Here is a 63,282-nt window from a genome sequence, read left to right on the forward strand (position 1 = left end):
TCATTGGATGTCAAGTTTTTCTTCCTTATGTGTCTTCTCAGGTTCGTTTATTCTTCATACGCTTTTTGCAACACTTTGTTTTTTTCATTCATCCTCTTTCCCAACCATCTTCTTGGCATTTCCCTTGAAAAAAGTAGAACAAATAACAATTTTTTATCCATGTTTTAATTTGCATGTGTCTGACAGTATATATATAAGGCCCTGCTGTTTGGATTGCAGGAATTTTCCAATGAGAATAATAGCTCCAAACTGCTAAATTTACCTACCCCATTGTTAAAGGGTTCTACTTTCTGATCGAGGTAATATCGAAGGGATTTTTGAATCATCTGCGCAATGACCTCTCACATCTTCCTCAATAAACGCAGCCTGGCAAAGTAATGGTAACAGTGACAGAGATTTATGAAGTTCCTTTTATCTTTGTTCAAATTTTAGGACATTTGGTGTATAGATTTAGTTTCAAACTTAAAATGGGTATAGAAAGGGTTCATTTGCTTTCATGATGCTGTTTTTTTTTTTTTTTTTGGTGTGTGTGTGTGTGTGTGTGTGAGCACGCGCGTGCGTGCGTCTGGATTTTCTCCACATAATTTCTGATACAGGAGGTACAGAATGGATGTTCTGCACAGGAGGTAAAGAAAGTGTTCTTTTGAATTTATTCTGATGATTACTCGATTGCTATGTTAAAGTTTCAAACTGGGTGTGGTTGCTGTTGTTTGTTTTTTTCTATTTTTATTGTGGGTTTTCTTAGCTAGTGATTTGATAATTTAGTATTGCTTCTTTATTAACAGATTCTGCATTGCTGATGGAGAAAGGAAATTTGAGGATCATGGTTGGGTACGCCTTGGGAGAGACAATGATGCAAGGCACAGATATTTGGCAATGGATTTTGAAAGATTTGGGGCTTAGTCCTGTGTAGTAGAAGGTTTTGGTCTTTTTGAGGTTTTTTTTTTCTTCTCTTTTTTTTGTTATGCAGTTGTTTTTTTCATAGAGGTTTAAAAATTTGATGCGGTTGTTGACCAGCATTTTTGGCTCTCTGCCTTTTGAGCCTTTGTTATAATCATGGTAATGTTTGGTTTTACACAGATTTCCTCAATCTTTATTTGATTTCTCATCAAGAAAGCCATATTCCAGGTAATAATTTTTTTCTCATCCTCAAATCTAATTTTTGTTCTTCAAGGTTATTCTCCACTTCAAGATCACCTGCATCTTGCTCCATCTCATCATGAACACCATACTCTTGGTAATATATAATTTCTTTTTATCTTCCTCTGCTGCGTAACACCATATTCCTGATAATATATAATGGGAAATGTTATCAGCACTACTGTATTTTGATGAGGGCACTCCTCACTTTATTAAAAGTACAGTATGGCCCGCACCATAGGATGATCCAAACCGTCCATTAGATGGGCCACAGCCTAAATAGGTTGTGCCCCAAAAATTATTTCCATAGGTTGATCCTAACCGTCCGATCTATAGAGGGTATAGAGGGTTCGAATCAACCCTCTAACATTCAGATCGGAGGGGTAGGATCAACCTATGGTAATGATTTTTGGGGCATTACCTATTTAGGCTGTGGCCCATCTAATGGACGGTTTGGATCATCTTATGGTGCGGGCCATACCATACTTTTAATAAAGTGAGGAGTGCCCTTGTCAAAATACAGTAGTGCTGATAACATTTCCCTCTATAATTTCTTTTTTGGAGCTTGAAAAGCAGTCGAGCAGTGGTTTGTGAAGATTATTCTGAAGATTTTGGTGAGTGTGCGGAGGAAAAGAAATTTGTTCAAATATGATTCCCACCAAGTGGATAACTGAAGCTTGCATATTGAAGAATTTCCATACCAGCAATCATATTTATCACCAAGTGGATAACTTTTATTTTCTTTTGGCATGTTTCTTTACCTTTTTTAAAACATTGAAATATATTAGTTATTAATTATGTAATTTGCTTATTCCATGGTTTTATGATTTTATTCTATGCAGGTATCAAAACAATCAAGGATTGGTGCAGGGTTTTATGCATTTTTTTTTTTTTTAAATTTTGACTTTCATTGATCATGAAAAATGTCCAAAACAAGGGGATAAGATTTCTGCGACGCGGGATATGTCATGAGTCTCGTCGATTTCATCGCATAGAAAAAGAAAGAAAGCAAAGTACATAATCATCCCACTCCAACCACCGTGTTATCATGCAGAAGGTGCCCGTCCGCCATTCGTTCTCTACAACAGGTAAGGATTTTCTGTGAAACCCATCAGGGATTAGTATTTATTTGGTAATTAGATGGGTCATCTGCATTTTCTGTGGTCAGTTTAGGGATTTGGGAGTTTTCAGTTTTGGAGTTCATATTGGTCTGGTAATACTAATAATGTTACACCTCTCTTCATAATAGATCATGTGAAAAAAACACAAAAAATACCATGTTTCCTGCTATTACGTATGAAAAGACCGTTCTTAGTTTCTGTTGCATGCAATCTGATGCTAGAAATTTCAATGACCTCCAACGTGCATTTAAACTTCAATTATGAACACAGTTGCAAAACACTTAAAAGCACTAACAGATTTGTAGACCAAGTGAGAATATTCCACGGCTCAGCCTTACTGTTGCATTACAATCTTTGCTGTGGTTGCTGTGTTTTCTTTCTTCTTCTTTTAAATCTGCAGAGTAGCCCCTGCAAAGGATGGGTTATTGTAGCTTGACAGGTATGGGGAAAAACCTTTGATATTCCACATAGAGTAGCCCCTGCAAAGGATGGGTTGTGGTAGCTTGAAAGGTATGGGGAAAAACATTTGATATTCCACATATGTTTCACTTGCACAGAAACTGCTCGATGAAATGTTTTTAAGAAAAGAAAGAATTTTTTACCTACCTTTTGTGCAATGTTAGTCTTTTACATCCGAGCAGAGATTTGCTCTTGCTGGCCTTTCCTTTTTTCATGACAATTCCTTTCAGGTTTATCCAAAAAACTTTCTCTTTTTCACATTTATATAGTATAGATAGTCATGGAATTCTATAGGGATATGTTATGTTTCATTTAATTGTAGGCATCATTTTCCTAAGCTTTGTAATAATCTACTATGGGTTCCAACATTGTTTATATTGGGTTTTTAAGGTTTTTGATTTGTTGAATCTAGGATTGCCTAAGATCGTTTGTTCGCATGTTACAACTTGATATATCTCACTTACCTGCTTCCATCAAAGACAATATCACCAGCCAGGTTGTTTCTATCTCTATCTAGAAGCTATTCATTTGACCTTATTTTTGTGCTTCCTTCTCATTTCCTGTTGTTGCATATAAATGGAAAAAAATTTCAATATAACTTCATTTTCTTTGTTTCAGTATGTGCAGGCAGTTCTTTGCCTTTTTATTTGTTTTGGAATTTTGATTGTTGATATGGAAATGAAGCTTTTCACTTTACTGAGATTTTATGTAGAAACCATGTCAGGAAAAGTGATGAAATGCGTTTGTAAACTATGGTCTCTAGGTTTTGAATGTGAATACTTGTTTTATCTCAATTTGTAGACCGTCAAATACACTTATTAAGACACACAATAGACTTCTAATCAAACCCAATCTTAACAAAAAATTGTTTCACATCCTTGGTTAAATCAAATCTATAACTATAATCCTGCAACCAGTCAAAGTTAAACACAGGACACTATCAGTTTAACTGATTTTGGAACTGTTTTAAAACAACACAAAATCAGCATATCACAATGATCCAATTGGGAGAAAACATTTAAACAACATGTAATCAGTTTCACATTTTCGGTCTTTGAACTGTTTTTTTATTTAATCTCGGTATATTAGGGCCGCTAAAAATGTCTCATTCAAGAAGGTGAGTTGAGGTGAGCTCAATTTGGGTGATTCATGGCAGTTTCTATAACGCATCCACCCTTGGAAGAAGATATGCCAAAGTCCTATAAAGCAACTACAACCAGAATAGATGACTTTAAAATGGTAATAGACACTGAGAAGTGAACAACAAAATGAAAAAAAAATAGGAATGGAAGAAAAGCAGAGGAAGTGAGAACCTATTACTGTAAGAAAGAGAGCTGAAAATGATAAACGTCAGGGTGGATCACAGAGAAAATAGAGATTAGAAAGGAGATAAAAGCAAGAGGAAGCTCAAGAAATTGGAGCTCACCTTCTTCTGTATAAGCTTCTTCCGCCAGTAATAGTTTCCAAAACATGACAAAAAATGGAATTAATTGAGAATACTGCAAATAAAAGCATGCAAATGATTAATCAAAGAGAATCAAAATGTGTGGGTCCATAAAGTAGGAGGTAGGTCAAGAAATTGGAGCTCACCTTCAACACCACATTATTTTGAATGTGAATACTTTTTTTATCTCAATTTGTAGACCGTAAAATACACTTATTAAGACACACATTAGACTTCTAATCAAACCCAATCTTAACCATAAATTGTTTCACATCCTTGGTTAAATCAAATCTATAAATGTAATCCTACAACCGGTCAAAGTTAAACATTGGACACTATCAGTTTAACTGATTTTGGAACTGTTTTAAAACAACACAGTCAGCATGTCACAATTATCCCAATTTGCGAGAAAACATTTAAAGAACATGTAATCAGTTTCACATTTTCGGTCTTTGAACTGTTTTTTTATTATTTAATCTCGGTATATTAGGGCTGCTAAATATGTCTCACTCAAGAAGGTGAGTTGAGGTGAGCTCTAATTTGTGGAGCTTCCGCTTATTTTATATCTTTTCTAATTTTTATTTTCTTTGATCCACCATTTGCATGCTTTTATTTGTATCATTCTCAATTAATTTCTTTTTTGGGCAGGTTTTGAAAACTGTTATAGGTGGAAGAAGCTTATACAGAAGGTTCGAAACTTTCATGATTCTTTGCACTTTTCTGCCTTTTGGAACTGTAGCTGAGAAGATCTGATGTTACATTTCAATGTCAAGAACTACTCGATGCTTCGCATTTGGTGGAAGTAGAAACATAGTATTGCATGATCCCGAGATTGACCCACGGTTAGTTTTATCAACATGTTCTCAAGAATGTGGTAAGCTGTATTTTTTTTTGGAATGTTTTTTTCTTATTTGTTAGTCTGTTTTTATCCTCTTGCTTCAGTTTTTGGATTTTGATTGCATATGTATACTGCCGAATTCTGGGAATGTTGTGCGCTTTTAATTTTTTATAGCAATTTTTTTCACATTCAACAGTTTCTTGCAAAAGGAGCTCTCTCTATTTGTCTGACTTTTGTCTTTATTTTCCTGTATTGGGAAAGGAATTGGTCTTTAGTTTGATTATAACAGTTGGACATGTTTCATGTGTAGAATTTCTTGGTTGTCTCACTAGACAAATCCAAAACATTCTTCCTCGATTTAACATTTGTTATCCCATGAAATGAGGATGTTTTTATAGACAGCATCATAACATGAATTGTATAATCTTAGTTGATACACATTTTTAAGATGGGGATTTTTATTAGGTTTCGCATTTCCACCCATGTAAAAACATTAAACAATCTTCTTTGAATTAGATTTTTTTACTCTTTTAGAGTCGAATTATAACGACTGAAAGAAAAATAAGGACCTGGAATCTCTCCCTGTTTTCACATCTCTTCATTGAAAAGTTACATCTTCCTTAATTTTGTATCTCTTGGTATCGTCAACACATGAAAAATTACAGCTTTCTTACATTCATATCTCTTTGTATGTCTCTTTGTACGCCTCACTACTGTCTACTAGAGTTCTAACCGTTCGAATTTCTGTAGCATCTACTAAATGTTTTACAGTGGTTACTCTGTCCACTTTTTATACAATGTTGTAGCCTCATGCCGAATTTGTTGAGATGCAGCTGGTATGGGTGGCCCCCCTCCTTCCTATACCAACTACTAAATGATTTCTTATATTTGAGATGTGCCCCCCTCCTCTTTCTGTAGCAACTACTAAATGATTTCTTATAATCTGATATTTAGCAACTACAAATTATTTCTTATAATTTGTTGAGATGTGTCAAACCAGTACATTCTCCACCGGCATCAACCACTCACTCCGTGCATCGCACGGGTTTCTTACTAGTATATATATATATATATATATATATATATATATATAGAGAGAGAGAGAGAGAGAGAGAGAGAGAGAGAGAGAGAGGAAAGTGTTGGTGAGCTTAAGCGCCCAATCACATTGGGGCCTACTTTGTTAGGATGATCCAAAGCATTCATTTGAAAGGCCCTTACATAGATGGGGTGTGTACCAAAAATCAGCTCCATAGGATCATCCTAACCCATCCATTTGTGGAGGTCAAAATGGACAAACATTATTTGTCCACAAATCTGCCCATTTTTGTCCTCCACAAATGAATGGGTTAGGATGATCCTATGGAGCTGATTTTTGGTACACACCCTATCTATGATAGGGCCTTGCAAATGAATGGTTTGGATCACCACAGAAAATGTGGGACCCATGTGATTGGGGCGCTTAAGCTCACCATAAGCTCAGCTCACCAACACTTTCCTCATATATATATATATATATATATATATATATATATATATATATATATATATATATATATATATATAGAGAGAGAGAGAGAGAGAGAGAGAGAGAGAGAGAGAGAGAGAGAGATGTTCCTGCGCAGCTGCTCATATAGCTTATTTGAGCAACTGCTTCAGAAACTCATGTGGCCCCACATTTTTTGGGTGATCCAAAGCATTCTTTTGGAAGGCACTTCCATGGATAGGGTGTGTACCAAAAATCAGCCCTTTAGGATCATCCTATCCCTGCCATTTGTGGAGGGAAAAAATTATCAGAAACAGTGTCTGTCCATTTTCCCCTCCACCTTTGATTGGGTTAGGATGATCCTATAGGGCTGATTTTTGCTAGACACCCTATCCATGGAAGGGCCTTTCAAATGAATGCTTTGGATCACCCCAAATATGTGGGCCACATGAGTTTTTAGAGCAGCTGTTCAGATAGCTTATCTGAGCATGGATTTTTAAAACAAGGGTGGGCCCACATTTTGGGGGTGATCATAAGCATTCATTTGGAAGGCCCCATCATGGATGGCGTGTGTACCAAAAATCAGCTCCATTGGGTCATCTCAACCCTTCCATTTGTGGAGGGAAAAATTGGGCAAATTTGTGGACGAACAGTATCTGTCCATTTTTCCCTCCTCAAATGGACATGTTAAGATGATCAAATTGAGCTGATTTTTGGTACACACACCATCCATGATGGGACCTTCCAAATGAATGCTTAAGATCACCCCCAAAATGTGGGCCCACCCTTGTTTTAAAAATCCATCCTCAGATAAGCTATCTGAGTAGCTTCTCACAAACCATTTCCTATATATATATATATATATATATATATATATATATATACTAGTAAGAAACCCCGTGCGATGCACGGGTGAAAAAAACAAAAGCCCTAAAAACTTACACTTAAATAGCTTGATTGCATGATAAAAAATACCATAAGAGGTAAATAGAACCGAAAGAGAGATCCAAAGAAGCGGCAAGCCTGTTGGGAAATGAAATTAAAATGTAGCTGGCAATGTTTCATAACTAATATAAACAACCTAACAATAAGGTATTCACCTTTCTAATATGACTTCTCTCAACAGCCTATTGATATGCAGATGTGAGGAAAATAGAAAGACCAAGCATGAAAAGAACCTCAACCACAATATAGTACTATCAATTGAAGAGGTGGATATAAAGGAGGTGGATTTTGATATGGCCATTCCTAGCACAACCAAACTGATAAACAATTTGGATAGTTGAATACGTGGGCCCCACCTTGACAAACGAAAGACCCCCACTCAAAATAACAAAGGACAATTTACTATCCTTCTTTTCATTACAATGACGAATCCAAATCTAAACCCGTAAAGTGGTATTAGAACATCACAAAAACTTTGAATTCTACATGGACACAGTAATGAACCTCAATTCTACAGCCTGTGCGATGCATGGGCAAAAAAAGAAAGTTTGGCTTAAAATTGTTTTAAAGGCAGAAATATGCATTCGTTAAAAATATTAAGTTTGGAGATGCAGGTTTTGCCTCAAAACATGTGAAAAAAGAGTAATAGCTCTTATAAATTATCTATTTAAAAATGGACATGAAAATGGAGGAGGAAAGAATAACAAATTCATTTTCTTGGAAAGAGGAAGGAATAACAAATTCAGTTTCGTAATCATAAACAGAATGAAAATCGAGCAAAATCCCAACTTCTAAGCCAACAAATCAAAGACAGACTATCAACAGAAAGTTCAAGTGGTGAACATTGTCTCCTGTACTTAAGTGATGAAATAAGATGAAACCTCAATTTCCCACTCTACTCCACCCAAGCAACTGTCATTCTTTGCAAGTAGACCTCTCCAACTGCAACTCAAACCTGCAAGCTCAACAACAAAATTATTCATGTGGGACCTATGAAAAAGCAACTACGGAAGGATTAGAAGATTTCGGTTCTTTATCAAAAAGCAGAAATGCAACTACGGAAGCATTAGAAGATTTTATTTCTTTATCAAAAAGCAGAAATTTTGAATAAGTAACTCCTATGATCCAAATTTCAAAATACATACCATTTAGGACAAGTGTGACAATGAGCAAAAGGAGATGTTGTTTTGCTGATAATGATCCATACAGTTGGTTATTCAAGCACAATAAAGAGATCATTAACCTTGGTATGGTGGGTTGAACAGATGAGACACCACAAACACCCCTTGTTCGGTCAAAGCTGTACCCACTTGGAGGGTAAAGCCAGCTCCTAAAGAATGGCCAGCAACACATACATTGGAGGTTCCTAATCTATCAACCGCCAAATTTAGTGCCTTGAAAGCTACATTATATCTGACAGATTTGTAAACCCTACTTGGTAAAATGCAACTACGGAAGGATTAGAAGATTCCGGTTCTTTATCAAAAAGCAGAAATGCAACTACGGAAGCATTAGAAGATTTTATTTCTTTATCAAAAAGCAGAAATTTTGAATAAGTAACTCCTATGATCCATGTTGGATATAGTTGAATATATGTAATAAGCCTGAGGGCATAGATGTAATTATGCTTCTCCATTATTAATAAATATATTAGTATGTGTATGCATATTTATATGTTTGTGTCTTGATGTATGCCTGTATGTTTGCTCATACATTTATCAGTGCATGTATGCAGAATTTTAGAAAGGGGTTTTTACTTATTTATGAGTGCATGTATGCAGAATTTTAGAAAGGGATTTTTACCTATAAGTATTTCATTTATAAAATATACTCTGCTTAGCCATTCTAACATATTATTTAGCCAAAAAATAATTTTTAGAAAAAAAATATTTCTACTAAGTATTTATTTATGTTGCATGCATTAGACATTGAACTTGTTTTCTTCAACATGAACTTTTGAGTAACGCTAAAAAGACAATGTTTTAGTCTGAAGAGTTTGTTGTTATATTCCTCTGATGTTTTGAATAATTTTTATTCAAAAAAATTGTGTACATATGGGCCATGTGTCCAACAGAAAAATAATCGGAGACCAACATCGATAAAAGCCTTGACCCCTAATTATTATGGCTCAAAGCAGTCCGCCAGACGAAATTTGGTCGGCGGCTGGACTCCACCTAGCATTGAACACATCTAATGGACATACTACTAATTAACCTTAACATTTAGTTGAAAATGTAACCCTCTATCTTTTTCTACTTTACCATTTCAACTTTTATTGGTAAGAAACTAGTGAGGGCATTTCAAGTTATTTTTTTGGAAAATGACTGAAAACCCTCTACATAAAAACATATCTAAAAGAGTCTGCCCAAAAATTTCTCGATTACCAATAGCATAGTATTGTGTCCTAAATAGTTTTTAATTTTTTGTCTCTACCAATTTCAACCTTAATTATATTAGGGAAAACTACTAAAAACCGACTACATCACAACATATCTATAAGAATCTCCACGTAATTTTCTTAATTACCAATAGCTTAATCTGCCCATTTTATCCTTATATTACCTAATTAGATAATGTTTACTTTTCCTAAGAAGGGACAAATTCTTAAATATCTCTCCCTATCATTAATCATTTGGAATATATATATATATATATATATCCCTCTAAAAAAACGATAAAAATGCAACGGGAAGGAAGAAACACCGCAAAGAGTCGTCTTTCTCCTCCTCAAAGAGTCATCTTTGTCCGTTGTTTCAGAACAAAGGCTCCTTTGAAAAAAGTGGCTCTCCAAAGGGGGGAATTGCTTTGTAAAAATAAAAGATAGGTAACCGGAAACATAAGTCCCTTTGACCTTTTGAGTTAAAGGATTGCTAAGGGGGGTGAATTTATTGTGAAGCGGGGTGAATTATCAGTGCCCTTTCACTTTCGTCTGTATTTTCCAAACAAATTCCTGTCTTGGAAGTGTTTTCAAGTCCTTTATGAGATGACCTAATTATTGCTAGTCCCACGCCACATGAAAATCAAATCCATAAGATAGATCAACTTTCGATCACTTATGATCGAAAAAATTTCTTTATGGAAGTTGGAGCAGGCAGTTGTTTATGGAGATTTTGGTTCTAGAAAAAATTCTTAAGAGGATGAGGACGATGACCTATGATGAAGAGGGCTTCTTTCAATGACCCAACCGATAAAGAGATGTCGGGAGATCTTCTCCGGAAGCAATGGAAACTATTTAAGCTAAGGACCCAAGATTGCCCTTGGAAACTTTATAGCCTCTATGGGACAGACACGGTCAAAGACACCCACTCGCCGTTGCATAAACATCCTTTCTTCAAACTAATCTTGAACGAAGAAAGAGTGGTGAGGAGGCAGAACTGGGAAGCTAACAAGGTGGTGGGCATCCAGCTGGTGGGGGAAATGATTGCTAGCAGAAAAATTCCTGGATTCTTGGATCGGGTTCCGGAGGATCTCCTCATTGAAATGCCGGATTTCCAAATCCAGCACATCCTGGAGGAGTTGGAGAAGTGCTCGGCATAGGTGAGCGGTCTAAAGATGAGTTGCTGCTGGAATTTTCTGAAAGTAGGGTGGTTTCCATAGCGTTAGGGACATTGTCAGAATCTTAGGTCTTTTTGGTAACATAAGTACACTTGCGGAGGTTTAGAGGTAGTCTTTGGGTATTCGATGTCATACTTTAGGATACCTTTTGTTCTGTATTTGGGACTCCTGATCGCAACCCTTGTAAAGATGTTTGAAAGATTGAAATAAATTGTCATTTTTCAAACAAAAATAAACTTTCGGTCACCAGATAGATCAACAATATTGATCACATGCAGAAGGTACACGTGGGAGCAAAAAAATCTATAGTTAGGAAAGATTCATCTTTTAGCGAGATAATAAATGCACCTTGTCACGCCTCGACCCCACTTTGTAAATATTGTTCGATTCTGGGTCTTCTACCCTCCTCGGTTTAAATTTTCCAATAGCATTAACCGAGTCCGACCCACTTCGCGGGGCCCGCCCCTTGGAGATGCTGAAAACACATCTACACATGGAGAAGGAGAATCCACATATATAGCTTAGGAACATTCTCTCGCTTTTCGATGTGGGATCTTACACACCTCATTGTTATACGAGGGACATACCTCCTTAGATCTCTGTTTTGAAAAAAAAAGGCGATGGTGGACATTGATCGAATGGAAAACAGCGGAGCATGGGCCCACTGTTTTGCACTCATGCATAGCATGGGCCCCCGAATTCTAGTCTAATATATGTTAGAATATATCAGATCCATTAAGATCTAACCGTAGGATTATTGGGTACTGATTAATTAATTATTTAGATTAAGAAACATAGTTGATTAGGAGTACCTCGCCATAGTTCTTATCCTTATTACTTACCATATTCAAGAGAATTCAATGTATAAGAGAATTCCTTCATCCTTCCAGGACAGAAAGTGCCTGCGTTCTTGTGGAACAGAGTTAAATAACACTCGATCTTTAGAAATGTTTCCCCATTTTTGGATTGTGAATTGTAGAAAAAAAAATCTTAGGAGTAGTCACTACAACAATAAGCACATATTTAGTTATATCTCTAAGTATATTTGCTACGTTTTCATCTTAAATTTCCATTATTACATTAGGAAACTGAGTTTCCTTCTAATTTCAATTCCTTGGGCAAGATCCATATACTAGTTTAGATTTTTTTTTCCCTTACCTTGTTCCTCATCCTTTGAATTCTAGAGTTGGATATTGTTGACACCCCATTTTGACCGGACCCTAATTCCCCAAAATCGAATAAGTTCCCGAAACCCGAACCCCATTAATCGAGCCAAGTCGTACCCCAACCCAGGTCTTGGGTTCAAGTTGAGCGTAACAAAGGGGGGTGAATTATCTAGCCCTAGTGTACCTATATCAATCTCATGTGCCAAAAAAATCTAAATTCTACCCCTCCTTCCTACCTGAGCCACTCCTTCGTAGGGAAAAAAGTGGTTATAAATACACTAAAGTTGGGTTGTCTAGGGAGGAAAATGGGGGTGGAATTTATCACTTCCCTTAAAATGGATCGAATTAGGGCTTCGAAAGGGGGGTTCCATTTTCGTTGAAAATCGAGGAGAGAGGGGTTCTCTGATCTGCAGAGGGAGAAATTGAGGGAGAGGAGAAGACTGAGAGATTTGTAGAGAAAATCTCGAAGAGAGATCAAAGGAGAAAGAAGAGAGAAGGAGATAGAGAGATCTAAGACAAATTAGTGAGGGAAAGAGATTAGGGTCTTTGATCTTTTTTTTTTTTTTAAAAGAGTAGATCTGAAAAAAAGAAAAGCTGAAGGAGAGTTTCTAATAGCAGAGAGAGATATCTCTAATTCATTAGTGCAAGTGCTTTACAGGTATTTCTCTTGCATTGTTTGGGAGTCATTGAACATTCAGATATATGGCATTTTCTTAAGGTTTTCTGAAACTTGACTTTTATGTTTGAGAGAAAGGAAACCATTGCATCTGTCATCAGTTTTTTTTTTTAATCTATATGATTGATGCATTTCATTTTAAAAAAAAATTCGCCTTGGATTCTATTTTGCATGTTATAAATCATTTGTGAACTAGAGCAATTCCTTTCTGATCTTATGACATAATGGTGAATCCGGCTCAGTTTCAAATCTTTATATTACGTCCAGTGGTGTGTTTAGTATATTTGTGATACATGGAAAAGACTCGATGAGTAGATCTGCTTTAGATTGCGTGATGTTTAGGTGTTCAGAATGCAGGACCATGTTGATGTCTCGGTTTTATTTCACATATATTCTTTTTTCTGTTAATAGGTTATAAATAGCTAATGATTTTTCTTTTGATAGAATTGGCGGATAGTGCCATTTTATTTTGTGATCATTTGAAGAGCCAAATGAGAATTTCATTTCATCATGATTTCTTGAGGTCTTTGCTGTAGATTTCCTTTATAGCTGATTATAGTGTTTTGACTTTTTGCTTGATTCTCCTTATGATTGTGGATGTTATGATAAGGGGTGTAGAATGAGAGTCATATTTAAGATTAGAGTTTAAGAACTCTAGTTTCAGCTATCTTATTAGAGATTAAACCAACAACATTTTTTTTTGTTATTTCATAAATGTGATAGAACCAGGTATTTTGACTTAAATTTTTCTTATTAAGTTCTTCCAGAATATACTAGAAGACAAAGCTTTGAACTTATGATTTTGTTTGAATTAAGGTACTGGAATGTATTGTTGTTTTTGTGATGTTTCAAATAAAAATTACCGAGATGGATATCTGAAAATGATAAGCTCTCTTTATTTCTATGGTAATTTTCCTAGTTTCAGTTGAATATTGTAATACAAAATCCTTTATTTCATAATCTTTCACACATCCTATGGATATAAGATAAATGTTGATTAGTTGAGAATTTTCATGATTACTTTATGTTACCTTGTTTTTTACATGAGTTACTTTGATATGAAGGTATTCAATGCACGTATTTCTTCCTAAAAAAAAAGGGTAGCATTTTCATGATATGTGATGAGTGAATAATATTCTTAATTCAATAGTTTATACAGTTTTGTGTCTTATTAGTTCATCAAGCCTTGAAGTAAGGTTCAAATAAAACTAACTAAAAGTTCATGGTATACATATTGGGTCATATTCCTTTGTGATATATAGGCGAGTTCCAGGGTATTTGATGACTATTAAAGCATTGAGTTTTTTTATTTCATTCAAGCTGTTAATAATGTTTTGGGAACTGGCTTTCAATTGAGAATTGGTTGAGACCTCTTCCTCTGCTTCCTTGAGTGAATGGGCTAAAATTGATCTGTTGTTTGTATTCCTTTTTGTTAATTCAATAGTTAACCACCGTAACCTTGGTCTTTGTAAAGCTGTCAAGATGAATAAAGGTCTAAAATTTGTGTGCCTTGTTGATCTGTTTAACATACTACTTGTGGTGGCACAAAGTTTACAAGCTTCAGTTGGTTGGAAACAGCTATAGTTTTGATAAATACATGAAGTTGGCTTGTTCTTAAATGGATATATACTTTATTACAGCAACTTTATCACAGAATTTGCATGCTAACTGACCGACTTTAAGTTTGCACTAGGTGAAATGCCTAAAACATTAGCCATAATTAAGAGAGACATTTATAGAAATATTGGCTTGTGTTCTTGACTCCATATGTGTAGAGGACTACTTGAATGGAATTTAGGTTGCTTGAATGACAAATTCTTCAATTGGATAGATGGATAGATGATTTGGGAGGGTATATCTGACCTCTTATATTCAATTTGTTCCATGATTGTTGTGAATTAAAATTATAGTGATTTCCTTTCTATTAACTTGTTCCAATTTAATCATCCATGGCATGTCATGATAATATGTTCATATTGTCTGTGTAAAGTATTACCCTTCTTCATTCTATAGAAATGAATGGTTTAGACCATTGATTTTATTATATCTTATCTGCATTCTCTTTTGCAAACAGATTCTGTTCAATTAGAGTTAGTTCCATTTCATTTTTTTTTTAAACTAGTTATCATTTGTCATTTAAAGTAGATGATGTTTACATTTTTTTTGAAATCTGTATAAATATTTAAACTTTAGGGGTCTGAGGAAAATGTGTCTATTTGATGATTATTGGTCAGTTGTACATTTCATTGAAATCATGTGTTTACTTTTCTTTAGGAACTTGAGGTATGTTTTGGGTGTTCCATGCATTTCATTTTCAGGAGGTTTTTCAAAAGAATATAAAGGCATGTGTATACTCATTGGATTGGATAACAGGTGGTAGTTATCAAAATAGAGCAATATTTACTCTAACTTTCATAATGATGTTATTATATCTTAGGCAATCATATGTAATATGTTCATCTTTTCCAAGGTAATTGTATCCTTTCTCGAATTCTTAGTTGTCCTATGAAGTCTACTTTGGTTTAGGATTTATCCAAGATATCTGTTAGTCTTTCCAATTGGTTTAGGGCAATGAAAGAGTCATCTAGAGCCCCCTATAGAAGACATGCTTTGTCTCTATAGTAAGTTACTCTTTAGGAGACAAGCCCTGTCTCATTAGAAAAGTACCCTCATTTAGGAGACTTTCCAAGTCTCATAACTTGCACCCTTAACTAAGTTAAAGACTAGCTTAGTCTTTTAGTTGCCATATCCTATTTATCATTGCAAGGTAGGGATACTTGGAGCCCATCTCTGTGTCTAGGAGACTTGCTTAGTCTCACTAGCACCCTTCTTTGTCTCCTCTTCTTCTAGGAGACTTGCTTTAGTCTAGTTAGCACTCCCTTTAGAGCTTATAGAGTAGGAGTCAGCCCCATAGAATAGGAGTCTACCCTCTAGTTAGGAGTTAGTTCTTCAGTAGGATTTTGTCCTACTATCGTAGAGAGTTAGGATTTTGTCCTACTTTTATAGAGTCATAGGATTCTGTTCTATTGTCATAGAGTCGTAGGATTCTGTCATACCCTTGCAAAGTTTAGGAGCTTGTCCTACCCTTGCAGACTTTAGGAGTCTGTCCTACCCTTATAAAGTATAGGAGTCTGTCATACCCTTTTAAACATGATTCAAACATGAATTCCCAAGATCTAGAGCTTAGCCTCAATATCCAACTCTGGAATTCGAAGGATGAGGAACAATGTAAGCGAAAAAAAAAATCTAATTTAGTATATGGATCTTGCCCAAGGAATTGAAATTAGAAGGAAACTCAGTTTCCTAATGTAATAATGGAAATTTACTATGAAAACACGGCAAATATACTTAGAGATATAACTAAATATGAGCTTATTGTTGTAGTGGCAACTCCTAAGATTTTTTTTTCTACAATTCACAATCCAAAAATGGGGAAACATTTCTAAAGATCGAGTGTTATTTAACTCTGTTCCAGAAGAACGCAGGCACTTTCTATCCTGGAAGGATGAAGGAATGCTCTTATACATTGAATATGACCGTCTAGACTGACCGAGGTGAGATTTAATGTTAGTCTAATTTATAACACGTTTAATCTTCATAGTTTCTTTACATAATTATTTTGGGAAATTATATTTTCACCGCCTTTTTGTCCTTAGCCACTCTTTCTAGTGTATTTAGGACTACTTTTTTAAACACTAGAAGGGGGAGTGGCCCAAGGACAAAAAGGGGGTGAAAATATCACTACCCTTAAAAAATATGGGATGGGGGTTGCTAGCAAGACGGGATCCGTGCTAAAAAAAGCACAAGATCCTCTATCGTTACACGTGCTCAAGAGACAAAAAGAGAGCGTGTATCCCCACAAATCCAAAAGAAAAAGGGTAAAAATATCCAAATCCTTTGGTTATTCTCATCCCTTATTTATTTTTGGCACAAGATCCCGTTTTGAAGTGTTTTCCAAGAGTGATTGAGATTGTCATGTGGAGTGTGTTGCATGCCATAGAGAGATTATCTTGACTGTCTTGGTTATCAGATCCCACACGGACAACCTTGAATTGTTTGTTGGATGGACAAGTAAAATACATTTCTAACATACATGCAACTTTATCTATTTCTTTAAATAATTCAAAAATGCTAATTAGTGGAACTATTTTCTATGAGGGTCTGTTTGGTTGCTTGGCATGGACTTGGAGAGTACTGGAATAAGTAGTCAACATGGAGGAGACAAGCATTGGATTTGCCTGGAATTACCTTGAAGAATAGTGGTTGAAAGTTTTCGGTTGCGCAACATAGGGTCGGAGAGTAGGGGAATAAGGATGGGGTGTCATTACCAATGCATAGAGAGAGAGACAGAGAGAAAGCACGGCTCTTAAGAAATTTAAAGCGAAATTCCACCTTTTTTGGGTGTGTTTGATTGCACAAAGCCAGGATAGTTTAGGGGTTTTACTTTGCATTTGGGTGCCACATCAGCAAAATCTCTTGTTTGGTTGCCAATGTAGCATTGAAATCTCTAGATACTACAAGACAAGATTCATAGGTCATTATTGCATGTCTAGTGACATGGCATCCATGTCCCACCCTTATACCTTCCGAGCCATGTCTGGTGACATGGCATCCATCTCCCCTCCTTATAGCTTCCAAACCAAATTTCTCAAAAAGGTGGATTTTGGCTCGGAGAAGAACGCCTTTTCTCTTTCTCTCCTTCTCTCTTGCTCTCTCTTTCCTTTTTATACTAGTAATGACACCCCTCCCACTACTCTACAAGGTTGGCAACCAAGCACTACTTATCACTATTCTAGAAGGTAAATTCTAGGTAAATCAAAATTTTGTCTCCTCCCTATTGAGTAGTTATTGTTGGAGAAAATATGTCGGTGGTGATGGTGGGAAATAGAAAAGAAAGAGATGCTTCAAAGTGCGTTGTCGCTTTCCTGAAGATAATATTCGCTCCCACTAGTTAGTGTGCAAGGGGTATCACGAATTTGCCTCCAACATACAATGAAGCCTAGTGTTATCTGTATCTAATGTTTGTTGACGCTTTGTACTCAGCAAAAACAAACTCTAAATCACCTTTGGATAAACAAGTATTTGAGACACCGGTTACTGTTTCTGCAGAAAACAGTACACTAGAATGGATTTGTGAAAAGAAAGCAAAGAACAAAGTTGATAAACTTCCAAGAGAGTAATTTTGGCTATGGATTTACTCGAACTCAAGTCCCAAAAGTGTAATTTTTGTATTTTATTTCAAAGGTTGTTGTCTACTCTTTTAATAGAGTATTTGGCAACCTTTATGTTTGATTTGCACCCCTACAAGGGCACCTTTTAAAAGCATGTTGAAATTTGGCCATTAGATTGTGCCAATCCACGATTCTACAGTCCAGAGCAATCTTGGAGTGATTATTGGTTTGTGTAAAACCTCTGTCCTCCCCTCTAACTGCTAGATCAATGATCCACGGTGCGGATTGCACCATTTGGCTTTTGATCGTTGGGATGCGACGGGACATAATCCAACAGTCCTCATCACACCTTATCACCCACTAGCCGTTACACCATGATCTGAAGCTTTGGATAGCACCCGCTCAAGCACTAGCCGTTGGAGTGTGTAGGACCAAAAGATCGACCACCCATATGATTAAAACCATGGCCCAACCCGACCGAGTGGGACCTTGATCGATCCAACGGTTCATTCGGCCACCTACGCGACCGATCCATGGTCAATCCAACCGATCAACTGGTCTTTATTAGACGGCTCATATCAAATCTGGTAAATTTTAAACTCTCCAGTCACTCCTTGCGATGATGCGAAGTGAGCCAAAAGAGCGCCACTAGCAGCCTACAGACCATGCCGCGCGTGCGGATGGTGCGTTGCACCGTGTCGTGGGTCCACCTGTTGTTCAACAAAACAATAGAGAGAAGTGGATAACACTATATACACCATTTTCCAACACTTTGAACATCCAATGTGGGCCTATACCCCCAAAGCGGTTTTAACCTCTTTTCCAAAGCACCCCCACTTGTACAAACCAAATGCACTTTTATATATAAAACCTTTTCAAAACACTTTTACTTTGAAAATACACTTACAGTTATACCACTAACCTGAAGCCAAGAGCCACATCTACAAGCAAAATTCTTGTATGTTACAATGCACAGGAATGTCATATCAACATACATGCAATAATTACCCAGGCGACATGTTAGGGAGTCTCCAAGGAGTTCAATGCTATATTGCAACCAAGAATGAAGAATTTTGCTGACATGACACCCAGATGCCAAGCAAAATCCCTAAGCCTCCCCTGCTTTTGTGCAACCAAACTCACTTTGAATGTAAGGATGTGGAGATCGAGGGGTGCCATTCTTCCCTCGAGGGTCCCACAGACTGGAGTGATTGAGACCTAGTAATGAGTGATTGAGATGGTCATATGGAGTATATGGCACGGCATAGACATTTGGTGGGGTGTTCTTTTCATGAGAGAAATATAATGGAAGAGAAATTATATGGTGCCCGACCGTCAAGTAGCGTCAAGGTGGTACTTGAAAAGTACCACCCTTGATCTTTGATCCAACAGCTGTTGGATCAAAGAGCAAGGGCGGTACATTTTTTATGTTGCTTGACGGTCGGGCAACATATAAAAACTCATAATGGAAAATGAGAAAAAGAAAGTAGATGAGAGAGAGAGAGAGAGAGAGAGCAACCCATGCTCATTGAAATTGAGAAAAGTAATAAGAATAAAAAGTCGAACCGACCCCACTCCTCTCTAACTCCAATCACTAAATGGCCTAAAAAATCAAATTGAAACCGACCCCACTCCTCCCTAACTCCAATTGCTAAACTACCTAAAAAATCAAATTGGAAGGTAAACAAAATAATTATACTCTCTTGATCATACCCAAAATATCTCTTGGATTTTAGATACCGTGGAGACTACTTTGAGTCATGTGGGCCTGTTTTCAATGAATGTGATGAGAGACTTCCTAACGAGTGATTGAGATGGTCATGTCGTGTATATAACACGACATCGACTATTAAATTTTAATTGTTTAAATCTCTATCAACAAGACTGCTTTTTCACTAGAAGATCCTATTAAATTTTAATTGTTTAAATCTCTATCAACGAGACTGCTTTTTCACTAGAAGACCCTATTAAATTTTAATTATTTAAATATGATGTCTGTGCTTAGATATGAGTATTTTTCAAAAAAAGTCGGTCCCGCTTTTTACAAAGATCCAAACCCTTCATATGGATTACCATAACATAAATATGTTGTACCTCAATAATCCTAACTCCGGATCAACAGAACGACGACATTAGAGAAAATGATACAGATCTGAGGGTTAGGATAAACCTAAGGGGATGAATTTTCGGGCACAGCCTACTTACATTAAGGTGACCCAAACGAATTATTTAAATCTGGAGGAATGATAAATGCAAGGACGCCCTTGCATGAAGAGCTGGAAAGGTCCCTTGATTTGACCCAAATCATTAAGTAGAACATAATTTACTTTTTTCAACCGATTTGGACGGTAATAAAAAATGATGTGATGCAATCAAGGGCCCTTTTTCCAGCTCTTTATGCAAGGCCGCCCTTGCATCTATCATTCCTCATAAATCTGTAGACAAACTTCGGCTCAACTATTTGTTTTTAAAAAATAAATAAAAGATAAATAAGGCATAACTACTCCGAAGCATTATATAAAAAGTCATTCCAATCTGATAATGTTAGGTCATGTGATATGAGTGTCGCCATCTTTTCCTTACATGTGTGCATAATCCACACATAAATATTGTCCATGAGTTATCAACCTAGCATTCTGCATTAAGATATTGAACAATCCAATGGATGGCCTGAGTTTGAATGATCCGAGGGAAAACCCAATTAATTTGGATCCGCTTTGAAACAGATTTTGGATCCACCTTCCACCTTCCACCTTTCCTTCTCTACATATAGAGTGAAACTGCAACCGAGCTTTTAGTTTGGAGATAAACTTGCTAAAAATATGAGGGGTTTACACACGTATAGTATTGTTGGGGTGCTGTGGTTTGTGAGTGTGTGTTGCTGCTTTTACGGGGGCCAAGCATGTTTGGAGGAAGAGAGAAAAGCTCTCTTACAATTGAAAGACTCCATCAACGACTATCCAAATAATGCTACTTATTCTGTCTTGGAAGATTGGGTTGGAGAGGATTGCTGTCAATGGGATCGTGATCGGATATCATGCTCTACTTCTTCATCTCGCGTGATAGGAATCAACCTTGAATATGAAAGGGATCCTTCGTTTGGAGTGTGGTATCCTAATGCTACTCTGTTTGCCGAATTCAAAGAATTGGAGTCACTATATTTGATTTCTAATAAGATCGGTGGATGGGTTATGCCAGAAGGTAATACTTGTTTCCTCCAATTTTATAAAATCCTTCCTCAAATTGCATAAAAACCCTCAATCACTTTTCTTAGGCAATTCAAAGATATTGATGGATGCTTAGCAAATCAGGTTTTTCTTTTGGTTCAACAAAGACCTAAAATGGATTCACCGTCTCTATATTTTTTCTGGAATTCTCCAAAAGTAAAAAAGAACAAAAACAACAATGGACAAATGGTAATTTGAAAACAGTGGTATCCCACAATTTAAAACATACTAAAATATGTTTTAGTATTATTATAAAAGGAGAGGAAATATAGTCATCAACACCTCACTCTCTCATCGTCTTTTCCTTTTGCTGGGTTCATTCAAATGAAAAACTTAAAGACGTTGAATCTTTGGGGAAATATGCTAAAACAAAGCAGCCAATCCTTGTCAGGTATAGAGTCTAGATCGAATCTTACAAACAGTCGATAGAATCATATTCTAACGACATGCCTTAGATAGTAATTGAATCACGTTTATGATTTGCATGAAACATCTTCTATTCTTTTCTTCTTTGTTTCTCATTTGTAAAAAGCTTGTTTTCACTATAATTTGCTCATTTCTTGCATGATTATGTGGTTTGAAAAACCTACTATATTTGAATCCTAGCTACAACAATTTTGAAGCACTTCCACCGTGTCTGCTAACCAAGCTCTCTGCATTGCAAGCATTGTTCTTCTATACGAATAAGTTGAAAGGAGACTTACCTGGTATTCTGCATTTTGCCATTTCATTTCTGTGTTTGTTGAAGTAGTGTGAAAAAATCAAATAGTAGATTTTTTTCATTTAGAATTAGTGATGTGGAACAGGTGAGTAGGAAATGGGTCTTAAGCTGAAAAACTTTGATCTCTATAGACTGAGGTGTTTTAGGTAAAAAATCAAGTTTAATTTTTAGAGAAACAACACACTCTATCTTGGAACATTGTAATGAATGAGGATTTATCAATAACAACTCAGAACCGATCGGCCGAAAAGAAACACTTCAAACGGAACATTAACTTCAACTCATTAAAGAACATGTTTCTATTTTTCTTGGCCCACTGACTGCTTAGGGAAATGATCGGATCTGATCACTATGGATGCAGAACTGATTTAGTAGGTGGAAGTTAAAGGAGATTCCTTAATTTCTCTTCACACTTGTCATCTGAGCATAGAGATGACATGAGATGGTAAGACCCTTGCAGATTCAAAGTTGACATGAAAGATAAATTTTACAAGCGTGGGACTGATAACATTCAAAGAAATTTAAGATAAAGGAGATGAAATGGAGCACCTTACCTTTGAAAACTGCCAAAAATGAAACTCCTCTCCTCTCTGTTTGGATGCCGGGTTTTTTTTTTCCTGGGATTTATGTGGGTAAAGGTAGGAGACAAAAGAGGGGACAAGCATTAATTAGAGAAAGATATTATGATGAGTGGAGAGAGAGGGTAGAGAGAGAAAGAGAGAACACCCTTTTCAAGACAAGATTTTGCTGATGTCAGCAAGAAAAAGCTGATGTGACCACTAAACCTTTACCCACATAAATCCTGGGAACAAAAAAAAACCCAGCAACCAAACAGAGCAAGAGGAAGAGAAGTCTACTAGAAGCTGCTGCCATCTTATGACAACTCAAGCCAGTTGGCTTGCTGAGGTGGCATGCCACATGGCTTCTTATAAGGCTCCCAATCATGTGGTCCCTTCTTGCCCAAAAGCCCCCCTTTCTTGCCTTCTCTAAGCTCCCAATTGAGTGACACATGGTGTGTTCTTGTGCTTTCACTTTTAACAATCAGTCCTCCCAACCGACTACGCCCTACCATCCTTTCTACCCGATATTGCCTCTCATATGACAACATTGAAAATCTACATTTAACCCCCTGTATGCATAAAGGAAAGTAAAAATACGACTACTCTATGCTAAAAAGAAACCCGCGCTCCTCGAACTCTCCACCTTCAAAAGAGCATTCCCTAAAGCTCACGTCTTTCTCCAGGCAGACTTGACACAGGTTCTAGGATGCCCTTCGCCCGGGGCCGATCTGTGTCAACACCTTGCCTCGTTGTCAATGGTGTATCGCACCACCTGGCTACTTCTGATAGTGCCTTGTCTTTATCTCCATCTTGAATTTCAAGTAAGTTTTATGTCCCAAGGCTATCCTCACGAATCAAATGTTTTTGCCATAATGTTCTATCATGATCCAGAAAAGGATCGTGCATGAAAAGCTCTATTAAGTCAAAATGGTCCCTTGTCATCTCAAGATCCAGGCCGTCCACTGCCCACACCCCTGGGCACAATATGGTCGTCCTCTGCAAATGCCATCCATTCTCCATCATCCTCTATGAAGTGTTCCTCGTATCTATGACGTCAGACTAACAATCCTCCCAAATCTCAACTTGTGTACCACTATCCTCACAAATCTCACTTTGTGTGTCAAACTCCCCTGTCTCCACACAAGAATCCATCATCAACCTGCTCATTGTATACCCATCAATTGATGTAGATCGCCACGTTTAGATCAAATTGTCATACTAGTTCCCAAAGATTAGCGGAAAACTCTGAAGATCTGATCTTCAAGACTTAGATCTAAATGCAAAGCTTTCAACAACAATGATGAAGTTCGATCTACTCTCTTCATAATGAGTTTTAGAATTATGGTCAGGCTGAGGCTTCGCTATCACTATATTCTTTGTGAAATTAATGCTCACGAATGTATACTACTGCTCAGATTGAAGATTCTTCTAACCAAGGACTTTTGATTCTTTGGGATTCAGTTGTGTTTCAGTGATGGAAGATGCAAAGCAATCTCAGATTTGCAAGCTCCAGGTTGAAACAAACTCCTTCAATGATTGCTCCTTAGTAAACTCAATTTGGCCAGATCCACTCACTTGTTGTTTGACAATAGCTAGCTGGATTGGAGTTCAGCGAGGTTTCCTTCACTCTCTGAACTGGTTCGAGTTTATTGTGAAGAGGAGAAGTAGATCCAAAGAAGATATTAAGAAGTATCAAATTGGTAACTGAATACCTTCAGCTCTGAGTTCTCCTGTTCTAGGAAACTCAGATCTAGCACTTGAACCCAAGTATTGGAGGGCAAAATACAAATCAGAGAGAAGGAGCAATAGGACCTAGAACTTGTAGAATTCCAGAGTGGAGAGCCGGAACTTGTAGATCCGGAATGCCTTTCTATTCAGGTGGACATTATTCCAAATCAACAGAACTTAAATCTTACTTGGATCACGATTTCCGGACTCCAAGATGGCCTTTCCACTTTCTCCCACACCAACACGCTACTCTAGGGCTGTTGCACAATTAGATTAGATTAAACTCTAGAAAAACCACCTAAAAGTTGCATTTATTGGTGTTTAATAGGAAGCCCTAACCTAGGTTTTGCAAACATACAAAAACACCCACTTCGTCTAAAGAGGAGAACGAATTTGGTTAGGGTACTTTCGGGCTTTCGGTTAGGATAAGACTAGGCTCAAATTCTAATCCCATTAAAAAGGGCGGTGATAAATTCGCCCATTGGAGTCGGCATTCGCCCCCTTTATCGCCTCTCTAATGCAAGCTAAAGCTTTTATGTGGCCCATTTCCTCGTCCCCAATAGAAGCTAAAGCTTTGATAGTTGTAGGCCTTAAATCTGACATATGTGATCTCTGATTGTACTATATGGGTTGCCTCATGATAGTCCATTAAATCAACGGTCTTAATTACACCCTTGACCATTAAATCATGATAGTCCATTAAATCAACCTTGTGGGCTACGCCATGAGGAACTACGCATAATGGTACCCCTCTAAATAAAGTTTTATAAAATTTCTTCCTTTCCAATTGACTGATTACAAAGTTTTATTTATTAGGACTTTCTTTTTATAATGGTACCCCTCTAAATAAACCGTAACCGTATGATTCCCCTCTAAATTGTGAAATAAAATAAAAAATCAAAGAAAATATTTTCTGCGAGAAATGTTTTTCTGCAATCCAAACAGGGCTGGAACAAATCTCATATGTTTTTCTGCAATCCAAACAGGGCTTAAACAAATCTCATAGGATGAATACTAGGCCAAGATCAGATACATTGCACATAGGCACAAGGGTGTGCGTAACCAAGGCCCTTGATATGGCAAACTATCATGAGGCAACGCATATGGCCCTAGCACCACACCCAACGGCCATCCCATAAGTAAGGGCCCATTTGGATACCCAGAAGATTTTGATTTGGATTTCTCACATTTGTAGCCCTTTTTGTGTAGTGATTTGGATCCGGATCAAATCCTTGGATTTCCAAATCAGCTCCTGACAGTGAAAAAAATCAGATTTCCAAATATGCTGTGGTAATAAGTAATTGGAAATCCACAAATCTGTCTCCCTCAACATGAGCTGCCGGATCTATTCATTTTGTATTCAAAACTCAATTCCAAATCCAATTACACAATATCAACTATCCAAACGGGCCCTAAGATTATTTGTTGAATACAAATATGAAAGCTTTAGCGGCTTTTGGTGTGAGGCCTACTAAATCAAGGCTTAGGATCATCTTATCAAGATTGGGAAAATGATAAAGAGCCACTTTTGTGGCTGTCTTCTAAATCAACAGAATTGATCATCTCCACATGGCAAAAGTTTGCCCAGAAAGTGATCAATAGGGAAAAAAATTCTAAGGGTGATTTTTTTTAGCATTTTTCATATAAGTCATATAAAACTTTGAGATTTCTCCCTTGCATTGAGAGCAATTTATTGTTTAGTAATAAATGAAATGGGTTTTGGGTTTTTACGTCTTGTTCGTTTTTTCTTGTAGGTTTATGTGGCTTGAAGAGACTCACATATCTAGGTCTCAGAGATAACAATCTTCACGATCAAAGTCTTCCATCATGTCTAGGCAACCTCTCCTCCATGGAAAATCTGGATTTATCAGAGAATAATCTGACATTCACATCTGGCGTCATCTCAACAGGTACGGGGCAGTAGCATTTCCTCACCCAAAATGATGATGTGTGAAGTATTTTTTGACAGGATTTTGTTATTTTTCTGACATAATACTACCCGCTTTAAGAAAAGTAAACTATAGATTTAATAAAGAAATTGGGAAATGATATTCCCACCCCATCTTTTAAGATCTTTGGATCTCACAAGTCAAGTCACAACACAGAGACAACCAATGGAGGAAGTTGGTGGTCTTGAGGGTCCCACCTTTGATTGATCTTATCCTTACATTTGATAGGCCTTACATTGAGTCAAGGTGTGAGAATATTATTTCCCAAAATATGACTATTTACATTTACACTAATAAATTGGAAAAAAAAGAAAAATAAATTTTTATTAGAAACTTGTTTTTTAGCGAAGAATTTTATCTTGCCTCATAATCATACAATGGGGCTTCCTCGTTATCATTTTGCAACATCAATCTAATTTTGTCACCATTTTCTCTCTGTCTTATTCTTACAGGGATTTGCAAACTAAGGAACTTAAGTTACTTGAATCTCAGGAGCAATTCAATTGAGGGCATTTATCCATGTATGGAAGGCATGCATAACGTGCGATGGCTTTATCTCTCCGACAATCGCGTTACAGGGAAGATTCCTTCATTCATTTTCAACAACCTAACGAAGATAGAGTCTATTGATCTTTCAAATAATCAGTTCATGGGTGTGTTCTCATTTTCTAGTTTTGCCAACCTCTCGCAACTTTCAGATGTTGACCTTTCAAACAATGTCCAATTAGAAGTCGAAACCCAATACCCATATTGGGTTCCAACTTTTCAACTCCAGCGGTTGTCCTTAGAAAATTCCAACCTCAACAAACATAGCACTCGTAGCATTCCTAGCTTTCTTTCTAGCCAGGTTAAGTTATCTGAATTAAATTTGGGTCATAACTCTCTTAAAGGGATCATCCCATCTTGGCTACTGTACAATATGTCAAGTGATTCCTTGTCGTTGACGGGTAACTTGTTCGAAGGCTCAATTCCTCAGTCTACCCACAACACTATATCATTTCTCATTGTTCTAGATATCTCTGAGAATAATCTAAGCGGGTCACTTCCTACAAACATCGGCACACTCTTCCCTCAATTGAATTACTTCAACCTATCCAAAAATATTTTGCAAGGTAGGATCCCCTCATCCATGGGTGAAATAGAACTCTTATCTATATTGGACCTATCTTCCAACAACTTTTCAGGAGAAATGCCACATCAACTCACCAAAAATTGCACTCAGCTGGTTTACCTCAATATATCAAGTAATAGATTGCAAGGAGACATTCTCCCAGTTGATGCTAACTTGATACAATTGCAATATTTATTTGCCAGCCACAATAACTTCACTGGAAAAATTACATCTGGCCTGTTAAATAGCCCTTACTTGATGATTCTTGATATGCGAAAAAATACCCTATCCGACACTATTCCTAGTTGGTTATTCTCCCTCTCAAAATTGGTATCAATTCTTTTAGGGAATAATTTATTTCGAGGAAACATTCCAATACAACTGTGTCAACTAAGTAACCTCCATACCTTGGATCTCTCCAACAATTCTTTTTCTGGAAATATACCTTCTTGTCTCAACAACATAAGTTCATGGAAGAAAACAGAGCAAATCCAAATTTCTGATGTTTTCTTACGTCGTACATTCTTTCATCTTAGGCCTTCAACTTCTTTCACCACAAAGGGTGTAACTTACTTTTACGAGGGCATTCCTTTTAGCTTGATGACTGGAATTGATTTGTCCATGAATCAGTTGGACGGTGATATTCCATTCCAAATAGGAGACTTGGGAGAGCTTCTCTCATTAAATTTTTCCAACAACCGGCTAACTGGCCATCTTCCACGATCCTTTCAAAACCTAAAAAGCTTGGAGAGTTTGGATCTTTCTCACAACAAGTTAGTTAGGAGAATCCCTTATGAATTATCTCAACTGGATTCACTTGGCGTTTTCTTCGTCGCCTACAACAACCTATCAGGTAAGATCCCTTATGAGAAACACCTTGCCACATTTGGTAACGATAGCTACGAGGGAAATCCAAATCTTTGTGGACCACCACTAGAAAGAAATTGCTCCTTGGAAATCCCTTCACAACCTCCTAGAGATGAGGGAAAAAATTCTAGGGTTCTTGAAAATCCTATGATTTTCTACTCATTCGTGGCAATGTCATATGCATTGGGATTTTGGGGAGTCATCGGCTTTCTCATCCTCAACAAAAATTGGAGGCATAAATACTTTAGAGCTATGGATGCATATATTGACTGGTCAATCGAGAAGCTCTCAGAATTCCACAGTTACTTGAAAAATTGTTGTTTCAAATAATGGTACAATTTTTCTTTAGCTGTAATGCAAAATGATTGTTGGAACTAATAATAAGCTTTATCTTGAGTTTTAAGTTAATAATTTGATATTTTTGCAATGAATGGCTTATGACCACAAAGATCAAACCGCCTACCCAAAACGATGGTGTTGATCACTCCATATCAACAATTATATGGTTGGGATGGCACAAAAAATATAACTGCTTGAACTTTTAATAAATTATTGTTAGATAATCATCACCTGCATTGTGAGGATGTCCCAGATTGTGTTGGTTGTTCCTAGCAATCTCTTTAGACTATAACATTTTCTTAGAGTGATAGCTGAGATATCTTCACTATATATATAGACATTTTACTAAGTAATTACTCAAAGTTTCTGAATTTCTGGATGAATGGTAGTTTAAAAACTATTGACCTATTAGGCGTGTCTCACGGTTCGAAAGACCATTTTGTCATCTTCTTCTCATATTATTTTTCCTATCTTTTCATCTCCTGCAATGTGTTCGTTGCACCACCGACTACCAATGAAACCCGGAAGTGGAAGAAGAGGAGGAAATAGTAATGTGTAGCCAATGGGTGCATATATCTAGTCCTAGACAATAAACAATTGACATTTAGTTTTTTTTTTTTTAAGTAGAAATTTTGAAAAAATAAAATTTGATACTTTCTTTCCATAGGGCTTTATAAACCTTGTAAAAATTTCTTTTGATAGAGCTCAATTTCCTCATATTAAAACTTTCCAAGTACGAAGAAAAGATCACTGTGTAATATAGGGCTTTATAAACCTTGTTCTCGTCATGTTCCACAAATTGCCACATCCAATGTGGATGTTGTGTGTCAGATATATCGACTGATTATATATGGCACATCATACACACTAAAGAGAGATAATATATGGTGAAAACAAGGCCACATGTATGATCTATCATCACACTCAAAAGTAGCTTCATATCACATAATACATATATATAACAAACAATATGGAATACCTTGCTCAAAAAATTCTACCATATAGTTAATCCATATAACACAAACTCGTCAAGATATATATCATTTACCTTAGTCATTGGAATATAGAAAAGGGAGATGATAAATTTGCACACCCTATAGGAAGATTCGCACCCATTTAAGGTGAATTTACGTCAAAAAGTGTCAAAAAGCATAAACAAGCATCAGCCTTTAACGCTTTTTTTACGTCAATTCACGTTAAAGGGTTTGAATAATCCTACAGGGGGTGCGAATTTATCATCACCCCATAGTAAATCCATAAAATATGCCAAAATGGTTGAGGTCAAACTGTTAACTATCTATAGCCATCAAAATATAGTATATCCACAACTGCACAAGATAACCTAGAGGTCGGCAGTTCAATCCCAGCTTACCTACCGAAAAAAGGAAAGTAATAAGCTTTGCTCTCTTGTGAAAACTTTCTAAAACTTACAGAAGACTTCAAGCTCTTGCTAGCAGACTTGGAATCCTTTAGGCCCTATTTAGATGACAAGAATTTTGAGGAAAAGTTTGGAAAGGAAAAATATTTCAAAGATTTCGTACTTGTTTTACACATGAAAAAGCTAATTGGAACCACCACTATTCAAATTTTTTTAAGAGGAACTTACAATTTATAATAATATCCTTCCAAATTAGCCATAATCATATCATTTCCATCTAAATTGTGGAAAAACGAAAATTTTCCAAGAAAGTTTTTTCCATCTGAAATATTTTTCTTACAACTCAAACAAGGCCTTAAGGTAGAGCTGAAAAGGAATCTTAATGACTAGCTTAATACATTCCAAAGGAGGACTTCAAGGCACCTAAAAAATACAACACTTGCTTAAGACTGGCATAAGTCTGCTAACTAATGTTGGTTGTTGAAGGGTAAGAAATGCTACACTCTCTAACACCAGACAGTATTACTGAAAGGATATTCCAAATCAAACCATATGAAACGAAGAATCATGATCATGGAGAGCTCAAGATTAATATCGAAGGAGCTGGAATTGGTGGAATTCTTCAACATGGCGAAAGAATGATTCTTGGTTTATTCTCCATTGAAGTCATGAAAGAACAATTTTTTGGACTAGAGCTCTCATCCATTCTCATGGGAGTGAAAATGGTGCAAAAATGGGGAACCCCAAATCTATAAATTAGAGCCGATTAATTATTTGCAGTAGATGTAATTACGGGGAAAATCCAAGCCCCCATGGAAAATATCCCAATGATAACCCACATTCGAAAAATCCTCAAAACTTTCAGAGCCTGGTGCATAACTCACATGTCGACGGAAGCAAACTTGGCCGCAGACTTCCTCTCAAAATGAGGTTGCCCATGCAAGGGAGAAGATATCCCTCTTCTTCTCATCCCTCCAATGCTCAAGGAAATAATCCAGTCAGATAGGGAAAGAAAATTGTACTCTTGTTTGTAATTTGTTCTCTAGTTTCATCTGTTCTTCTTGTATTCTTTCCTTCTATTCAATGCACTGTTAGGGGTTCCGCCAAACCCACACCCATAAAAAAAATCTAGTTACAATTCATTGGGGCTATCCATACCTTATCCAGTATCGTTTTCTTAGTGTGGAGATCCACACCTAAGACATACTTTCATTGTAGTTATCCACACTAGCATATATGATAGCCATCTCACTAGCTTAGCTTTTCTCCCTGAATCCATCCGCACTTTATAAAATACTCAGTGTAGGTGTCCACACTATCGTAAATTTTTGATGTGATTATCCATACTAATAACATTTTTAGTATAACTATTCACTATAGTACATATTTTCAGTATGATTATTCACATTTATGGGGTTTTCTTTTTTAAATGTTGTTTTCTACAACTATAGTGAAAGTTTTACTGCCTATAAGGTCCTACTTGTGATTGAAAATGAGCATGGGCTTTAGGATTATACTAATAAACGGTGGAAATGAAGTAATTGATCGCAAGAAAGTAATGTAAAAATCAAATGGTAAAGAAGTGACTTATCGACTGAGTTGAGGCATGAATATGAATCTGCTATCCATAAGGCAAATATTGCCCTCATAAACGACTAATCGATGGTACATATGGGATCTCCAATGTATGCCTCCAGGATACAACAACTCCGCTCCAGGATTGTGGATTCACACAGCCTGGACGCCTTGGGAAAATGATTATGTTTGCCATGATAAAAAAAATAGAACAGAAAAGGGACCAAACTTTACAGGGGAAGAAGGGAGAGAACAAATATATTCTAAAATAACTTTTACGTATTCTCGATCGAATATTTTAAAAAGTTAAAGAGACGTGATTAATGAAAAGTTATGTTGAAAACTGTTTTGAAATGTTTTCATAACGATAGCTTATGCTAAACTAACCTGACCCGGCCCGGCTTAGAAAACTCGTTACTCAAGCCCCGGAATGATATTCCAAATCAAAGTAATTGAAAACACGCTACCCAAGCCCCGAAAAACACGCTACCCTTGGAGATGATGTGCCCCCTTCTGCACTGGGTTGATCGGCGTTCGGCTCCCAAGATACAACAATCCATTGGGTCTCTTCCGGAATCGATCTGTGGGGACGCGGGTAGAACTCACGCTTTAAAGCTAGCCGTTAAGGGGAGAGTGCCCATTCCCTTATAAAGTCCATCCACATCTATTACACTTCCGATTTGGGATCTTTGGTTTCACGTGGATCCCCCAACAATCTCCCCCTCCATGTGGAGACAACGTGGGAACTACGAGATCTTCCCGGAGAGATATTTTACCATTCTCGGAGGCATACCGGGGTTACTGAGATCTTCCCTGAGGGATTTTTCATGCTCAGAGGCACACCAGAGTTACCACGGCCTGGCATTGATACCACTAGTTGTTTGACATGGTATCGGATGCAAGGGTCACGAGTTCAAACCTCCTTGATAACAAAAATCCATATGCAATGGCCAAATCCAAAAGAGAGGACACATGTGCCACATGTAGGCCAACCCTAAAAGAGGGGCCACAAGTGAGGGGGTGTTAAAGTATAAAAGAATAAATAATGCCTTCTCCAGCCGCTTAAGCTTTTGAAGCAACTGGTTGTTTGACATGATCCCTCGAACTCGTCACCCGTGTTACGAAAGATGATAAAAGATGTAATAAAAAATAAATCAATGGAGTTTCTGAAGAAGAAAACAGATAGCTTTTATATAGATGAAGAGACCTCACCAGAAAGTGGTCCTTCTCCCATTTTAAGATTATCGAAACAAAGATTTTGTAGGGAAGAATAAACATGAAACATCTCCACCCCTCTTAAAAGCCCTCTTAACGTTTCCACTTTCCCTCATTTATAGGTTTTAATGTCTCCCACCGTTTCAACCCATAAAAAGTACATAGTAAATAAAATCTTTTGATTTCTTTAAACATTGAGAAACATTAAAACCAAAATGTCACAGAAATCTAGCATGTAAACGAAGCAGAAGTGGGTCTTGATAAATGTCTTTTAAAAAGGAGACTAAAAGGGAAATGATAAATGCACCCATTTTCATCCCTTGGGACACCTGGCTAGAGTGTATCTATGACTGCAAAGGGGCTGATGTACTTCACATTTAAGGAATGAAGTGACCTGATTGCCACGTACAATGCAGCCGGGTGTCCCAAGCGATGGAAAGGGGCGCATTTATCATTTCCCGAATAAAAGTGTCTTTCATTTTAGCATTTTCCATTTCCATTAAGGCCATGTTTGGATTGCAAGAAGTTTTCGGAAAAGTATGGAAGGGAAAAATATTTCAAAAAATTCCAAACTTTTTTACACAAACCAACCCTATTCAATTTTTACTTAGGGACCCTCAATTTCTGATAGTATCCCTCTAAATTAACCAAACAGGGTCATAGAATGCAACATTGCCTCATGTCGGATGGGGATGAAAATGGTGTATTGGAAATGACCTTTCGTGTCCTTATATGGGAAGTGATATATCCGCCCCCTTTCTTCCTCGGGCACCCCTCTAGTGTATTTATGACTACTCTTTTCAACAGGGGTGGCCAGTGAAGAAAAAGGGGCTAGATATCATTTCCCTTCAAAAAGAGAATGTGGAATACACAATTGCTAATTAGTGGGACCACCACCACGAATGTAAGGTGGGAAACTTGGTAGGTAGTGTGATTTAGATGGTCGTCTGAAGTGTATAACACGGCATAGATATGGATAATTGAAATGGAGATTAAGAGACCTTTCATTGAAATTGTTGGTAATCTTTTGGAGTATATTGGGAAATGATACTTTTTCCATTCTTTTCTAATATTTTCACCCATTTTCGTTTATCTTTTCCTAAAAAGATGGCATTTCCAAACTTTGTTTGATTTTTAAAGGAAACAAAAGGAAGGAAAAAAAATGCAAGAAAACCGAGAGTAGAGTAATTGTATTGTCAATATGTTTCATTTGGGAACACCTCATTGTGTGACAATGGGGCATGCCCCACTAGGACATAGTGGGTGTCAACTTAGGTTGATCTAAATCGCCCATTTCATGTTGTGACAAATTGTAACAGTGGATGAACAAAGTGACTCTTTAGAACAAAGAATCATAATAGGAGAGAGAGAGAGGTAGGCAAGGCATAACGAAGCTTTCTCTTATAGATTCTTTTTCTCCACTTATGAAGGTGGCTACACAGAAATAAGTCCCATGAAAATTGTTGGGGTTGTTGGGGTTCCACGCAAAAGCAAAATAGTCCCACATTGGTTAAGTAAGATGAATGGGGATGGATTATAAGGGAATGGGCACCCTCCTTCTAACAGCTAGCTTTTAGCAGCGAGTTCTACCAGGTTAAATTCCCTACAGATGGTTTGCTTCCGAGGGCGGGAATGTCCCTCGGAGAAGATCTCGGAAACCCCGGTTTGCCTCCGAGGGCGGGAATGTCCCTCGGGGAAGATCTCGGAAACCCCGGTGTAGTATCTTGTGGTTCCCAAGTTGCCACCACGTGGAGGGGCGAGATTGTCCACCTTGCTTCCGCGTGGAGGGCGAGATTGTTGAGGTTCCACGCAAAAACAAAATAGTCCCACATCGGTTAAGTAAGATGGATGGGGATGGGTTATAAGGGAATGGGCACCCTTCTTCTAACAACTAGCTTTTAGGGGCGAGTTCTAGCCGGTTAAATTCCCTACAAAAATAATGCATACGCCAAGAACAAGGTCTACACCCCGAATTCCGGACAAGTATGCCCTTACATATAGGAAAAGAGCAGAGTTAAAGGGGAGAAAGTTATCTTAAAATTGAGACCGCAAGCCTCTTTTTTTTGTTAATAGAAAATAAAAAGGATATGAAGGCACCACGTCAAATGAAAAGTACCCTTTCATTTTAAAACAATACTTTTTTTCACAACCTAAAGTGTCTTCTAGTTGGAAACATCATTTCACACAGAGAAATTTCTCTTTCAAATTTCTCATTGAAAAATCTCATTTTTCTATTTTAAAAAATAAAATATTTTAAAAATATCCAACATTTCAAAGGCACACCAATCATGCATAATATCTTGATAATATGTGTTTATGTCTTTGACCCCTTGATCATGAGATGAATATCACAAGATATTGTGTTTTATTTTGGATTTAAAACCACTCTCTCCATCTCTTGTGTCTTGATTTGGCTAAAACCTTTGAGAGATTGGATTATGCTCAACTTGTATTATATTGTGAGAGATTTCTTCTTCATTCTTCATCGTACAATCAGCCCCTAAAATGAGGCAAAGCAAGATCTTTCTCTTCTTCATTCATTTTCATTGTAAAGGTGGAAGGGCACCAATATTAAACCCCTTGAAGCTTCAAGCTTGTATGGGCTCGCATACGGCCTATTATGGAAGATAGCAATAGTAGATTTCCTCAAGGAGCAAAACTTGAGAAGAGTGGAGTATGCCATGGTTTGAAGGCCGAACTACTATAAATTATTGGTGTACATTTCTCTTTCCCTTATCTTCTTTTCTTCTCTTAGTTATGCTTATCGTGTTTATATTTTCATTCTACTTGGCTAACCACTCAACTAAAGATTAATAAGCAAAAGGGTTAGGATTAAAGATCAAAGTTTAAAGAGCTTAAAATTTTAATAGCCAACCAATTCCCACCCCCCTGTTTCGTGGTTGCCCTACTTGGGATTCACATTGATTTAAGCATAAGGCTTTGGATAGATCTAAAGGCCACATCAAAACTAAGTTCTTCAAGGAGAGTATTCAACGTTCAGAAAATGTGCATCATCTGCACCTTCAATTTGATCATCATGGCAGAGGTAACGATCTATTTCCGCTTACGGTTGATTAATTTTCTAACAAATATCATCAGCAGGCTAAATAAAAATGTATAATTTAAGAAAAAAGTATAAAATAAAAAATATCATTAAATTATCATGTTATTTTCAATGAATTGTAAAAATGAAAATATCTTGATATTTCTTAAAATCTCAGGATTATTTCGGGATTTTCTCGTTTTATAAGACATCTTATCCCCCCTGCTTTTTTAACATTTCCTCCCTTCATTATCAATCACTGTCATAAAAAATAGAAAGAACCATAGGAGAATAGGATGGTTAGAAATATACAAACAAGTACCATGATCCGAATTTTTGAAATACCACCAAGTGATAAAAATAAATACAAAATGAAGGATACATTAATCTCTATGAATGTGTAGCGAGGTTCTCGCTGTTCGCCCATCCATCTTGAACTTGAGCTGAATACTGCAAGTTCCAGATAACATCTTCTATCGATGGACGCTGACCAATATCTTCAGATAGACAGTTTATGGTGATCTCAACTGCAGTTTTTAAGGACTCATAGGCAAAAGTACCTCTAATGGAAGGATCAGTTTCCCCCCTCAGTTTTTTCGGGCCTTCTGCTAGGCCTCTCTCTAGCTGTGAACCACAAAAAAACATACATAAACTTTTAAAAAAATTACTAAAATTTCGACATACTATTATGAACTAAAAATCTATTCATGATTCAATCTTGATGTCTAATGGCGTGTCCCAACTCGCAATCATGGGTTCAAAATTTCCTAATACAAGGAATTCATTTCATTAACATACTACCAAAACCTTCTTTCTCCAGTTACTAAAGGAGTTTTTTTTTTTTTTTTTGAATAATCCAAACACTTGGATATTTTCTGAAGAGATTTCCATGTTTTTAAAAAACTAGAAATATGTTTTAGAAATAGCTGATTAATAGCTTAGAAATAGTTTTAAAAAAGCATTTCAATTTCTCTCTCTAAATGCATTAATAGTAAAATGGAGGAATGGGTTGTTTACCTTAAGTTTCAAGACATCCAATTCTGTGAGAGATGTGATGGGATTTCCTGTAATAATTTCTAGTAGAATAACTCCCAGCTGATAAACATCTTCTTTATCACCATGTCAAGTACTGCAGTTAAAGAAAGTAAAAACCAATTCGTACTGAATTCACCGTAACATGCTTGGTGGTCATCACTATATACACTCCCACATGTAAGAAATATAAACGCTTTTTGGGCTGACGATGATCAAACTACACCTAATTTTGATTTGGATTTTATATAAGACACACTCTAGCTATTATTATATCAAAAAAGGTGGTTGCTTACCTGTCCAGATCGCCAAGTTCTGCTCCATTGAAAGGTGATGGGGCACAAATACGGCTGCACGAGCAAGATATCGTCACGTGTCATCCATGCACGAGCAGAGACCAACCATCATGAAGAAGGGCGTTGGAAAAGGGCAAAGACCACACATTCATGCGACGTGTCGCCCTCTCACCACCCAAGCCTCATCATCACAAAGTAGGGAAGGAAATGGCCGCCAAAGCCACGCGCGCCGGCGAGGCAGAGGGACGGCCCAATCCTGCAAATGAAGTTTTTCCCTCCATAATGATGAAAAGGGCACTCTCACCACCCAGGCCTCATCATCACAAATTAGGGAAGGAAAGGGCCGCCAAAGCCACGCGCGCCGGCGAGGCAGAGGGACGGTCCAATCCTGCAAAGGAAGTTTTTCCCTCCATAATGATGAAAAGGGCCGTACCCCCCCCCCCTTTAAAAGGGGAGGGAAAGGAAGAAGAGAGGGGACTTTTTTTTCTTTGCCTTGAGACCCCAGAAAGCCGGAAATTCACCCGTCCTCCACCCCGCAATACCGGAAAAAGAGGCGAGGCAACAACAGAGGAGGCCAGGAATCCCATCCTGCCCTCCCTGCTAGTCCCCTCCGACTCACTCATTCATGCACCTAGAAATGTCCTCGCGCACCGGCCCTGGTAATCCTGGTCAAAACCCCCTCCCTCTCTAGCTGTTCTTTATATTGACTGGTCGAAGGATCTGACTTGGGTGTCGAAGTGGTCGTCCGGGACCCACCCCGGACCCCCTGACCCCCTTTTGTTTGTGATTGCAGACCCCGCGGAGGCCCTCTACCGACCGCGCGATCGCAGACCCGGATCCAGACGCCACCAAAAGGGCTTTCAGAACCGACCTACATTATTAAAGATGAAAATTAGCTGAAATTGAGACCTTTTGGTTCAAACAAAAAAAAAGATCAATTAAATTAGGGGTGTATTAAGTAAATGTGGATACTTCATATTAACAAAAAATAAAAACTGAACTATTCACTCTAAGTGGAGCTGACCTTAGTGATCTTATTGATAAATGGTCTTGGAAGCTTATAATCACTAATTTTGGCTGTGAGATTTCATCCAACAAAATATTCTTTATATTAAAATTATTTCTTAAAATACCAGGCACAATTCTTGTATGTAAGAATTGGATTCCTCTCGCAATTCCCGTAGCAGCAGCTAATCTTTGTGACCATTTCAGCATCTCTTGCTTTCGCCGTTCTGCCAAATAAATTATAAAAATTGAAATCTTATGATATTTCAGATATTAATGGCTGAAAAGCAATAGGATAATGGTTATTCCCCTTACCAGTAAGATGACTCCTCAGTGTCCCATTTGAAACGTATTCGAAGATAAGAAAGATGGTATCAGTGGCATTAGGGGATTCCTCATAAGTGACAAAGCAGTGTCCAAGAATGCTGACCAAATGGCGATGTCTGAGCTTTGAAATTACTTCCATTTGCTGTTTTAAGATTTTAAGAGCATGCCTTTGCTTTAGTTTCAGACACCTCACCATGACCACTGATCCGTCACTGAGCCAGCCTTTGTACAGCTAAAATTGCAAAAGAAGCCAAGATGATGTGAAATTATTCAGATGTCAACATTGAAAGTGAAGCAGTCTGTGTCTAGTAGAGATGATGTTTGAACCATATTAATTTACAAAATTCTATCAAATTCTTGGAGATATGACGATGGAATCATCACCCAAAGTCAGAAAAGAATAATAACTTCCAGTTTTTCAAATATTGTATATTGGTCCAGTAAGATACACCATATTCAGGAAAGGTTACTGCAACATATGAAAATGGGAATGTTATCCCTATTTCTGGGACATTAAATAGAACAGTCCAAATCTTTTGTCTTTTTCATTTATTTTAATTCGTGAGTACATGTATGGCATCTGAAATCCTCCTACGAGATGCCCATGTCTGAAACTCTAATGACATAGACATTACAAGAAAACTGTAATTTACTGTCCTCTTGAGTTACTTTAGTTCATGTAGCTCCCAAATTTGGCTTACGTAGGTAGAAAAATCACTTGGTATGTTTTATGAATTAGGTTAAAAATATAACTAGTGATTGAAATATAACTAGTGATTGAAAGACACCATTTAGAGAGAGATATGGTAGTGCTTAAAATCTTATCATTGCTCAAGAAGTCAACCCAAAGCAAAAGTGGGTTGAATCAGGCAGTCAATGATTTACCCCGCGAGTTGATTGCATTGGGTGGATCAACGAGTTTTACTGACTCAGTAGATCTGAAATCAAGTTGATTTGTGCGAGTCAATGATTGAGCAAGTGAAGTTTCAAACATAGAAAAAGTAAATCCAATCAACTACTTGTGGAAATATAAAACAGAGCATTGATGCATTTTGAAGGATCCAACTTTTCACTACATTAAATTATAAAAGTGTGGAAACTCAAAATGAACTGACAATAACAAATCATACAAGTGAAAACAAACATTTTTCGATAGAGTTGAACACTATTACCGACTGAATTAAGCCTATAATGTATGCAAATAACCTATATTACTTTGAGATCTTTACCATGAGCGCGTGTGATTACTTGTTCAAATTTTGAGAAAATAAAAAATTCGAAAACCAGCTTAGTTATGTGGAATCCGTCAGACAGATTTTAACTGTAAACACCCAAAAACATTTCTTCTTTGCTCTTGATCCATTCATAACTTGGGAGTTAGGCTGCTAAGGGAATTGAGAACTGATAAGGAGGATAACTTTATATAAAATTCATTACCTGTGGACCCCAATCCGAGAGGACGGGTGCTGAGGACATGAGATCCTCTGCAATCCTCAAAGATCTCCACATGTGAAGGAGAGCTCTACCAAGAAACTCTCAAAATAAGTGTCACTCTCATAGCCTAGCACGGGTGGTGATAAATGAGATACCTCTTGATCCAAGGATAAATCCTCAAACCAAGAAGTACCTAAAACAAACTCAGAGTAGCCATCCATGGATAGGCCATGGAACCCAAAACAAAGCATATGTGCAATAGATAACCAGAAATATATATATATATATATATATATATATATATATATATATAGGCTCGTGCCTGGTTACGAATGGAGAAGATCCGAAGAGCACCCCCAATTCGTCCGAGTGCAAGCACTTGGTCTCTTATGCCATTTTTTATTAACTCCAAAGAATTTTGGGCAAAATCATGTGAAATGGGAACGAAATATCCCCGAGAAAACGTCTACCTAATCATGCATGTCCCGGGGATTAAATAATAAGCACACTCGAGATGAACGAAAGAAGTGTCACCTAATCACAGCTAGGTTATGAGTGACATACCTAATGGGTGTCTAAGTTCTGGTGGACAAACACATGCATGCTACAGCTAAAGGTATAAGGTCTGCACAGGAAAATAAGAAAGCACAACAAAACATGCAATATAACTTAATACAACACAAGACGCAACACAACAAATCCTAAACTCTAAACGATTTCGCCCGATTCTTTGGATGGTCTGGTATTCATCCAAAGCTGCCTACGTATCCCCGCTTCCACGAGAATCAAAGCAACGTAGTTCTTCGCACCTATTCTAAGCTATGATGCCTAAGACATCTAGACCTCTATCCTAGACTCGACCTAAAAGACCGGACTAGTTATTAAAGCTTCTTATGCAATTATTTAAATTCCAGTGGATTGTGGATTTTAGGACACCCTGTATGTCCTAACTAAACGCAAGTTAGCCTTAAGCTAATGCAGGTGGTTCCTACAACCTATGTGTAACTAGGCTGTGTGTCTTAAGGAAAACAATGGGATCTCTAACGCATCCTAGACCTAGCCATCAGTCGGCGATGTGAATCGCCAACTGACCGGACGGAGACGCGGCAAACTCCTAACTCTAACACAAACACACAACACATCAAAAGACAAACCCCTAACTCTAAAACTCTTTATCTAGGACAAACGCCTAACTCTAGACGAAGATCTTGTTGAAAACAAGGTTTTAAAAGATTTTTGTGCTTTTCAAAGAATTCAAATGATTTATTTACAAAGTTTGGCTGGACTTGGGATAAAGATCTCAAGCTGCACTACGTACCCGTGGAAGAGGATCAAGCCAACGTAGTTTGAAAATCGAACTCTCCTAACTACCATTAAAATTTAACACTCCAAATGATTTAAGGCTTTTGATGTTTTCAAATGTTTTTTATTTTCAAATGCTTCTAATGTTTTTTCCAAATATTTTTGTTGTTTTAAATTTCTGATGTTTTGGGGTTTTAAAATGTTCAATTGTTTTTGGGTTTCAAATTTCTAATGTTTTGTGATTTTAAATGATTTCAATGTTCTTGTGATTTTAAGATTTCAAATGTTCTGGATTTTAAAATTTCAAATGCTTTCACCCTTTTGGTCAAAGGCCAAAGGGAACACACAATGCAACACCCTAGATAAAACTCTTAGGGTAAAGGGGAAACCCCGAACCAACAAATTAGTATCCCAAAACAAGATGTAACAATCCACGAACAAGTAAACAAGTGCCCCAAGAACAAAGAAAACAATCTAAAATCCTAAGTTAGCAAAGCTCTAATAAAACTGTGCTAGTCTCTAATAAAGAAAAATGAGAACAACTCTAAAGGAGAAACCCCTAGCTACCAACACTAAAGAAGAGAGTACAAATGAGTCAAAGACTCTCTAATAACACTATCAAAACAAGGGCAAATAAGTCAAAAACTCACTCTAGAAAAAGGGGAGACTCTAACATGAGGCTGGGTAAGCCTCCTAAAGGGGAAACTCTCTAAATGAGACAAGGCTTGTCTCCAAATAGGGGTTCTATAAACGAGGCAAGGCATGCCTCCTAGACACAAAGGTGAGCTCCAAGTACCCCTATCATCACCAGGGCAACTAAAAAGACTAAGTTAGTCTTCTACTTATGAGGGTGTTCCACAAATGAGGCTAGGCAAGCCTCCTAAAAGGATGAACTCTATAAATGAGACAAAGCCTGTCTCCTATGGGCGGACTCCTCTAATGCTAAATCCAAGGTATACTCCCTAAGAGATAAACTCTAAATAATGAGGCTTCTCTTCAAAAGAGAACTGTCTCATGAGACAAGGTATGTCTCCCAATAGGGCTCTAGATGACTCTTTCCTTGCCTTTGCAATGAATGGGCTACTTATGGGTTAAGGGCACCTAAAAGACTACGAACACTCTACCTAAAGATAATACAATAAACAAGCTATAGATAATACACACCTTCCCAACAATGATTTCTTAATGAAATACCCTAGTACAAATAGGAAACTAATTTTAGAAAAGATCACAACTATAGATAATACACACCTTCCCTTCTGTATCAAATGACCAATACCCACTACCCTAAAGTCCATGTAGAGAAATAAGTCACAAATTACACACACATAGTCAAAGTGGAGTTTTGAACTGGGCTCTTGCAGAAAAGGTATACCCAGGTTCATGCTTTAATTTAACTACAGGTCATAATATTTAGTGAACGAAGGTTGGACTCCTAAACGGGGCAGGGGGTACCCTGTGCCATAAAAATAAAAAAATAAAGAAAAGGGTCCACTGCAACTTCATCATAAAACAAATCAGCCACAACCAAACTGAAGCATTCAAAGTGTATAACAATCTTGTACAAAACTTCTCCAATTGGACCATATAAAAGTAAGATCTACAGTTTTGACATCCACAACAAGAAGCCAAACTCGTATTTATTGAAAAATCATGAACCTCAATAAATTCAAAACAGGAAATAACCTAAACTAAAACTTCTAAGAAAGTATACCCTGCCATATAACAAAGAAACAATTACAGAATTAAGAAATGAGGAAGTTGTTCCCACATTACCATTCAAAAAATAAAAAATAAAAAAATGTTCTCACATTGCAAACATGTAATAACCACACAGCAAGAGGGAGGTTTAGCAATTAGAACCTATCCACTCGAACGAATATTATAGGCATCCAGAAATTCAAAGTTTTAAATTTAAAAACAAAAAGAAGAAAATAATAAAAATAACCGTGCACATGCAAATAAAATGCAAAGTGAAGCATGCAGTTCGAGGTGAACCCTACAATGTACAGTTAAGTTTTAACCATCCATAATACAGTTAGATGAAAATGACAAATGATAATCAAGTCATAGATGAAAACAGCGGCCTCCATAAACAGTAGAATCATAGTCAAACGCTCTAAGCATGCTGTGCACAAGAAATAGAATAAATACAAGGACCTTGAGACTTGTCCTCTCCGATTCTAAGATGAAAATAACCAAAATAACCTTACTAGGACGGTAAGAATATTAAAATGAAGCGCGGAGCTTAACGCTAATTGAAGTTATACCTTAACCATCCAGAACAGACCTACATATAAAACCATAACTGCAAATCAATCCATAAAAGAAAATTCTACAAATGACATCCAAAATAAGAAAGAGTCACATTGAGCCCCTCAAGGCATGCCATATACAAGAACAGAATAAATAAGTAGAAATGTCTGGGGACATGCTCCATCAAAATTTAACATAAGGATTCCAAATTGAAAATTCGCAAACATGTGCTTTGTTATGGCACATTGCATCCGCTGAATTCTAAGAGTAAAACATCTTGGCGCCCATATACAAGATACTACTTTATCTTTATCATTATCCAAAGTCCAAACAGAAAATTCTCATAAAGCAAATGACTACATAGATGAAACTGATTATTCAAAATGCATAAAGAATGAGAACCATGGGAATCAATTCCAAAACAGGAGACTCAAAGCTTTTCCTTTTTGCGGGATAACGGCATATATTATTAAAAAGAGTAGCAAGAAACGGGAGGCTCAATGCGCCACCTGGCGTGATAAGTTTGTGTTGTGACAGTAAAATGCAAATCAAAATACCAAGTAATGCATGTGTAAAAACAAAGGCGTGCCGGGCCGGGGTCCGAGGTCCGGGTTTGGGTTTGGGTTTGGATTTAAATGAAAAGGTTATTTAATTTTCAAAAAAAAAAAAAAAAACCAAGTAATGCCCAAACAGATTCCATGAGCACTGGGCACTAAAAATGGAATAACAGGATAACAATGATAAGCAAAGTAAACTCCGGAGTCATAAAGAATATATACGAGAAAACTAATATAATGCATAAACCCCAATACATACCCGGTAGAGAGAAAAAATGAAGATCCCTCTTTCTTTGCCCCAAATCACGCAACTCACGAAATCCAGAATTTCATCAACGCTGATCGCTTTCTATTCTATCCAATGCCAGCAGGCCTAAATAAATTGCTCTGGTCCAATGCCTCCTCTTCTTCTTCTCTCCACTTTTCAAAATTACTGACCAGAGGAACAGATCTGAACTAGGAAGTTTCGGTCTCAGAAAATGGGTGAAACCCAAGTAGAAGAGAATCTTAAATCTAGGGATTAGAACTATGTTTGAGTGAGTTGCAATGGAGAGGGTGCTTTGGAACAAATTAAACAAGAGCTTGAGGAAGGAGCTAAGGGTGATGGTGGAGATAAAAATCAAAAAGGGTTTCCTGGATTGTTGGGCTGATGGAAGATGATGGTGGTGGAGAATTTGATGTGGGTTTCTAAGTGGCGGTGGATATTGAAATGAGGTGGTTGCTATGGGGTCAAATTTTAGGCTAGGGTTACTGAAATGGATTAGAGATGGTGATGAAAAACAGAGAAATGGGAGGTTGAATAGGGGAAGAAGGTGAGGCTATGGTGGCCCGTCGGATGCGGTGGAACCCAAGCTCCTTTCATCTCTGATGGGGTACGGTGATGATGGTGGAGGATCGGCCAGCAGTGGAGGATGGGATGGCCGGATTTTCAGCGGGAAATGAGGCCAGAGAAGGAGGTCTTGGGGAAATGAGAAGAGGGGGTGCCAGCTGTGATGGTGATGGGTTTTGATGGGGATAAAAAAAATGAAATTGGAATAGGATCTGGGTGGTGGTGGTAAAGAGGGAGAGATGCGAATTGCAGAGAAGGTGTTGGCCGGAATCTATGGCCGTTGCCGGAGTAAATGGGTTTAGATCTAGATATAGGATTTTAGAGGTCAATGGAGGAGAGGTTTTGAGATGTGGCTGAGAGATGGTGATGGTGGAGGTGGGTTGCAGAGATGGTGATGGTGGAGATAAGGGAAGAAGAAGAATAATAAGAAGATGGTTGTGGTGGGGGTGGAAATGATAGATCCGGCTGGAAATGATGCCGGAGAAGAAGGCTGAAACCCCTCTCTCACTCTCTCTATGCTCTCTGTTTCTCTCCCTATCCTCTGAGAATTTTCCAACGAAAAATCTCCTCTCCCCTTTAAAACCCTGATTCAGATGGGTTTTTATGAAAGGGAAAATGATATATTCAGACCCCCCCTCCGTACTTAGATAGCCACCTATAGTGTATTTTGTACATTTTCTAACTTACAGGGGGGTCCAACTAAAAAACAAGGCAAGAAATTCTCTTTCCTTTCTATGATCCTAGCCCTTCAAATTGCCTTTATGAATCAAGTGTTGAGATCAAAAGACTCTAAACCTCCCAGGAAGCTTCATAATATTCTTTCTCAACTAATCCTACCCTTAAACCTCATTAGCTCATGATTAGGCCTAATTGTAACTTGGAAAGGAAGAAATGAATCTTTTCTATTTACCAAACTGTCCTGCTCCCGGATAATGCACCCTCTAATTAAGCTACGCATTAATCTGCACACCCAAATATCTTCCTGGACAGCCCGCTGCAGTAAATTTGAACTGGCTTTCTAGGTTCCAGCACACCCCCTTTTCTGGCTAAATCACCACTCTTATTCCTACACTACACTACACTAGAAACTTCGCTCGGTTGCTAGGCAAACTCTAACGGTTTCAAACGAAAATTTAAAGGGACCTACCTGGGATCCTAACCTATCCTAAGGTACAAATTGGGACTCTAAAACGCCGATTTAGCAGGATTTCTAATCTAACGATGCTACTAGGGTTCGGTCAAAATGGGGTGCCTACACTACCTTATCACTTAATAGACTGAAATTTGAGGGGATTTTTGTGTTGAACCCATGAACAAAATATTTAGTATTCAAAAGAGTTTGACACAACAGGCATAGTCCAACAAAAACAACAGTTAAATTGTTCTTGGCAAAGCACTAAAAGATAGCCATTTGATCAAGGAGATAGGATGTTTAAATTATGGTGGCAACAGGGCAAATAAACAGGACTTATTGAGGTCTACCAGATGTTAAAAATCTATCATCTATTTTCTGTAATCAGTTTCGTTTCAATGCTCACAGGCACATACATTGGAAACATTCACTTTTATGTCATGGTTAGAGCCACAACTTGGGTAGTCCATTCAGGTCTAGATAGAAGGAAAATACAACATCATTCCCTTATCCTTTCTTTAGAGTGTATTAACATTTTGTATATGATCTACCTATTTTGTCGCCTTTATTAATCTATGCAGTGGCTAGGGTGACAATGCAGTGGCTAGGGTGACACAGTCAACATTATACTGTAACATTTTATTACATGATCATTTGTCCCCAAGCATTTCGAACAAATATATAAGATTATTATTAAGAGTAGTAGGTGATATTTTCCATCCGAAATAGATTCACTCTCATACCTGACCCTGAGATCCTTTCCCCATTAAATTCGACGGCTCGAAGTTTTTTGTTGCTTCTTCGAGTTCCTCCAGAGTAAGAGCATGATATGGTAGGAGCCCAAGTGCTCCTAGCCTCATTGCCTGAGACATATGCCCTGTCAAAGATAAAATTGGCTTCACATATTTTAATCATTCCTATCAAAGAAACATTGAGTGCTCCATGCAAGAATCCTTTTACAAAAGTCTATATACACTACCAAGCAGAAACATTACAAAAGAAATTCAGAAAGATTAGGCCCTTAAACCATAGACGCAAGTCTGGAAAACTTGGATACATTTCTACTGAAATTTTCAAGGATGGTAAAGTGAAAGAAATATCATTCAAGGTCATTCTATAGACAAATATCATTCATGGTCATTCTAGATTCAGTACCCAGTCTTGGGGATATCCGAACTATCCGAACTGACGTTTTTCCTACGACAGATTTCTGAGATCTAGAGTTTCTTTCATTCTTTTTCCCCAATCTCCTAACTATCATGCATGTTAACATCATACATGCTACCAAGGATCCCACAATTCCCCCAACAATTCCAAGTAAGAGGCCTAACTTGGTTTTCGATGGCAAAATGAGTTTGAATGTTGATACTTTGAATCCCCAGAAGACAAACAATTCCATGAATACAACACAATTCGGTCTGAAGAATTAGAACGGGCGCAGGGAGGCAAACCTCCAATCAAAAGATTATGAGAGAGATCCACAAAATTGAGTCCATTTCTACAAGATGTATTCATTGGAAGAGCTCCACTCAATTTATTACCAGCCAAATCCAAGTAGTGAATTGAAGGTAAAGAGAACAAAAGAGATGGGATTGGCCCCACAAGTTGATTGAAAGAGATATCTAATCTTTGGAGCTGATCAAAGGACTGAAGTTCAGAATTAACACTTGAGTGGAAAGAATTGTTTCTCAATACTAGACTGACAAGCTTATTCCCCAATGAGGGAAACTCCGGTCCGAGGATATTGCAACCCAAGTCCAATTCTTCAAGAACAGTTAAGCTACTAAGATCAGGAACACTTCCATTGAACAAATTATCATGAAAAATAAGACTCTGAATGCTGGTCAAAGAATAAATTTGCAATGGGATTTTCCCATAAATAAAATTTGAACTTATATTCAGTACTTGAAGAGACGAAAATCGATTGATTTTTTCAGGTAAAGGCCCCCACAAACCCAATGACACAAGTGACAGCACCTTCAAGCTTGACAACTTAGAAAGAGTGGTGAAAAGAGAATCAATCAAAAAATTCGAAGATAGAGTTTGAGAAGAGATGGAAAAGACCTTACTGGGATAAGGGGATCCTTTGTTTCCAATGACAATTAATTCGGTTACTCGGTTTCCCGAGCAGACGATTTTAAGAGACTGAGAAGGAGGAATGTAATAGAAATTAGTCCACCTGTTTCAGCCATTGAGAACAGATGGGTACTCCAAAATGCATTGAAATCGGAACAAGGCCATGGTTTCAGAGGGAAGCAATTGAGCAAAAGAGAATGGAAGAACAAAGAAAATGAGAATTCTAAAGGAAGGTAAAACCATGAGGTTTTCCATGGTTGAGAAGAAAAGATTGATAAATGTAGAAAGAACACAGATAAAAATATTTACATTCTAATGCGGCGATTTAGACTCCTAATTTATACATAACTATTACTATCTGTAAATAATCCTAATGCAAATAGAACTAATAAACAAAAAGGAAAATAAGAAATTTAAAGAAAACAACAAACAATGTCCTACATCACATAAATGAAATTCAGGAATATAAGAAAGAAGCAAATAAACAAGAACTCCAAATTTTCTATTACTGGAAACTAAAAGACTAGAAATTAGTCACAGAATTGAGTCTAAATCTCAGTCCTTTCCATTTATGGAAATTAATTGTGGAGGGACTAAAACTCAAGATAGCAAACAAAGCTGAAATTTGGTGCAAAATGGTGTAAAATCTACAGACTAAGAAAGACCATGAAATATTTTCCCATTTAACTTAAAATTTTGATCTGAAAGTGAAGATCAATGCAAAATGGTTTTTGGTGTGGAGTGAGTATGAGTTTCACTGTTCTTTCCCAGATGGAGAAATCATTTACTAGAAGATGAAAATTCTTACAATGGGTTGTGAATTTTAAGTACTTATAAGTTGATGGGGTGTAAAAACTCCAGCCTCTCACAGGCCGCAACCTGTCCCAGAGTAGGTGAACTCCAGCCTCTCACAGGCCGCCACCTGTCCCAGAGTAGGTGAACTCCAGCCTCTCACAGGCCGCCACCTGTCCCAGAGTAGGTGAGCTCCAGCCTCTTACAGGCCGCCACCTGTCCTGAGTAGGTGAACTCCAGCCTCTCACAGGCCGCCACCTGTCCAGGACACCTGTCCTGGACACCTCACCAGGTTTTTCCCTATAAATAGGGGTTCAAAGCTCAAACCAACGGGTAATGCGAAAAACCCTCTCTCCACCCAAAACTCTTAAGACTAGCTCTGCACTCCTGCTCATACTGACTTGAGTGTCGAAGGGCCTGTCCGGAGTAAAACCCGGGTTGGTCTTCTGACCTCGCTTGCCTTTGTGCAGGACTCAGCCCTCATAGCAGGACTCAGCCACTTCGCTCCCCTTCACTCCGGTCCCTCAGGACTCAGCTCCTCGGGTCATCCAGCTCAGCTCTTACGTCACTGTAGTACCTGTTACCGATTTTCGGTCTAACAGATTGGCGCCATCCGTGGGACCCAGAACTAAAAGCCGTTCTCAGACATCTCACAAAAATGGTAGGGCGCAAGAGTGCGCGGATACCTACTGCACGGACTACCCAAACCGTGCTGCCCTGCAGGACCCGGAGCGAGCGAATCGCCTCGCTGGTAGTAGCAGCTTCTGCTACAGCCAAGCAGAGCCCTGCTCTCTCAGAACACCTGAATCCCCTGCCCACTCCGGAGCAAGTTCAAGCTGTTTTTCAACAAATGACAGCTCTCGTTGGGCAGTACCAGCAACTACTTCAGACGCCTTCACAACCTCCTCCAGAAGCTCCGCGATCTGTCTAAGAAAGGCCAGACATCCACAGGGGAGAGTCATCGCGCCATGGTGAGGATCGAACTCACCACTCCACCAGACAAGTCCATCACCCCACGGCGAGGCATTCCCAAACAGAGCCTCACCGCCGTCAAAGGTCGCGGTCCCGCTCCGCACAAAGGCGCCGAGTTCATGAAGATCGTGCACCACCAGTGAAGTCCCGGCCTCGTCGTAGAAGTCCGGAGAGTCAGTCCGGCTCCGCGGCGAGCCAATCTGTGGGAAGAATCAGGTCCTTGGAACGTAGAACGGATCCGCTCCTACAGAGAATGGAGGAAATGGACCACCGAATAGAGGAACTGGCGAAGGATCAGAGCCGGCCCGCCTTCAGGGCGTTCTCAAGCAGAACGCCGTTCACTGATGATGTCCTGGGTGCCCCAGTACCCAGAGGGTTTAAAATGCCCGCCGTCCCGCAGTACGACAGGACTACTGACCCCGTGGACCATTTGGAGACATTCAGAACAATTATGCTCCTCCACGGCGCCTCCGACGGCTTCATTTGCAGAGCGTTTCCAACGACACTAACTGATGCGGCAAGAGACTAGTACTCCAGAATCAAACCGAACTCTATCAGTAACTTCGATGATTTCGGAGAGGATCTGGTCCGTCACTTCATGAGTAGCCGCAGACCGAGGAAAACAACAGCATCCCTGATGGCCTTGCGGCAGGACGACAATGAGCCCCTGAAAGTATTTGTCCGCTGCTTCAACAGGGAGGCACTTCAGGTGCCAAATCTAGATCCCTCAGCAGCTATGAATGCGCTCCTCGCGGGTGCCAGGTCTAATGATTTCCGTCAGGCTGTAGCTCGACAAAATCCGCACTCACTGGCAGACCTCATGGCCGGGGCAGAGGAGTATATAACGGTGGAAGAAACACTGGCAGCTCTTAATTCAAATCGGAGGATAACCTCTGAAGAGAAAAATCCCCCCAAGCAGCGCAGGGAGGATAAACCTCCAAGAAGAGAGAAGTCCCCACTTCCGCCAAGAAGAGAAGAGAACTTCACACCTCTCAACACCTCCAGAAAACATATATTGGCTGCGATCAGCGAAGAGGAATTCGTGAAGTGGCCTGCTAGAATGATCTCCAAAGGAAACAGGAGAGATCCATCAAAATACTGTCGGTTCCATAAGGACCACGGTCACGACACAGATGAGTGTTGGCAGCTCAAAGAGGAAATTGAACAGCTGATCGGCCGGGGTTATTTGAAAAAGTATATCCGAACTGACGGCCGCAAGCAAGAGCGCAGGGAAAAGAGCCCCCAAGGCCGCAGCCCTCGAAGATCACAGCCGCCCCCTGCTCGGAACAAATCCTCTCAGCCGGCCAGTACGCAGCCAGAGGCACCACGATCTCAGCCAAGGGGGGTCATTGGTACAATCATGGATGGACCTGCCTCTGGGGGCACGTCCTCCGCTGCTCGCAAAGCGCATGCACGACGGATCAACGCCGTGCACACGACCAGCAAGAAGACAAGAACAGAGAATGAGATCTCATTCTCAGATGCAGATTTGGACAACCTCATACTGCCTCACGACGATGCACTGGTGGTAACCATGCTCGTCGCCAACTGGGAAGTAAAGAAAATCCTCGCAGACAATGGGAGTTCGTCGGATATCTTATACTATCACGCCTTTCAGAAGATGATGATAGGTGACGACCGCCTGAAGCCGGCAAGCTCAGACCTGTTTGGCTTCTCCGGAGAGGTTGTGAAAGTAGAGGGGCAGATTGAGCTCCCAGTCCTTGTCGGAGAGCCACCTTGCCAAGCGTTCGCCATGGTCAATTTCCTGGTAGTAAGGGCCACTTCGGTCTATAATGCTATCTTAGGGCGGCCTGGCCAGAACCTGATCCGTGCGGTCACTTCAGCGTATCACCAGAAAATGAAGTTCATAACGCCAAACGGCGTGGGAGAAGTTCGAGGAGACCAACCTCAGTCCAGGGAGTGCTATGCAATGGCACTCAAAGGTAAAAATGCAGTGGAATCACTGCCAATCAAACTACTCGATGTAAGGGATGAACTCAGGGGGACTCAACCCGCTGAAGACCTCATCTCCATCCCACTATGCCCAGAAGATAGTGAGAAAGTCGCTCTGATCGGTTCCTCTCTCAGCAGCAGCATTCAGCACCAGCTCACTGAGTTTCTCCAAGACAATGCAGATGTCTTTGCATGGGTTCCCGCTGATATGCCCGGCATTGATCCAGAGATCAGTACGCACAGGCTTGGTGTTGATTCAACCTGTAGACCAGTTAAGCAGAAGAGGAGGCATTTCGCTTTTGAAAGGCGACAGGCAATAAAAGAAGAAGTGGAGAGGCTTTTGAAAGCTGACTTCATTCGCGAGATTCGATACCCGGACTGGTTGGCAAACGTAGTCCTAGTCAAAAAGACAAATGGAAAATGGAGGACCTGCGTCGATTTCACCGATCTGAATAGGGCCTGCCCTAAGGACAGCTATCCGCTCCCAAAGATCGATCAACTTATCGACGCCACTGCGGGTCACGAAGTGTTGAGCTTCATGGACGCCTTCTCCGGATACAACCAGATCAGGATGTACGAATCAGACATACCAAAGACTTCCTTCGTCACAGATCAAGGGACTTATTTCTACCGTGTTATGCCCTTCGGCCTCAAAAACGCCGGAGCTACTTACCAAAGGCTAGTGAACCGAATTTTCCAGAACCAGATCGGCCGCAACATGGAAGTATACGTGGACGATATGCTGGTCAAGAGCCGGAGTGCGCAGGATCATGTGTCTGATCTCAGAGAAACATTCCAGGTCCTGAAAAAGCACAGCATGAAGCTTAACCCCACCAAGTGCACCTTTGGTGTCAGCTCAGGGAAATTTTTAGGGTTCATGGTAAGCCAACGCGGGATAGAAGCAAATCCGGAGAAGATTAAAGCCGTGATGGAGCTCACCGCTCCAAAAACTATCAAAGAAGTTCAGCGGCTCACGGGAATGATAGCCGCACTGAGGCGCTTCATCTCGAAGTCAGCGGAGAGGTGCCTGCCTTTCTTCAGCGCGGTCAAAGGACTCAAAACTGCGCCCTAGACGGAGGAATGCCAGACCGCATTCGAGGAATTGAAGAAATACCTGTCCTCCCCACCATTATTAACAAAGCCGGAGCCGGGCGAGGAGCTATTTCTGTATCTCTCCATTAGCTCCACGGCTCTGGCAGCTGTCCTCGTCCGCAAAGAGCACCGCCAGCAAAAACCTATCTATTATGTCAGCAAGGTTCTTCACGACGCAGAAATAAGGTACCAGCGGGTCGAGAAATTGGCTTACGCGCTGGTAATGGCAGCCAGGAAATTAAGGCCATACTTTCAAGCTCACACCATAAAAGTCTTGACTGATCAGCCACTCCGGCAAGTACTCCATCGACCGGATATCTCCGGGCGACTTGTGAAATGGGCCGTGGAACTAAGAGAGTTTGATATCCAGTACGCACCCAGGCCAGCCATCAAGGCTCAAGTACTGGCCGACTTCGTGGCTGAGTGCACCATCCCCCAGCAGTTCGTCGATTATGAAGCTGTGCAGCTCCCACATGCGGAGAAAGCAGCTCCTAAAGAATGTATAGCGGAGAGAGCTGAAACAGAAATCGTTCATCTGCCAGCCAAGCAGGACTCCACAACCAGCTCACTAATCTGGGAAGTACATGTCGACGGGTCTTCGAATAAGAGTGGCTGTGGAGCCGTCCTCGTCCTCACCGGGCCTGATAACTTCACTGCAGATTATGCCCTAAGGTTTGGATTCCGCGCATCCAACAACGAGGCAGAATATGAAGCTCTCCTCGCCGGAATGAGCCTCACAATCCAAACAGGCGCCCGGAACTTAAAAGCATACTGTGACTCTCAGCTGGTTGCAAACCAGATTCAGGGGGTCTACGAAGCTCGAGATGAGCGTATGATCAAGTACCTTGCCAAGGTCCACCAACTCGCCAGCAAGTTCGAAAGTTTTGAGGTCATCAGAGTCCCCAGAATAGAAAATACCAAGGCAGATGTGCTGTCAAAACTGGCTGCCTCCGGATATACCACCCTTGGGAGCATATGCATGGAGTTCCCGCAAAGATCCAGCATCGAAAGTAAAGCCGCTGAAACAATGCAGGTAGAGAATGAGCCGTGCTGGATGGACGAGATCATCAGTTATCTGCGCGATGGTAAACTCCCCGAGGTTAAAAAGGAAGCCCGCAAGGTGATATAGAGAGCTGCCCGATTCTCCCTCAGCAGTGACATCTTGTATAAGAGATCCTATACTCTCCCATACCTGAAGTGCCTTAGGCCGGGCGACGTCGCATATACACTCCAGGAGACGCACGAAGGAATTTGTGGAGAACATCTGGGGGCAAAGCCCTGGCAATAAAAGTACTGCTCAGAGGTCTGTATTGGCCCACCATAAGGCAGGATGCGCTGAGTCTGGTTAAAAGGTGTGAGAGGTGTCAGAAATTCTCTCCAACTATCCACCAGCCCGCTGTGGCAATGGCTCCAATTATTAGTCCACTCCCCTTCGCAGTATGGGGGATGGACATCCTAGGCCCCTTCCCACCGGCCTCCGGAAAGCGCATGTTCGTGGTAGTAGCGATCAACTATTTTACTAAGTGGGTGGAGGCGGAACCACTAGCGCAGATCACAGAGCAAAATGTGCAAAACTTCTTCTGGAAATCAGTAGTTTGCAGATTTGGGATTCCTCGTGCCTTGATAACGGACAACGGCAAACAGTTCGATTGCCGGAACTTTCGGAAGTTCTTCTCTGATCTAAAGATTGAACAGAGGTTCACTTCAGTAGCTCACCCCAAGACCAACGGGCAAACAGAAGTGACTAATAGGATCCTGCTTCAGGGGATAAAGAAAAGGCTGGATGAAAAAGCTGGCCGCTGGGCAGACGAGCTTTATCACGTTCTATGGGCATACCGCACTACTCCTCGCACGCCAACTGGTGAATCGCCATTCAACCTCTCCTTTGGAACAGAGGCTGTGATACCGGTCGATATAAGCACTCCGTCTCCCAGGGTCACCAGCTTCAACGAGCAGCTTAACAATGACGGGCTCCGCGCCAATCTTGACTTACTAGAGGAGATCCGGGAAGAATCTCAAATCCGAGTCGCCGCCTACAAGCAGAGGGTATCCAACTATCATGACTCCAAGATACGTCCCAGAGAATTCCGGACAGGGGATTTAGTCCTGAGGAGAGCAGCCGTCTCCCAACCATTGAAAGTCGGGAAACTCTCCCCGACTTGGGAGGGGCCATATCGAGTGAAAGAAGTTATCCGTCCAGGTAGCTACAAGCTAGAGACACTGGAGGAGCGCTATTACCCCACGTATGGAACTCCAAAAACCTCAGGAAATATTATCAGTAGGCACATCGTCCGGTGTGAGAGGTGACTTTGTAAATTATGTTTATGATAATATGAATAAATAATTCTTTTTGCAGATTCAAATTTTCCTCTTATAATTGGAAACCCGGTTCGCTAAAACTGGGTACTCGTTGCTGAGAAACCCTGGTTCATTAAAACTAGGGTACTTGCCGTTTGGTTCGCTGTGGCTCGTCTCCACAAAAACCAGGAGCCCACTCCTGGTTAGGAACAAGCCGGACAGCAAAAACCAAAGCCGCCTGGAAACCCAGTTCGTAAAACTCGGGTACTCTTCGGAAACCCAGTTCATAAAACTTGGGTACTCTTCGGAAACCCAGTTCATAAAACTTGGGTACTCTTGAGAAACCCTGGTTCATTAAAACTAGGGTACTTGCCGCTTGGTTCGCTGCGGCTCGTCTCCCCAAAAACCAGGAGCTCACTCTTGGTTAGGAACAAGCCGGACAGCAAAAACCAAAGCCGCCTGGAAACCCAGTTCGTAAAACTCGGGTACTCTTCGGAAACCCAGTTCATAAAACTTGGGTACTCTACGGAAACCCAGTTCATAAAACTTGGGTACTCTATGGAAACCCAGTTCATAAAACTCGGGTACTCTCTGGAAACCCAGTTCATAAAACTTGGGTGCTATCAATCGTCTACAACCCCAGGTTATTAAAACTAGGGGGCAAGCCGGGCAAGTCACTCAGCTAGAGTTTATCAGAGACGGAGGAGGACAGAGGAGCACAGATATGGACAAGTATAATTTCATTGATCAAAATGTGGGGGCCTCGAGGGCCATTATAGAATTAGCCTTAAAAGGCTGTCAAAAAAAAAGAGGAGATTCTGGGGTCTCAAGGACCATTACAAAAAGAAACAGAAAAAACTAAGAGATATCCGGGACAAAGGCAGTGTCGACGGCAACATCAGCAGTAGTATCAGAGGGGTCCTCCAGATCCTCCTCGACAATTGTCGGCCTAGCAGGAGGAGTCTTATCTGTCATCACCAAGTTTGGGTTGCATGCTTTGAGTTGGTCAAGGCAATCATAGTACTCAAGACTATAGGCCTCGCTGGACAGACTGAAGAGTTCGGCCTCTTTGTCCTCTGCAGCCTGCTTCACCGCGATCCTTTGCCTCTCTTTGGCTCTCTCCCTCTGAGCTTTCATGGCTTCGACAGCCTTATCCAGCTTCTGCCTTTCGAGGGTCAAATCCTCCTCCAGCAGCTTCTTTTCAGCCTCCACCCGTCCGATGCTCGTTTGGAGCTCCTTGACCTCAGCGGCCAGTTTCCCGTTCACCTCTTCAGATTTGGTGATGGCTTCGGAGAATTTCTTGCTCTTCTCCTTGAGATCGTTGTAGTATATTCCAATCTACAGACAGAAACAAGTATCAGTATAGGAAGAAAGCAAAAGACGGACAGAAAGTAAGCAAATTCATTACCTGATAAAGTGAAGAGAACACCGCCTCTTCGCCAGTAGCCGGCGGCTCGTGAACGACCTGTTGCTTGTCCTTCAGACACTTGCTCACGATCTCTGCTGCTACTCGGCTCTCGCCCAGGGCAGTGTCATCCTTCTGAACGGCCCAATTGGGCCGAAAAACATTGTCACTCAACCTCACGGGAGGACGGGCTCCAGCTCCAGTTCCAGTGGATGTAGCACCAGATTTAGAAGAACCACCTCCCTGAGCAAAGGGGCCCACTAGCCTCACTGTGGTTTTTGCCTTCTGAGCCGGGGGTGGCGCAGTGTCTCGTGACGGGGCCGGACTCGCCAGCTCAGCCGCCTTTCTCTTTTGGCGCTCTTGGAGTGCCTGTTGAGCCCCTTCCTGCGCCCTTGGCTGGGCTCCTTGCCTTATCTTCTCGACTGTTGATTGTTTCTTCATTTCTGCAAGTAAGCAAGCAGTCAGAAGCAGATAAAAGGAAAAACAGCAGTTTTAAGAGTCTAGCTACATACGTGCCGGAGTCGCGGTACTTATACCAAGTCCAACCAGAATATCTTCTCTTGAAAAGTCCGAACAGTGAATGAGACCTGTTCGCTCCACCTCCTCCCGCATCAGGGCGAGTGTCCTCATATCGTCGCCCTCAAGAAGCGGCTTGCGGCTCAGTCCGGTGGTATTCGGAGTATCCCACACTAGAGGAACTGGCCAGGCTTCGCTGGACTCCGTGTCCTTGACATAGAAGAACCTATTCTTCCACGAGTGTATTGACGAAGGGATACCAGTAATGATTTTCAAATCAGGGCGCTGGCTAATATAAATCCAGCCCCCTTCCTTGTACCTCTTCAGGTGTGCACAAGCACGGAATAGAGGCACGGACACGCCCCTCGCCAGCCGGCCATGAACAAGGTACAAAAACCCAGTCAGTAATCCCCATGAGTTCGGAGCCACCTGGGCAGGAGCCAGTCCATAATATCGGAGCACCGCGACATAAAAGGGGTGCAAAGGAAAGCGAAGCCCTGCTCTCAACGACTCTTCATAAATGCAGAGATCCGAGCTTTCGTTACACGCCCTATCTCCCTCTATTGCCGCTCTCAGGTCGAACGATGGGGGCACACAATATTTATCTCTAATGTCCCTCAGCATGGACTCGGTGAGGTGATTTTCCTCAACTAGAGCCCGCATGTTGTACTTAGGGTTGGCCTCCATCCGTGCTCTAGCGATGACCTCCACGGCCCGGCCAGGAAGGAACGTTGTCGACGCCTCAGCAACGTCACTACCCCCACTCCCCCCCACTCGGTGGAGACTATCAGTCAGGAGTGGGGTGGCGTTCAGATCTAATATCACTTCGCCCTTGTCCCCTCCGTCGTCGCTGTCTATAATATCTACCCTAGCGGCCGGACTAGCCATTACAGGCTTCTGAAGCGGCCTAAGCTCTGAGCTACTACTGGTGGAAGACTCAGAATCGGACTCGGAACTTGAACTACTATCAGACATGTAGAAAAAAGAGGGACTGAGAAGAATACTGGTGAGTAGAGAGCTTCTAGATCCACGCGCAACTCCAACCACGAACTGCGAAGTCGAACTGCGAAGCCGAACTCACAGAGCAAGAAAAGAGGAGGAGAAGGAGAAAAGATAAAAAGTGAAAAGTGAAGAATGAGAGGTAAAAACCTCCTTTTATAACTTTTCGAAAGCGGTGGGGCATTAAATGCGATGCACACGTTTCGAGGGCCTTCAAAAGACGCCACGTGTCCTTTATTAATGACGGACACGTTCTCTCAGACAAAGATGTGATTGAGCACGCGCGTACGGATACGCGCGTATGAACGCGTATCTCCAAAAGACAACCGGACTGGATTTCCGCACTCCGGACTTGATTTCCGCACTCCGGACTGGATATAACGCGTTTCTACAAAACGACAAAAACCAGTCCGGCTCAAGCCGGACTGGACGCAAGACGACAAAAACCAGCCCGGCCCAAGCCGGACTGGATATAACGCGTTTCTACAAAACGACAAAAACCAGTCCGGCCCAAGCCGGACTGGACGCAAGACGACAAAACCCAGTCCGGCCCAAGCCGAACTGGATATAACGCGTTTCTACAAAACGACAAAAACCAGTCCGGCCCAAGCCGGACTGGACGCAAGACGACAAAAACCAATCCGGCCCAAGCCGGACTGGATATAACGCGTTTCTACAAAACGACAAAAACCAATCCGGCCCAAGCCGGACTGGACGCAAGACAACAAAAACCAGTCCGGCCCAAGCCGGACTGGATATGACGCGTTCGCTAAACGACAAAAGCCAGTCCGGCCTAGACCGGACTGGCGAACTCCGGACTCACCTCCAGCCGGACTGGTTCAACTCCGGACTGGATTTCCAGACTTGTTTCCAGCCGGACTCCGGACTGGACCTCCGGACTCAAACCCAGCCGGACTCCGGACTGGACCTCCGGACTCAAATCCAGCCGGACTCCGGACTGGATTTCCAGACTTGTTTCCAGCCGGACTCCGGACTGGACCTCCGGACTCAAACCCAGCCGGACTCCGGACTGGACCTCCGGACTCATCTCCAGCCGGACTGGTTCAACTCCGGACTGGATTTCCAGACTTGTTTCCAGCCGGACTCCGGACTGGACCTCCGGACTCAAATCCAGCCGGACTCTGGACTGGATTTCCAGACTTGTTTCCAGCCGGACTCCGGACTGGATCTCCCGACTGAAGCCTCCGATTCACTTCCATACGGCGCCTGCCCGTCCAGATAATCGATCAACCACACTTTTCCAAGTCACTTAATGACTTGGAAAACTAGGGGCAACTGATGGGGTGTAAAAACTCCAGCCTCTCACAGGCCGCCACCTGTCCCAGAGTAGGTGAACTCCAGCCTCTCACAGGCCGCCACCTATCCCAGAGTAGGTGAACTCCAGCCTCTCACAGGCCGCCACCTGTCCCAGAGTAGGTGAGCTCCAGCCTCTCACAGGCCGCCACCTGTCCTGGAGTAGATGAACTCCAGCCTCTCACAGGCCGCCACCTGTCCTGGACACCTCACCAGGTTTTCCCCTATAAATAGGGGTTCAAAGCTCAAACCAACGGGTAATGCGAAAAACCCTCTCTCCACCCAAAACTCTTAAGACTAGCTCTGCACTCCTGCTCATACTGACTTGAGTGTCGAAGGGCCTGTCCGGAGTAAAACCCGGGTTGGTCTTCTGACCTCGCTTGCCTTTGTGCAGGACTCAGCCCTCATAGCGGGACTCAGCCACTTCGCTCCCCTTCACTTCGGTCCCTCAGGACTCAGCTCCTCGGGTCATCCAGCTCAGCTCTTACGTCACTGTCGTACCTGTTACCGATTTTCGGTCTAACATAAGTTATAACCAAAAAAAAAACCCAGAAAGATGAGCAAACCCAGATGTATCATTTGTTAGAGAAATAGAAAGAGGAAAGAGAAAAAAAAAGAAGTCCAAACATTTCAGCAATTAAATTTAAAAATTTGAAGTGGGTGTTAAGAAAATAAGTTGAGAAGAGAATTGCTCAGTGAAAGGAACAGAAGAGTAGAGTAGTGCAGAGCAGAGCTTTCTGTAGAAAAAGAGGGGCAAATGATAGGCTAAAAATCTGTAAGAAAGTGGACGTGTAGGCGGCAAGATGCAAAATGGTGGGGACCACCCTAATCAAAGCAAGATGCAAAATGGTAGGCCCCACCTTGTACATGAATATGAATTTGGGTGGTCGGACCCACACAACAAATAAATGTTGTAAGATGGTGGGCCTGACTCTATGTATGGATTTGGGTGGAGATAGTGAGCATTGGTAGACATGGTGGGCCCCACCCTATTCATGTGTTTGAGGGAAATTGGTAGGACCCACCGTATCAAAACATGGTGCAAAGTAGGTAGGGGGGGTTATATTCTGCGTGCCGAAGTCAATTATTTTTCAAAAAAATACTGTGAGACTAACTTGATAGGATGATCCCAACCGTTCATATGTTGGGCCACAAATTAAATAAGCATCTCCACGAGATGATCCTAACCCTCCGATTTGTAGAGAGACTGCACATTTTAGATACCTCTATAGATTGGGGAGTTAGGATCATCCTATCGAGATTATTTACCAGATACAACATATTTAAGTTGTGGCCAACAGATGAACGGTTTGGATCATCATGTCAAGTGGGCCCACAGTAGTTTTTGAAAAATAATGGATTTCAAAGGTGCATAGATGTTGTAATGTACATCAATAATGGACATTTTTGTGTCATTTTATGTACCGTTGTCGGCAATGTGTGGTATCTTATGGTCCAATATTCAACCATAACAAAAATAAGATTAAGTGTGATTTAATAATTATAACGGCCAATAAAAATTCAAACTTGTAAATTTATTTTAGAGTCAATATTTTTTAATTAATTGGGCTATTTTTCCCAACTCAAATAATTTATTTTAGAGAAAATTTACAAGATTTCATCTGATATGGCTGAAAAATCTTTACCTCCCCTTAGGCAATGTTTGGATTCAAGAAAAATATTTCTGACTGAAATTTTTTCGGTGAAAATGTTTCCTTTCCTCCATTTAGAGAGGAATAATATGATTATGGTTAATTTATAGGGATATCATCATAAATTGGAGGTCCCTCTAGATAAAACTTGAATAGGGTTGATTCAAATTATCTTTTTTAGTGTGTGAAGGAGTAGGAAATTTTAGACATTTTTTTCCTTCTTTTGAACAGGGAGACTTTGACATTGTCGTTTGGAAGGAACCATTTTTTTCCCTCTTAAGAAGACCTTATTGTAGATATTTTGTTAATTGAAAAAGGACACGGGGTCGAATCGATTCCTCGTATGAGAGCAAATTGTTCAAACTCAGGTTGTTCAATATCTTAATGGAGAATGCTAGGTTGATAACCCATGGACAATATTTATGTGTGGATTATGCACACATGTAAGCGGGAGAAGTAGATCCAGAGATGATTATTGAGGCACAACATATTTATGTTATGGTAATCCATATGAAGGGTTTGGATCTTTGAACAAAGCGGGACCGACTTTTTTTGAAAAATACTCATATCTAAGCACATACATCATATTTAAAATTTAGAACTATGGTTTCATAATAAATTTCCTATTTGTTGAGTTATACAAGTTTTTCTCCAAACTAAAAGCTCGGTTGTAGTTTCACTCTAAGCTTTAACATAGATATATATGTAGAGAAGGAAAGGTGGAAGGTGGATCCAAAGTCTTCCCCAGTCTTGGCCACCTCACCATTCATAAATCTGGACCGTCCAAAATGTCTAAAGTAGAAGCTCAGCTCACAAATAAAGAAAAAACGCGTAGTAATAGCGACATCTCATAAAGAGTGAGACCCACAAGTGTGACAAGAAAGGTCGTCTCTTTTTCTATCCGTGGTAGGTCACACACTTATTATCATTTTGTGTAACGTTTATTTATTTATTTTCTATTTATTTAAAGAAGATGCAAGAAAGATTTCGGTTGGGAAAATGTTTTGATAATTTCACTAACTCACATTGTCTTGTACTATTCAACCAGCTGTCAATGGCTATCACAATTTCAAAAAAAATGCTATAGAAGCAAATTATGAAAGAAAAGACAAGGTAACTTATTGCAAATATCAAAACCCAGTAGTGCCAAAATCAATAGTCTTCTTATAAACTGCATATTTAAAACTGGTGGGACTGATATCTCCACGACGATGTTTTGATAATGAGGACAACCCACCTGGTTTTACAATTTTTTAACGAGCTGTACTTTTTTATTTATATGGGATATGAGTATTTTTGTCATTTTCTTCATTAGTATTGTTAGAGAAATGCAACAGGCCGATACCATCCAATCATCTTGGAAGAGTCCCATTCTACTTTCTCATGAGTTTGATTAAGGCTATTTTATCTAATTTGATTGAGGCTACACTCAGATAATTCTCAAAAATAATTTTCCATGAGGATCAAATCTTTCAATTTTTGTTAAGTCATTTTCACACGTTAATGTTGTTTTCATCGAAAATATATAAAATGACAAGTCATATATGGCTACTAGCTCAATTGTGCAATTAGGTACTAACTAAATTTCTTGATTTTATTTGGATGAAATGCAGCTGCATTCTTTTGTGGACTGTTTTAAGGTTTCTATACGGGCGCCATCGCGGAGGGTGAAGCTGAGGGTTTTAGATCATCTCCATTTTGGGCCTTGACTCTGCCACCGGTCATTGAATTTTTATTTGGATGAAATGCAGGTCACTTGCATGCTGTTATGCTTTTGTTGGACAAGATATATTTCTCAACATTTACCTAATTTGATTGGATGAATTTTTATAGAGTGAGCATACACAGATTAAAACCTACATTACACAATGACAGACTGTTGACAACATGATTTGAAATACACTAGCACCTACCTCAGATGCAATAAGCTTACTCTAAAGTGCCAAACCATCCAATGGAGGAATATAACGCTCCATCCAATGAAGGTATAAAACTCTCAGCCCAGGGTTTAGGTTTTAATTTATAAGAACAATCATTCTTTTTTCAATATTTTAGGACCAACCTGCATTTCTCTATGTGTAATTGCGGTGTGATATAATCGGTAATCCATCTGAATTGTTACATTACCTTCTATGTTTACATCTCACTTCAGATATGTAATGGGCTCCATGTATGAAGGTTTTTGCTTTCCTCATTCTTTTTTGGATTCCTGCTATGTATACTCATTTTCTTTTCCAAATTTATGGGTGAAATTTTTGCTCTTAAGCCAACATTAATTTTCATTCTGTCACTTTGATATGTACAGTTACTTCCAACCTCACTAGTTGTCTAT

The 63,282-nt window shown here is 39.8% G+C and overlaps 1 long non-coding RNA gene and 1 pseudogene across 13 annotated transcripts in view; one reads left to right on the forward strand and one right to left on the reverse strand.

Moving 5' to 3' along the window:
- The window catches only part of LOC143849746 (uncharacterized), a 9,977-nt gene extending 3,927 nt beyond the window's left edge, over positions 1–6,050 (forward strand). For 3 of the 12 annotated variants that reach the window (XR_013235797.1, XR_013235796.1, XR_013235794.1), the window contains exons 2-5: positions 1–41; positions 220–626; positions 786–3,216; positions 4,813–6,050. The exon at positions 1–41 is cut by the window's left edge. This is a non-coding gene — a long non-coding RNA (uncharacterized LOC143849746). The remainder of the gene's footprint in view (positions 42–219; positions 627–785; positions 3,217–4,812) is intronic. The other 9 variants (XR_013235805.1, XR_013235804.1, XR_013235803.1 and 6 more) reach the window with 9 other exon arrangements.
- Positions 6,051–35,956: 29,906 nt separating this feature from the next.
- On the reverse strand, positions 35,957–48,122 carry LOC143850582 (putative LRR receptor-like serine/threonine-protein kinase At1g14390; annotated as a pseudogene). The gene is made up of 7 exons (XR_013236011.1): positions 47,068–48,122; positions 46,625–46,777; positions 38,360–38,603; positions 38,086–38,271; positions 37,040–37,096; positions 36,729–36,840; positions 35,957–36,335 (listed from the first exon to the last, which is right to left on the reverse strand). The product of XR_013236011.1 is annotated as a putative LRR receptor-like serine/threonine-protein kinase At1g14390 (transcript).
- Between the last annotated feature and the right edge of the window lie 15,160 nt (positions 48,123–63,282).

The sequence above is a fragment of the Tasmannia lanceolata genome, unplaced genomic scaffold (assembly GCF_043159265.1).
Source record: "Tasmannia lanceolata isolate RefF3 unplaced genomic scaffold, GAP_Taslan_0.1 ptg000018l, whole genome shotgun sequence".
In the NCBI taxonomy this organism is placed as follows: Eukaryota; Viridiplantae; Streptophyta; class Magnoliopsida; order Canellales; family Winteraceae; genus Tasmannia; species Tasmannia lanceolata.